This window comes from Lycium barbarum, chromosome 7 (assembly GCF_019175385.1).
Source record: "Lycium barbarum isolate Lr01 chromosome 7, ASM1917538v2, whole genome shotgun sequence".
NCBI classification, from domain to species: Eukaryota; Viridiplantae; Streptophyta; class Magnoliopsida; order Solanales; family Solanaceae; genus Lycium; species Lycium barbarum.
Window position 1 is genome coordinate 1,452,254 of NC_083343.1, and position 72,089 is coordinate 1,524,342.

The 72,089-nt window shown below is 34.0% G+C and overlaps 5 protein-coding genes and 2 long non-coding RNA genes across 8 annotated transcripts; 4 read left to right on the forward strand and 3 right to left on the reverse strand.

Annotated features, from left to right (window-relative positions):
• Window positions 1-14,583: 14,583 nt before the first annotated feature.
• Window positions 14,584-15,150, reverse strand: LOC132602738 (uncharacterized). Its single transcript, XM_060315515.1, has 2 exons — window positions 14,897-15,150; window positions 14,584-14,788 (listed from the first exon to the last, which is right to left on the reverse strand). The coding sequence occupies exons 1-2, from the start codon at window positions 15,148-15,150 to the stop codon at window positions 14,584-14,586; spliced, it is 459 nt and encodes a 152-aa protein (XP_060171498.1).
• Window positions 15,151-19,772: 4,622 nt separating this feature from the next.
• Window positions 19,773-21,407, reverse strand: LOC132602739 (uncharacterized). Its single transcript, XM_060315517.1, has one exon. The coding sequence runs from the start codon at window positions 21,405-21,407 to the stop codon at window positions 19,773-19,775; it is 1,635 nt and encodes a 544-aa protein (XP_060171500.1).
• Window positions 21,408-30,182: 8,775 nt separating this feature from the next.
• Window positions 30,183-35,714, reverse strand: LOC132602856 (uncharacterized). Its single transcript, XR_009567881.1, has 2 exons — window positions 30,826-35,714; window positions 30,183-30,687 (listed from the first exon to the last, which is right to left on the reverse strand). It is a non-coding gene; the product is annotated as an uncharacterized LOC132602856 (long non-coding RNA).
• Window positions 35,715-35,958: 244 nt separating this feature from the next.
• On the forward strand, window positions 35,959-38,619 carry LOC132602855 (uncharacterized). The gene is made up of 2 exons (XR_009567880.1): window positions 35,959-36,477; window positions 38,208-38,619. It is a non-coding gene; the product is annotated as an uncharacterized LOC132602855 (long non-coding RNA).
• Window positions 38,620-40,936: 2,317 nt separating this feature from the next.
• LOC132602039 (putative EG45-like domain containing protein 1) lies at window positions 40,937-43,302 on the forward strand. Of its 2 annotated transcripts, none has more exons than XM_060315064.1 (3): window positions 40,937-41,072; window positions 42,040-42,310; window positions 42,721-43,302. In XM_060315064.1, exons 1-3 carry the CDS (start codon window positions 40,964-40,966, stop codon window positions 42,728-42,730), a joined length of 390 nt encoding a protein of 129 aa, XP_060171047.1. In that variant the 5' UTR covers window positions 40,937-40,963; the 3' UTR covers window positions 42,731-43,302. The 2 variants fall into 2 exon arrangements, with proteins under 2 accessions (XP_060171047.1, XP_060171046.1); XM_060315063.1 differs by having other exon boundaries at window positions 42,732-43,297.
• A 7,475-nt stretch (window positions 43,303-50,777) lies between these two features.
• LOC132602740 (EG45-like domain containing protein) lies at window positions 50,778-53,952 on the forward strand. The gene is made up of 3 exons (XM_060315518.1): window positions 50,778-50,871; window positions 52,662-52,938; window positions 53,831-53,952. The coding sequence occupies exons 1-3, from the start codon at window positions 50,778-50,780 to the stop codon at window positions 53,835-53,837; spliced, it is 378 nt and encodes a 125-aa protein (XP_060171501.1). The 3' UTR covers window positions 53,838-53,952.
• A 9,597-nt stretch (window positions 53,953-63,549) lies between these two features.
• On the forward strand, window positions 63,550-65,904 carry LOC132602857 (EG45-like domain containing protein). The gene is made up of 3 exons (XM_060315645.1): window positions 63,550-63,724; window positions 64,433-64,709; window positions 65,701-65,904. Exons 1-3 carry the CDS (start codon window positions 63,616-63,618, stop codon window positions 65,705-65,707), a joined length of 393 nt encoding a protein of 130 aa, XP_060171628.1. The 5' UTR covers window positions 63,550-63,615; the 3' UTR covers window positions 65,708-65,904.
• Window positions 65,905-72,089: the final 6,185 nt, after the last annotated feature.

The window sequence follows — 72,089 nt, forward strand, 5'->3', positions numbered from 1 at the left end:
TACACAAGTAAAGGGTAAAGGAATCATGAAATCCATCAAGACAGATATAATTCACCAGATGATCAGTCAAGTGTATGAGTGAATGAATGCAATGCAATGCAACGCAAAATTTACCGCTCTCACTCCACTCTCGTACACACATGCTGAGGGCAGTGCCTCGAAGCCATGACCCATGGGGGACCCGCGAAGTCCATGTACCACTCGTGTTCTCCGGCAGAAACCTCGGAGGCTCTCAATCATTCTCAATCTCCGGCAAGGACCTCGGAATCTCTCTGTCACTCTCAATCTCCGGCACAAACCTCGGAGAGTCTCAATCACTTAGCTCACCATCATCACAAAAATAATATGGAAGGCATGTCATGCATGATAGAAGTCTCAACAATATCACCAATGTACAATCAACAAATACAAGTCATATTATGTTATCATTCCTTTTCATATGATGAGGGAGCTAGTATATGATAGAGATACAACAGGTGATAATCACAGAAAATAACACATATGGCGACAAGCCCACATATCAGCTGACAGAACCAACCTAATTGGAATCCACGTCCACTTCATGCCCGAAGGCCTATATGCTATCCCCGTCACTTTCTACAACTACATACGATTCTCTAATCAGAGTCTAGCTAAAGTAGACCGTAACCTACCTCAATGTCGAGCGGATAACACGAACAATCAAACTAATGTCGTCCCTTTGCGTAGAGCCTCTGAACGATCAAAATTTATAAAATATGCGATCTACGTTAGAATTCGAATCTAAGAACACTCATATTGCTATATTTATATTCGAAACCCAAAAATGCACCCCAAAAAGTGGCTTTGGGCCCACAAGGGCAAAATTGAAATTTTATTTAAATATCAATTTACCCATAACCTAAGGGTCATATATCTAGAAAATTAGTCAATTGCATTCACAAATGGACTTTCAAATTATAAATTCTCATCTTTTAAGACTAGGGCTCAAAACTATTAATTACCTCAAAATCTTCACGCATGATTAACATCTCACTTTTCACCACTCAACTACCATGAATTTGAAGGTGTTCATATAATAGGATACCATAATATTTAATTAGACAACACCCAATATATTAAAAATTAAAGTGGCAAACTAATAACATAAAGACAAAATTCAAAAATGGACGTGAAATAATGAAACCGGAGGACCTTCAACAAAAGAACACGAACAGAATTAAACATAAGACTTAATATGTAAGAATTTAAATATTGGCAAGATAAACATAAAAGGACACTTTAAAATTGGAAGAATGTACAGTGCCTAACCATTATATTGAAAAAGTCTTCTTCACAAACCAATATTATAATAAACAAGTCTTCTTCACAAACCAAAATTTACTACAATAGCATACAAAAACGTGAAGTAAATTTTTTTCCCCCATCCCTTCGTCCTTTTTCTGCCACCCAACTGTACTAGTTGTCCCCTACTTGCCCTATTCATTATGTCACCCACTAAATTTCACTTGATTCTAAATGCCCATAACAACACACGTGCTAATTGATCTCTTGAGACTAAACTCCATTTACACATTATGCTTTCCTCTAAACACATGAATATGAAACTAGAAGGAACCAAACCAAAAACAGTGACCAACTCTTTTTCAAACATTTAGGACTCATTTATTAATGATTACAAATATAAGCAAAATTCCAAGAACAAGAATGTAAAAGTAATCTACCTGTTTTTTCTAGAATTTAGGTCCACGAAAAAAATAAGAACTGTTGTTGCCGTCTACTATGTCAAAGTGTTTCTATTTTCACAGTAAATGAATTTTTTTTTAAACCCTATGCTTCTAATATATATGGCTCATAAGAAGTGGGTTAAGCCTCATAACTTAGCCCAATAATTTCTACAATTTACTTACTCACTTAACCATTATAATAAATGTAATCATTCCGTCAAATACTTTAATTACCAACTTAGACCTTATATGTGTGAAAACTCATATTCCTATAAATAAACTATTCACACATATTACATAAATCTATTTCAAAAAAAAATACCCGCCAATTAAATCACCATGCCACAAATTCCCGCAAGTTAAGAATACCATTTAAAACTACGAAAAGGGTATTTTAGCGAAATCGAGTTCAAAAGTGCTAAACGACCAAACGAGTCGTTACATTTAGCTTTTCTTAGTATATTTTTAATCAATTACCTCAAAAAATGTAGCGAAATTAACTGTTACGAATTAAAATTATTAACGTCAGTCAACAACAATTAAAAACTTGATCCTGTGTTATATCAAGCTCGTAACTGAAGTAGCAAGGATTGATTCTACTCTATAACAAATCACAAATACAAATAAATATAAAATGAAGTATCTCCCTTTTTCCTGATCGTTCTGCAAGCTCTTTTGTTAGAAATATGTAGACCTTGGCTATAAAGTGGTTCACTAAGAACTCAAAGCTTTGTAACTATATTACAAATATAGAACCAAAAGGATAGCAGTTACACAATACTAATTTGCTCGTAAGAATTGCACTTACTAAATACTGTAAGAAAGTCTTAGCATTTATTCAAAAGATTATGAGCTATCAGTTTTTTTGAAAAGAATGACTTAGTTTTACTAACAAAATCGTGCTGCCAACCAGAAGAATTGTAAAATTCCACAACATATCCAAGGAATTATGAGATGTCTACCTTACTTTTTTTTTTCTTTAATTCTATTTCTCAGAAACATCAGCAGAATTTTTAGCCAATGCAATTAGGCCACCAATAGCAAGGGAGCTGCCTTCATGCTCTATCTAAGTTGAACTTTATATTTCCTGCCATAGTATTGAAATTGAAATAAGCTAAAATTTGTTGGTGCTCATGCTCCATAGAGAGAGAGCGAGAAACATACAACAAATGCAGAGAAACCCAAATATTAGGAATGTCTAGGTAACAGTTTCCTTGTTCACCGGATAAGGCAAATGTTTTGGTGAGATAATTTTAAAAACTAAGTTCATAGTGCAGAGGCGAAATATCCTATTCTAACCTATATGCTCTTTTCTCTATACTATTGCTACATCTTCCCCACCAACTCCCTGGACACCTAGTAAGATGACATTAAATGCACTTGCGGAAATGAGTTAGTAGGATTGAAGCTGGGAAAGATTATATTATCTGATAAGGCAGACACACCGCAATTAGGGTAAATGAGAGACAAATTACATGTAAGCTTCATACCATAGAACATGGAGATTGCCTTCCGTATTCGATTGAGTCTTGTTACTCATAGGTAACAGGAAGCTAACTTGCATAGTCTAAAGGTAGAACTTCCTATTACCACAGAACACCAACAATACATCCACATAATCTCACACAACTTTTGATTTGTGGATTCATTCTTTTCCTAAACTACTTTTAAAATGCAATTTAAGAACATATTCACATGACCTCAAACAACAACCTTTTATTTTACTCCTTTTGTTTTTCCCCAACAGTTGAAACATTTTCAAGAGTGAACTAACATGCTCAATTAGGATAGTATTATATGTGTTTTAGGGCTTGTCAAAGAGTTAATGTTTTTTTTTTCTCTGCTTGTGTTTACCACTTCTCTATAGATGTAAAGTAACAAATCAAGTTTTGTGACAACAATTTTCCTTCTTCCACAGAAAAGCACTCAGTTATCCAAAAAAGTCCATCTAAGTCATCACTGTTGTTATACTTTGTTCAATCACTAAGCCCATCACAACTGCTCAAAAGGACCAAAGTTCTTTATGATCATTCTTGAAAGAATGAACAAATTCCTCTCTAAGTTACAAAAAGGTAGCTCGAAGCTTCCTTCTGTTTCATGTCTAGCAGCGAGGCAGGAAAAGTGACGATCATTATTACAAATGAGTAGACGAATTTTAAACTTGTTGTCAAACGCCTTGGGCGCATAATCCACTTTAAAAATTCTAGACATCTTTGATACCTCAGTTTTTTTGTTTATTCTGCACCAATTGTTGTAACGAAGATATAATTCATCAAATAGACATTATGCATGTGCACACAGAATCACTAACTTGCATGTAAAAACTCTAGCAAGATATTATTCAAAAAGAAAAGGAAACTAACCTATACACACAAAATTGTGACATAAATAAAAGAATGGTTGCCAAATAAGTCTGGAAACAGAGAGGCAACCAGATAAAAAAAATAGAGAAATTAAAATCTCTCAAGAGTGAAGACACCAAAAAATACAATCACATGGCGAAGTATGTATGTACGGTAACACTCCATTTCCATTAGAGAGCTCAATTTAAAGAATTCTCAGGGCTCTCGCGCCATAAACGACCATCCAGACCCATCAACAGAAAATACACTTTAAAAGAGTGAAAACAGGAAGAAGCATTGAAGAAAGTTTAGAAAACTAACCAGAAGAGTGAGATGGCACTTGAAAGAGCTAAGAACAAAAGGAAGAGTTGAGGTTTTTGAACATTGAGTAATTGAATGTAAAACCAAAGAATTAGTAGGCGTTTGGCCATGAGTTTTGAAACCATGTTTGAAATCATGGTTTCAAATCAGCGTTTGGACATGCATTTGAAACCTCAAATCATCCAAAAAGACATGATTTGAGATTTGAAACTAAAGTTTTAATTTTTAAAATATAAAATTTAACTCATAAGTTTATATTTTATAAAAAAAGACTCATAAGTTAGTAGATATTTTTAGCAATTACCTCCAACAATCATTTACCAATCTCATTAACTTCCACCAAATTTTATTTATGTCTGCCAACTTTTTAATTTTGTAAAAAAAAACCCATAGTTTAATTTTATTTATTGAACTAAAATTTGATCAATTAATGTTGTATTTTTAGAAAGATCTTCTAGTATTAATTTTGAGCCAATTATTATGAATTAGCGTATTAATTTTGTTATGAACTATGATTTGCTCATTTAGTAAGATTGTATAAGAATTGAGAATGTTTTGATGGTTTTCACAACTTGTAGGGTTTTTATGTCTATAAGAGAAAATATTCCTTAAAATATTCAAATTATATGTCCAAACATAATTTCAAACCAGATCCGAACGAGGCCTTAGATTGTGAGATGTGTATCTAACAAAAAGCAATACACGTGTCTAATGCAAAGTCATGAAGAGTAATCTTCAATTTATAGAATTACCCTTAGATTTTTTAGAATACCCATATTACCCTTGTTCGTCCACCCCAAACTCTCATTTCTATATAGTAGTAAAATTAGCAAACTATGCCCGTGCGATGCACGGGGCCCAATATAATTAATTTGGTTACTCAATTTAGTTAGTCTTTATGTTTTGTATATTTTGAAAAAGATACAGTGATTTTCCGTAGTGAGTCTCCATATTTTTTTTCCTCTTATTTTGTTGTTGTTGTGTTCGCCCCTCTTGGACACTTATATATATTAGAAACTTTTAGTAATGTGGCCAAGTAATATGGAACGGAGGGAGTACTTCATTTATTAATTCTTGGAGAATATGAAAAGTTAAAAGTGAACAAGTAAAAGTTCACGGAGGAAATAAATGTGTCGGAAAACTAAATTTGAAGTGCATACGTGTATACAATAGAAGAGAATAAATATTCACTACTATGACATATGTCCACATGGGATAAAAAAAATAATTTGTTAAAGTGTACAACCAAGTAATATGGGACGAAGGGAGTACTTCATTTATTAATTCTTAAAGAACGTAAAAAGTCAAGTATAGTAATGTGACCAAGTAATATGAGACGAAGGGAGTACTTTATTTATTAATTCATAAAGAACGTGAAAAGTCAAGTAATGTGGCCAAGTAATATGGGACGGAGGGAGTACTTCATTTATTAATTATTAAAGAACATGAAAAGTCAAAAGTGAACAAGTAAAAGTGCACAGAGGAATTAAATATGTGTCGGAGAATTAAAATTGAAGTGCATACATGTATACATGAGAAGAGAATAAATATTCAGCAAGAGCGTGAAAAGTCAAAAGTGAACAAATAAAAGTGCACGGAGGAAATAAGTATGTGTAGGAGAATTAAAACTGAAGTGCATACGAGTCTACATGAAACAAGTAAAAATGCACAGAGGAAATAAATATGTGGCGGAGAATTAAAATTAAAGTGCATACGTGTATACATGAGAATAAAATAAATATTTAGTACTATGACATATGTCCACGTGGAATTTATTAATTCTTAAAGAACATGAAAAGTCAAAAGTGAACAAGTAAAAGTGCAAGGAGGAAATAAATTTGTGTAGGAGAATTAAAATTGAACTGCATACGTCTATACATGATAAAAGAATAAACATTTAGCAAGAACGTGAAAAGTCAAAAGTGAACAAGTAAAAGTGCACGGAGGAAATAAATGTGTCGGAGAATTAAAATTGAAGTGCACACGTCTATACATGAGAATGGAATAAATATTAAGTACTATGACATATGTAAATATTCAGTAAGAACGTGAAAAGTCAAAACTGAACAAGTAAAAGTGCACGGAGGAAATAAATATGTGTCGGAGAATTAAAATTGAAGTGCATACGTGTATACATGAAAAGAGAATAAATATTCAATACTATGACATATATCCATGTGGGATTTATTAATTCTTAAAGAACGTGAAAAGTCAAAAGTGAACAAGTAAAAGTGCACGGAGGAAATAAATTTGTGTAGGAGAATTAAAATTAAACTGCAAACGTCTATACATGAGAAGAGAATAAATATTGAGCAAGAACATGAAAAGTCAAAAGTGAACAAGTAAAAATACACTAAGGAAATAAATGTGTCGGAGAATTAAAATTGAAGTGCATACGTCTATATATGAGAAGAGAATAAATATTAAGTACTATGGCATATGTCTACGTGGGATAAAAAAATAGTTAGGTAAAGTATATAAGTTATATAGCTTATGATACAAATATTTATTGCGCGTACAATTTATATTTTTAGTACAAGTATTTGATGTTGTGTTGGTCCTCTTTAGAGGCTTATAAATAATAGAATAGAATAATAGAAAAATATCCTTCCTAAGACTTCACATTTGCTACAAAAGACTAAATTGTAGTTTACTTAGAGTTTCATGCATAATAGAATAATAGATGATGAAAGTTCAAAACTAGAGGGACTTAATTGCAAATGAAATATACTTCTTGAGAAAAATCGCTAGTCTTATCCTTCTTTTTGACTTTTCAAAAGTTTTCCACTTGCCCTAAAAAGGCTTCATAAAAATAATATTGTAATGTTAGTGGATAAATTAATGGTAAATTTTTCACGACAATAATGATAATGTTTTCTTTCCTTTGCCACTCAGAACATTTTTATACCAACAAAGAATTCAGGAGCCATCACTACTAGAAAAATATAGGTTTTCCATAGATATTTAGTGTTAAATTTATGATATAAAATATAGTTTTTTTATCTCATTTTTATAAAATTAGCTTACTGAAAAAACGCATAATGAAAAATAAATTCCACTGCTGCTGGTATTGGAAGAAGGTATGTCATATAAGAGATAAGTTTGACCCTGGATATATTCAGAATGGGTGGCTCACACCAATAGGCAAATATACAGTAGGCAGTGGTTATAAATGGAACATGGGGGAACAAGAACAATTGGTATGGAGTATATGGATATGGAACAAAGGGGTAATACCAAACACAGCTTCATTAGCTGGATTGCTATGCAGAGGAGATTATTGACATAAGATAGACTCTATAAGATGAGGATTAGTCAAGATGATAAATGTTTGACTATAGAGCATTTGTTCTTTGAGTGTAGCTTCCCAAAAACATGCTTGGGCAAAAGAATACAAATACTAGACTTTAAAGGTATATGGAGGAGATTGGATAGAACCACCATAGGTGAACTAGTTATGGGAACACTGGCAACACTGGTATATAAGATATGGAAGGCCAGAAACTCAGCACTATGGGATTTTAAACTCCCTCAACCTCAGCTGCTATGTGATCAAATTAAACAGAAGTGCAAACTTAGAAAAGATACTTTTTTTAACAGAAAACAGAGCCACAAATGCAAAGACTGGATAGAGGACATACTTAGATAGGATAGTACACTTGTATAGGATTGGGCTGTCTTTACATAGCATAGAATAGCAGTTTACTTCTTCTGTTGGCTGGTACACTGTAATGGTTGGTTCGTGGAGATTAATAATATATTTTTCTTCACCAAAAAAAGAAATAGGTTCCCATTGGAAAATTTTCTAATTTTTTCATGCGAAAAATACTCTTATTATTTAGATTTTTTTCACCGACATTCAGTGGGTAATTGCAACTAAATATTTTTTAGTGTGAAATCATTGAGAAAATAGAGATTTTCTAGTAGTGTATTGAATAAAAAATGTTAGTGCATTGAATAAAAAATGTTTAATTACAGATCAAATTACTCCAGTTATTTGTAAAAAAAAAAAAAAAAAATCGTTCCCCACAAAATATAAGAAGAGAATTTAACTTGTCTTGATTATACCAACTCAAACTTAACTAGTTCTGAATAGTTGCGGACATAGAATTTTCATTAGATAGTTAAACATTTACTATGTACTTTTCTGAAACAGAAAGTTCATCCGAACCTCGTTCCGTCCCTCTAGCTCCGACCTTTGTTCAGGACAATTGTTTTATGGTCATTGTTGCTTTAAATCTCGCATATAATCATCTTTAGATTGGGTATAGTTTTTGCGCACTAACAATATTTAATTTTTACACCATCAAACTAATTTGACCTAGAACAATAAGTAACTGTAAATATTTTCAAAACTTAATTTGGCAACCTAAAAAGAAAGAGTACATTACATGCTATAGACAGTAAAAGTATGCTAATAGTGTGAAATATCACAGTGTGTGTTTATAGCTTAAATTCATTTACTAAAGTAAATGTATATTTTACGAAAACTAAGTAGCGTCAAGTTAAGGAAGCAGTCTATATATGTATTTGAACAATAAGAGATAAGAATCATTTTCATTTTGTTCAATTTCAAATTTATTCTGTAAGGAAAGTTTATGCATTCGTATAAATTTGAAGTTCAAAAATACGTAACACAATTGAAGACTTTTTCCACCGTCATCATATTTGAAACAACAAAATAAACTTTGCAGAGAATATATGCTAATGTACAAACACAACACACAGCTGAGCACTTCATAATAAAAAAGAGCCAACTTATTTTATTTATGATATCTTCTTGAATTTTGAGCTATGAAAAGTGGTTGAAAACTTGTGACTGACTCATATGTTCCCATACATACTTTAAAGCAGACACGACTAACTTTTTAGCAGGAGAATATGATTCTCTTCAAAGAAATTGGAACCAGAAATATTTTAAACACGTCTAAAGACACCACATGAAAAAGACAACACAAGAATAACACGTCTAAAGGCCCAATACAAAAGGTACCTACTTTAAACTGATTTCATAATAAAAACTCAGAAGCCAAAAGAAAGTTTAGATCAAAAAATAAAAAAGGTAAAAAGGAATATGTTATAAAATAAAAGCAGTGCAATAAATTAAAGTAGCAAAAATGAAGGGAGAGAGAAACAGAAAGTACTAAGTTTTCTTTCTGTATTGTTGTCTGTTTCTTATATTCCGTCTAAGGCTATATTTATAAGCCTACAAAACATGGGGAAACATACATGCTACAGTTGTGTGGCCTCTACATGGACATCCACTATCTCCACTACATGAACAACCACTATCTCCACTATCTTCACTATCATTTCATAACACTCCCCCTTGAACGTCCATTAATTAGATGACGTGCCTCGTTAAAACCTTATTAGAAAAAAAATCCTGTGCGAAAAAGTCCTAGTGAAGGAAAAAGAGTATACATATCTAGTAATACACTTTGAGAGTTGTCTCATTAAAAACCTTACCAAGAAAATCCAATGGGACAAAACTTGGTTAATGAAAAAAGAGTACAACGTGTATTTCACTCCCCCTGACGAAGACCAAGATTCAGATGTCGGAATCTTCGCATTCCAATCTTGAATATCATCTTCTCAAGAGTTGAAGTTGACAAAGATTTAGTGAACAAATCTGCAGGATTGTCACTAGAACGGATTTGTTGCACATCAATATCACCATTCTTCTGGAGATCATGTGTGAAAAATAACTTTGGTGAAATGTGTTTCGTTCTATCTCCTTTTATAAGCCTCCTTTTAATTGAGCTATGCATGCAGCATTATCTTCATATAATACTGTGGGTATTTTTATATCACAATTCAAGCCACATCTTTCTCTGATGAAATGTATCACTGATCTCAACCACACACATTCTCTACTTGTTTCATGAATAGCTATTATCTCAACATGATTCGAAGAAGTAGCAACAATGGACTGCTTTGTGGATCGCCATGATATAGCAGTACCTCCGCATGTAAACAGGTAGCCTGTTTGAGATCGAGTTTTATGTGGATCAGATAAATAACCTGCATCTGCATAACCAACAAGATCTGTACTACCTTTGTTAGTATAAAACAGACCCATATCGCTAGTTCCCTTCAGATATCGCAATATATGCTTAACTCTGTTCCAATGTCTTCGTGTAGGAGAAGAGCTATATCTTGCTAGCAAATTAACAGAGAACGCTATGTCAGGTCTTGTAGCGTTAGCAAGATACATAAGTGCACCAATTGCACTAAGATATGGTACTTCAGGACCAAGAAGCTCTTCATTTTCTTCTTGAGGTCGGAACGGATCTTTACTCACTTCAAGTGAGCGAACAACCATTGGAGTACTTAAAGGATGCGCATTGTCCATGTAAAATCGTTTTAAAACCTTTTCGGTATAAACAGATTGATGGATAAAGATCCCATCTGTCAAATGTTCAATCTGCAAACCAAGACAAAGTTTTGTTTTTCCCAGATCTTTCATCTCAAATTCTTTCTTTAAATAATCAATTGCCTTTTTGAGCTCTGCAGGAGTTCCAATAAGGTTTATGTCGTCAACATATACAACAAGTACAACAAACTCTGATATTACTTTCTTTATAAAAACACATGGGCAAATTGCATCATTTGTATAGCCTTCCTTTAACAAATATTCACTAAGGCGGTTATACCACATGCACCCGGATTGCTTCAAACCATACAATGATCTTTGTAATCTGATTGAATACATTTCCAGAGACTTTGAACTACATGCTTCAGGCATCTTAAATCCTTCAGGGATTTTCATGTATATCTCATTTTCAAGTGATCCATATAGATAGGTTGTAACCACATCCATCAAATGCATCTCAAGTCTCTCATGAACAACGAAACTAATGAGATAACGTAATGTTATTGCATCCATAACAGGGGAGTATGTCTCTTCATAATCAACACCAGGCCTTTGTAAAAATCCTTGTGCAATAAGGCGTGCCTTATATCTTTGTATCACATTTTTCTCATTTCTTTTTTGCACAAAAACCCATTTATAACCAACAGGTTTAATGCCATTAGGTGTTTGGACTACAGGTCCAAAAACTTCCCGTTTGGTAAGTGAGTTTAACTCTGATTGAATTGCCTCTTACCACTTTGGCCAATCACGTCTTTCTTGGCATTCTTTAACAGATTTGGGTTCAAGATCCTCACTATCTTGCATAATTCTTGTTGCAACATTATAGGCAAAGACATAATCCACATTTATTTTCAATCGATTGGATTAATTGATATCTCCTCATTTTCTTGAGTCCCGGGCTCATTGATTTCTTCAAGAATATCACTATTGCTCAAATCTCGAATTTCTTTATGAGGTTCTTTCGTAGTGTCATCTTGACCATTTTTTTTTCTTTTTTTCTAGGATTTCGATCCTTAGAACCCAATGGTCTACCACGCTTCTGGTGTGCTTTGGACTCGTTTGCTATGACACTAGTAGATGGTCCTACAGGGACATCAATCCGAATCGGGACATTCTCTGCAGGGATATGTGATTTGGTAATCCTTTTCAAATCTGTAAATGCGTCTGGCATTTGATTTGCTATTTTCTGCAAGTGAATAATCTTTTGAACCTCTTGCTCACAAATAGAAGTACGTGGATCAAGATGAGACAATGATGAATTATTCCACAAAATTTCCCTTTTTATTTCATTATTCTCTCCCCCTAATTTTGGAAAAATTGTCTCATCAAATTGACAATATGCAAATCGAGCAGTGAACAAATCTCCGGTTAATGGTTCAAAGTAGCGAATAATGGAGGGCGATTCAAACCCAACATATATTCCTAATCTTCTTTGGGGACCCATCTTGGCGCGATGTGGTGGCGCTACAGGCACATATACGGCACATCCAAAAATTCTTAGATGGGATATATTAGGTTTCTGACCTAAAACCAATTGCAATGGAGAAAATTTATGATAGTTTGTCAGTCTGAGACGAACAAGTGTTGTTGCATGTAAAATAGCGTGACCCCAAATAGCCGGGGGCAACCTCGTTTTCATGAGTAATGGTCTTGCAATCAACTGCAGACGTTTAATTAATGACTCTGCAAGGACATTTTGAGTGTGAACATGAGCTACAGGATGTTCAACTCTTATCCCAATTGATAAACAATAATCATTAATTGTTTGGGATGAAAACTCTGCAGCATTATCAAGGCGAATAGACTTTATCGGAGTATCAGGAAATTGTGCCCGTAATCGAATTATTTGTGCCAATAATTTCGCAAACGCCAGGTTGCGAGATGACAGTAGGCACACATGAGACCATCTAGAAGAAGCATCTATTAGGACCATAAAATATCTAAATGACCTACTAGGGGGGTGAATTGGTCCACAAATATCTCCATGTATACGTTCCAAAAATTCAGGGGATTCAAACTCAACCTTTGTAGGTGATGGCCTAATAATTAACTTGCCTTGATAACAAAAAGGGTAAGAAAATTCATTGTTTAAAAGAATCTTCAAGTTCTTTAATGGGTGCCCATTTGAATTTTCTATAATTCGTCTCATCATTATAGATCCAGGGTGTCCCAATCGATCATGCCAAAGTACAAACGTATTGGGGTCAGTAAACTTCTGGTTTACGACAGAGTGTGCCTCAATTACACCAATTTTTGTCCAATATAAGCCAGAAGACAGAGCAGGAAACTTTTCTATAACAACTTTCTGGCCAGAGACATCCTTGGTGATTCCAATATATTCAAGATTCATCTCATCCATTGTTTTAATATGGTATCCATTTTGACGGATATCTTTAAAACTTAATAAGTTCCTTCTGGACTTAGGAGAGAACATGACATTGCTTATAATGAGTTTTTTTCCCTTAGGTAAAATTATGATGGCTCTTCCGAAGCCTTCAATCAAACTAGTACTACCAGATATGGTATTAACATTTGCCTTACCCATAAGTAAATGAGTAAAATATTTCTTGTCTTTGAATATCGTGTGTGTAGTAGCAGAATCAATCAAACAAATGTCTTCATAATTGGATTTTAATCCAAACTTGCTTTGAGAATAATCCATATCTTCAAGTGAAATTACATACATAAAATTAAATGAATACCCATTAAATATTAACACTTATACACATATAAAGTCAAGGAGGTTAGATAAAAATAGTTTCACGTATTTTATCCGGTAAAATGAAGTACTGACATATTCATTACCATGACTCGTGCAAAAAACAAGTTGACAAGCTATTCATCCATGTGACTTGTTACCACATCCTTCCAATTAGAAACTTAATAAGGTATAGCCACGTTATACACATCTCAATCTATGCTAACAAGCTACAGAATAAAAGTACCAAGAGACATGAATTAAATATGTAACTGTAAAAATGAAATAGCATAACACTCCAATTTATACCACTATATTTGATAAACCAATTCCCATCTTTCCAGTTCGCTCTTTAGTAGTATATTAATTCTATTATACTTCAAGTATAAAGTGTAGTGATTAAAAGAATGCAAAGTGTAGATAAAATGAAAAATCTTGTCGGCCAGAGGAATAGAAGAAGTAACAAGATATAGATAATTCAAACTCCATTGAATTGATGTCATAAGTTTATAAATCTCCCAAAATACTCACTGAGCCTCTATTTTATTAATAACTGACTATAACAAACTTACTAAATCTAGACTAATTAAAAATAGTACTCATGTAAATAACTACTGTCACATGGTCTTTTATTCATCAACTATTACGACTAATAAAAATTAAAATAAACAACTCAATCATCTCTAACCACAAAAACCATCACCAATCAAGTGATCTATCTTTCGTTCAAGGTGCTCAAAGAAATCTGCTACATCCAAGTGTGTGATGTCAATTTGATTTTCAGAGATAAAATTAGCTTCGGAATTTTTCTCTTTTCTTTTAATTGATGCCTGATAAAGCTCAACCAAGTGCTTTGTCGTACGACAGGTACGTGACCAGTGTCCACTTCCACCACATCGATAGCATTTGTTTTCTGAGCCAAGTGCTTCTGGCACTTCATGCCTATCATCCTTCTTTTTCCCCTTTTGGTGGTGATTTTTCTTTGAAGAGTGATTAACACCAGGAAAATAATTTCTTTTTTTGACCATTATAACGACCACGACTATTATTATGACCACGATCGGGGCCACGACCTTTTCCACGCCTAGAGTAGTGGGCATACACCTCATTCACTTCGGGGAGTGGTGCAGCGCCAGTAGGTCAATTCTCGTGATTTTTCATCAGCAAATCATTATTTTGTTCAGCCACAAGAAGATGAGCAATCAAATCACAATACTTTGTGAAGCCTTTCTCTCGATATTGCTGCTGCAGGAGCACATTCGAGGCATGAAAAGTGGAGAGCGTCTTTTCCAGCTTATCAGAATCACTAATCTTTTCTCCACATAGTGTCAATATAGAAGTAATTCTGAACATCTCAGAGTTATACTTCATAACTGATTTGAAATCTTGTAGCCTTAGATTGATCCATTCATGTCGTGCTTATGGGAGGAAGACCATCTTCAGGTGGTCATACCTTTCTTTCAAGTTTTTCCATAAAACGAGTGGATTCTTAATAGTAAGATATTCAATTTTCAGGTCCTCATCAAGATGATGACGCAAGAATATCATAGCCTTGACATTTTCTTGGTTGGATGCTTTATTATTTTCTTTAACTGTGTCTCCAAGACCCATAGCATCAAGATGGATTTCAGCATCTAGCACCCATGATAGGTAGTTCTTGCCCGAAATATCAAGGGCAACGACCTCGAGTTTTGTAAGGTTAGCCATAAAATAGAGAGAATAAAAATACGGAAAAGGGCCAAAATTACCCCTGAACTTTAAAAAATAGTTCATCCATACCCTTCGTTATACTTTAGGGCCAATTATACCCTTACAGTTATACTATGGGATCAATTATACCCTTATGTCTAACTGCTGCCACGTGGCATCATCCTAGCCCTTCAAAATTATTATACCCTCAAATAATTTTTTACCCACTAAAATAACTCAATCCGACCCGAATTTTTTTTCCGAGCAAAAATAATACAGAATTATTTTTATTTTATTTTGCTGGAAAAATTATCCGTATTATTTTTGCTGGAAAAAAAAAATTCTGGTCGAGTTGAGTTATTTTAGTGGGTAAAAAATTATTTGAAGGTAAAATAATTTTGAAGGGCTGGGATGATGCCGCGTGGCAGCAGTTAGACATAAGGGTATAATTGACCCTCAAGTATAACGAAGGGTATGGATGAACTATTTTTCAAAGTTCAGGGGTAATTTTGGCCCTTTTCCGATAAAAATATTACCTTAACCTTCAAAAATTCTTTGAGACGGTAGAGTCTCGTGCTGATAACGTGTTATAAAATAAAAGCAGTGCAATAAATTAAAATAGCAAAAATGAAGGGAGAGAGAAACAGAAAGTACTAAGTTTTCTTTCTGTATTGTTGTCTGTTTCTTATATTTCATCTAAGGCTATATTTATAAGCCTACAAAACATAGAAAAACATACATGCTACAGTTGTGTGGCCTCTACATGGACATCCATTGTCTCCACTACATCATGAACATCCACTATCTCCACTATCATTTCAATACATGTCTTTGTTTAATCATCCTACATTAGGTCTACTATATATAGAGCATTTCTTATCGCACCTAATGAATAAATCTCAATCATTATATTAGGACGAATTTTAGTGTCCAATTTATGTATTTATCAAATCAATAATTTTAGCTCGGACCTTACAAATATTAAAAAATCTATAAATAAATAAACATCTATTCCTATTCCAAATGAAAAGAGAAACTAGACTTTTCTCTTCATTATTGAAATATGTCATTCAATCGCAACGGGATACTTAAAAAAAAAAAAAAAACTCAACCCTCTAAGGCTGAAACGAATTCAAGAATACGATCTAGGATCCGCCCGTTCCGATCCTTGTCTACTAAACAGTTGCACCCTACATTCGAACTTAGTAATTAAATGGGGTGTAGTAAAATTTTAAACTCTTGAACCCCATAAAGGTTGAATTCAAAATATATATGTACAATTAACGTATGAGCTAGGTGTCACAAGAATTTATCACAAAACCAAGAAATTTGAAAAAATCAACCTAAACTAATTTCACTATCTCTATCACTTTTAACGGAATCTCTTTTCTTAAGATCAAAATAAAAAACAGTAGTAACAACAAAGCTCCATTGAGCCACCAAAGCATACAAAAAAATCAAAACTACATTATCCCACAACAATTTAATCACAACTGTCGATTCAATAACTCTCTCGAAATCCGAACTGTCCATCGCCATCTCCACCTCCATCGTGCCACGTATAAAACCCGAAAACAAAACAAACAACCCGGACAACACCCACCCGCATACCCGTTTTCCCTCCATCAAACCCGACCCGACCCGGATAGCATCAAACCCGTATATCCCTTCATTAACCGATGCCACGAGAGCCAAACCCGTAACCGCCATCATATGGAGCTCCAAACCCGACCCGAGACCCGCAACCACTACCCGAATAAACGGGCGGGTCTCGAAAAATGCCACGAGCATCCCGGGCAATATGGTACATGCTTGCATGGTCACGTAAACGCAAGTGGTCGTAACCAAAACCCGTATCCATGAAGTTTTTACCGTGGTAAAAACTGTTTTTACTGTCGGTTTTCCGTTCGAACATACGGAAAACGCGACATTTACCGCGGAGACCGCGGTAAAAAAGGAGAGTAAAAAAATTGGAAAGAAGAAAAAAAGTTTTAAGTGGAGTAAAGACTTAGCTTCTTTGTTTGCTTCTTCTAATACATGTCCGGACTCAACATGTATAGGTGAAAATAGTGAGAGTTCTTCAAGGTGTTGAATTCTAAATTTTAAAGGGAAAGTTAGGTAGGAAAATAAGAAGAGGAAAAAAGAGAGTGGAAAGGAAAGGAAAGTCAAAATTAAAAGAGAGATTTTTTTGGTGGAAATGAAAATTTTTAAGGAATTAAAGAAAATTTTAGCAAGAAAAAATAGGTTGTTTGGTTCTTGGGAAATATGATCGGAATTTTCTCCGGTGGGCATTTTTTTTTTTTTTTGGAGGTTATAAGATTTGAAAGGAATGGTGGAGGTGGATTGTGGACCTATTTATATAACTTTACTTTTAGGAGTCGTTAATCAAGAAAGGAGTTGGCTTTTTTGAACCGTGTGGAAGAATAGTAAGAGGGTCGTCGTATATTTTAAAACAATAGAAATTAATTGACTAGATTGACATGAGGTCGATAATGTTAGACTTTTGAGGACTTGAGATTTTTTATTTATTCATATTTTTGTCTAAAATAATTTGCACATAAGGGTCAAATTCATGTTATGTAGGGTCTATTTAAAAGGAAAACGCTTCATATAATTTTTTTTTATTTTCAATGTCGAATCCGAGATTTTTAATCAAAAATAAGTCGAGAGGAGATCACATTCCCCTGCCACATCCTTGATGAATATTGTTAAAGGACTTGAGGTTTATCTTAGAAGTATTTCTTTAGTATAACTATCTGAATTTTTCAATTATTCATGGTTTCGTGTTCATTTCTTTCATTTAATGAGTGGGAAAATGTGGAGCTTTGCTTTTGTACAATCGGAAATTGTTCAATTTCGTCTTCGCTATATTATTATTATTATTATTATTATTATTATTTTTTATTTTATTTTATTTTATTTTATTTTATTTTTTTGGCAATAGAATGTAAATATTACCATACCAACAAATTGTTTACACCTAAGGAGCACCTAACCCTTAGTCACCAGTTGGTGCCAAACGTATTAGGCCTCAGGAACTAATTACATATTCTTGCCAAAAACCTTGCACATTTCCGAGCTATTTTGTATTCTCTAAACATATTAATTCTCTCCCTAATGGTCATCTTTATCTGTTGCATAACGACGTCTCTATGTTCAGTTTGTCCTTTGAAGATTTTCCCGTTTCTTACGCGCCATATATGATATACCACTGCCCCGTAGCCTGCTGCCACTGTTTCTCGTTTAAACTTGCTCCATCTCTTTTGCTTAATTTGTTTTAAGGTTTGTTGTACACTTCCTAGTTGCACCTTAATCCCCATCCAGTCCTGTACTTCAGCCCACAGCCCTTTTGCCCAATCGCAGTCCACAAATAGGTGCATCCCATCTTCTTTCTTCTGCGCATCGCACAACACACACATCTCGTCCTCACAGTCAATGCCCAGTCGGTTTAGCCTTGTTCGTGTTAGCAGTCACTGCTGCACAGCCAGCCATACCACCACTCTGTGTTTAGGCAGCGAAATTTTACTCCATATCAGGTCGGCGACTGCCATTTTTGGCCTGTCGCCAAGCAGTGTAAGATATCCCATTGTCACAGAATATTTACCATTATTAGTGAGGCAGTACCTATCGTGTGAGTACCAGTTGAGCATTCTCATTTTTATCTTGTGGAGTTGTTTCCAGTACCAACTGCAGTCTGGTTTTGGGATGTGATTCCAAAAATCTGCATCATCTTTCATATATATGCCATGCACCCATCTTACCCATAATTGCTCCTTGCTATGCATGAATTGCCATATTAACTTTCCAACTGTTGCTATATTCCACAGTCTACAATTCTTCACGTTCAACCCACCCTGTTTCTTTGGCCAGCAGAGGTCTTGCCAGGCTACTAATGCAATTTTTCTTCCCTCCTCTTTAGATCCCCATAGGAACTCTCTACATTGCTTATCCACCATTTTCAATACACTCTGAGGAAGGAGAAATACTGATCCCCAAAAATTATACAGAGAGAATAGTACTGAATTAATTACCTGGATTCGGCCTGCATATGATAGATGTCTAGTTGCGGAGGCCCTCGTCTTCTCGGTGATCTTAAGGCACAACTGGTGGCATTCCATCTTGCTCCATTTCTTGTGAGATAGTGGCAGCCCGAGGTATTTTATTGGGAAAGCACCTTCGCCAAATCCTGTTATCTCTAGCAGCCTCTGTTTAACATTGTCTTTTACCCCTGCTATGAATATACTTGACTTGTCCCTGTTTGCATTTAGACCGGTTGTATCCGAGAAATGCTTTATAGCTTCCATTACTCTAGTTACTGAGGCCTCTGTCCCTTTGCATACTATCATTAGATCATCAGCAAACGTTAGGTGGGTGAGTTGTTGTTCCTTACACATTGGGTGGAATCTGAAATCAGGTAGCTTACTCATCCTTGCCATTATTCTTGAGAAATACTCCATAACCAGGACGAAGAGGAGGGGTGAGATTGGGTCACCTTGTCGTAGCCCTCTTTTTCCTGGAAAAAATCCACAGCCCTCTCCATTAATTTTGATAGAAAACCAAGGCGTAGTCACACACTCCATCACTAAATGAATGAATTTTGGAGGGAAGCCAAATCCCTCTAGCATTTCCCTCACAAACTCCTATTTGACCATGTCGTACGCCTTCCGCAGATCAATTTTCATTAAACACCTTGGACTAGTAGTTTGTCTGTTATAATGCCTTAGTAAGTCGTGGCACACAAGAACATTTTGGACTAGTGATCTGCCTTGCACAAACGCAGCTTGTGTAGGATTCACTATTGTTGGTAAGACCTCTTTTAACCTGCTACATAACAGTTTGGAAATGCATTTATACAAGACATTACAGCACGCGATTGGCCGGAACTGACTAGCCTGGACTGGTTTATCAACTTTAGGGATGATGGTAATCATAGTGGCATTTATTTGTTTCAGGATTTTTCCACTTGTGAAGAACTCCAAGACAGCTTCACATACCTCATTTCCCACTATATTCCACGCTGCTTTATAAAATCCCCCTCCATATCCATCCGGGCCTGGGATTTTGTTGGCCTTGATACTGAACATCGCTTTTTTAATCTCATGCATGTTAAATGGCTGAAGTAGCCCCCATTGTTGTTCTGCTGATACAGTAGGTCCATGCGCAAATATTCTATTATCGGCTGGTTTCCTTGGGCCCCCAGAGTCACCCAAGAGTTGTTGATAATATCTCACAAACACCTCTGCTACTTGTGCTTGTTCATGCTGTCGCAGCCCTTGTTCATCCTGAATCTGAGTGATGGTTTGAATCAGCTTCCTCTTTTTTATCACAGAGAAGAAGTATTTGGTATTATCGTCTCCTTGCCTTATCCAAGTTGCTTTGCTCCTCTGTAGTAATAGTGATTCAGCCAAGAAAACTGATCTTCTAAACTTAGCATTTATTTCCTTTTCCTCCCTTTGTATAGCATCATTCAAAGGGGTCTGCTGCAATTGGCGTTGGACCCTCCTCATTGCCTCTCTATCCTGATTTGCCTGTTGCATCAAATTGCAAAAAATCGCTTTATGCAGCACTCTTAGCTTACGTTTTAGTGCCAGTTTGCACACTACCTGAAACATCTTACAACCCCCGATAGGCTGGCTCCAACTCGATTGTATGATATCCCCGAAATCTGGGTGGCTGCTCCATACGTTGCAATATTTGAAAGTTTTCACCTTTATAGATGATGGTTGTGAACTCTGAACCACTATAGGGCAGTGGTCGCTGATCCCCTCTGGTAGTACATGTGCAGTTATAGTAGGCATCTGATCCACCCATTCACCATTTACTAACACTCTATCAATTTTTGAAAAGATTCGAGCATCCTGTTTGTCGCTCCAGGTGTATTTGTTCCCTGAATTGGCCATTTCCTCCAACCCACACTTATCGATACAGTTTTGGAAATCAGTTACCTCAGCTAGAGTAACAGAATTTCCTCCCATTCTATCATCTCGATGCAACACAACATTAAAATCTCCCAATATTATCCACGGCTCCCTTCGATTTACGCTTAGCTGACTTATATGATCCCACAACATCTTCCTTTCTTCCTTTACATTATAGGCGTATACAAAAGTTGCCACGAACTCAAGTTGTATGGGAGTGAATTTTACCCGACATGTGACAGCTTGTGCCATTTCCTGTATTATATCAATCTCAAACCAGTCCGGCCTCCATATGATCCATATCCTTCCATTATAGTGGGAGGCATGGTTACTATGGTGATGCCAGCCATTAAACATACTATCCGCTATTATATTAACCTTGTTGTTTTTTATTCGTGTTTCTAACAACCCAACTAGCCCAACTTCCTGTTCATTGCAGAGGAGTCGAACCTCCTTCTGCTTATTGAGGCCATTTAGGCCTCTTACGTTCCATCTTAATAGCTTAACCATGCCCTGAGGGGTAATTTTTTGTCCCCTCAGTTTGGCCAGCTTGCGTGGCTTGCACTTCATTGTCCATTCTATCTTCCTCCAGTGGCTGAAATGAATTTTCAACCTGCACTATCTTTGTTCCACTTGTGGTAGCTAGAACCAAACTTGCATCTTGGTGTTGCCTCCTTCCTACCTGTTTTCTCCATTTCCCTTGATGGGGTAGGTTGGTCCCAACTTGCTGCCCTGCATTCCCAGTCGACTGTTCCTGGTGTACTCCATTACTACTGCTCTCTTTTGTGGTGTTTTCCTTGATTTGAGTTTCCTCCTTCTCATTTGCCTTATTCCTTCTACAAATTTCAGCAGTATGCTTATACTTTTGACATATGGAACACACTGATGGTTTCCAATCATACATCACCTTTTGATCTATCACCTTCCCCCTTTCATTCCGGAAATATATCGTATCTGGTAGTGCACTACCGATTTTCACTTCAACCAATAGCTTGGCAAAATTTAGTCCCACCTTTTTCTCCGTGTTCTTGTCGACCATAAGTGGCTTCCCCACAAGGCTCCCTATCTTGCTTAGTCCCTTGGCACTCCAGTATTTGAAGTCAAGCGCAGGCAACTTGATCCAAATTGGAACCGAATACAGTTCCTCTTGCGAGAAGTCCATATCCGCATCCCATGCTTTCACTATCAATGGTTTGTTGTCGAAGTGGTATATTCCACCTTGAATAACTTCATTTTTTCCCCCAGCACTGTCAAACCTCACTAACACTATTCCATTCTTCAACATTGCTATTTTATTAATTCCCCATTTCCCCCATTGTCTCTGAATATAGCCATTCAGCACTGAGAATGGTGGGTGTGCTCCAAGTACGTAGCATACCACTGCGTTCTTCCAATATTCAAGCTCAGAAGCGATGTCGTCTTCCTCAATTTCCACTATGAGTTGAGTTCCTGCACTAACCGACCTTACATAATCCAGCTTGAATCTCGCATTAAAGATTTTTGTGATGTCAAAATTATCCCAGACAGATGCCACCGACTCATTCTCCTTCGTCAGGCCAGCTGGGTATGCCACCGTATGTTCCACCTCATCTGCCCATGATTTCCGACCTTCACTCGCCTGGGAGCAGGTAATGTCTATCCAGTCAAGTATATTCTCCCTATCCACTGCTACTTTGGACTTGTGAGGACTGTGGTTGGTTTTGTTCTGGTTTAGATCTGCCACCAAGTTGGTTTCTAGCTGCTTCCTCTGCTCGTCCATGGTTACATCCACCATCTTAGCTTCATTGTTTGTGTTTCCCCCCAACTTAGGTGACGTATCCCCCTTTTTTTCCATAGATCTGATCGGAATTGGTCCCAATTTGTCAATATCACTAATCGCTCTAGTTCGCAACATCGCTGTTGTCGGACCTGTCCCGCGAACTGATTTCGCTCCGTCATTTCGCTTGCCAGAGTCTCCTTGTTGTGTTGCCATCATCCCGTCGCCTTTTTCCGGTGGAATCGTAGACTTTTTCGTCTTACCCATGGTGTGGCGTACGATAGCTATCGTGCGCCGAGAGGATCCGGTCTACTCATTCCTTTTTTCAATTTTTATTATTATTATTATTATTATTATTATTATTATTATTATGTATCGTATATGTTCTCATTATTGACAGGGTTAATTCTAGTGTGAAATTAGTAAACTCCATCAATCCAAATCCTCCGAGAAAAGCGATCCAGATTTATCTTCAAGTTTGAATTATGTCTTAAAATATCCTTATAGGTTGAAACATCACTAGGGTCAAGTTTAAAAAAGTAAACGTTTCTTTTAGTGGCAGAGATAATATTACACTAAACATCTAACTGAGTGCAAAGTTATTCAATTTCAAATAGTATATGAACAAATTTGATCATTTTGGTGCAGGCTTGTCCGTAGTCAGGTCAGGGGTATACGGTTTATAATAAGCTGAATAGATAGTTTTTGTTAGATATATATAGCATTTGTATAAAAAAAAATGTTTTTTTTGTTCATTTTAGAGAAATGTGAGGAAATGAAAACCAACTTTTATGAATCAATTAAGAAGTTCCAGAATGTTTTGTAAACGAAATATTACATTTTTATCGCATTGAGGATCTTTTTGAACAATCCAACAATACATAAGAAAGAGATAAATGGTAATATAGACAAATACTGTCGTAGTTAAAATTACTAAGTATTGTTCTTAAGATGGTATGCAAAAAAAAAAGTTCAAAATAAAATAATATTATGAACTAGATGGATGATGTAAAAATAATCCATTTAGACAGGCCCACGTAAACATTTTGAAATAAAGAACATGTTAACATCATTGGACCACGTTTGACTCTTTTGCTTTAATAATAGGGCCGTGGTGGATAGCTATGTCTTTTCTTACAGATTTCTGCTTTAGAGCTTAGGTAATAATCTTTATTTATTTATTTATTTATCTATGTTTAATAATAAATGAAGTTAAATAAATTATGTCACCCTGGTAATCCAAGAAACTATTAGGGTCGTTTGGTGCATGGTATAAACTGAGATATCTCAGTACTAATTTTTTGTATCATATTTAGTAGAAGATATAAATTTATTTTGGGATAAATTTATACTTTATACCAAACAAGGTATAAAATGCATCCCATCCCAAGAGATGGGATATCCCTTCTTATTCCACTTATTCTGGGGTTATTTTATACCTTCTTTTATATGGTATAAAATAATCCCAAGAGTTGGGATAAATTAGTTCTGAGATTATAATCCCGGAATAATTTTGGCTACCTACCAAACGACCCCTTAGTATTAGATTTAGAGCTTAGATAATAATAATAATCTTTTTCTTGCATGTTTTGCGAGACTCGCTCCAACAAGAGAAACTATGTGGCCAAAAGTTAATTAATATCATGACTATTAGCAAAGGAACACATAAATCTTTATGAAATAGACGTTGCATAAATATTACGGAAAATTTCTAGGTTCTTCCTGTAACAGAAGCAGAAGACGTGAATAAACTGCAAGTGGAGTTACTGGCGATTGTGATTGTCACATTTTTTCTGAACAACCTCCTATGTCAGAGTCTAAATCCTAATGCTTTTGCAGTAGAGACAACACATGTTTGGAATATGAATTCTATCTCTGTTATCTTTTAATTGTGCATTGTGTACTCATATAAAATAACAAAGGCTAATAATAATAATTAATTCAATTATTGTATTTACCCAAGTGAGTTTTAATTAGAGTACCCTTATGCTTATAGGTGGATTCTATGACAAAAAAATAGCAAAACAAAAAGATACGTACAAAAATAGACGAATAAATTAATGATTGCTTTGTTAATATATACATTTCTATATAGCCTATTTAGCCATTTTAAGCAAATCTCATTTGAACAAATCTTTTACATTTAAGTACGTCATTTGCTAGTTTCCTGCCTTGGCCATTTTTAGCATCATTATTGTTTCTAAATTTACCACTTTTAAAGTATCTTTTCATTTTCTAACCTTTAAAATATCGATCTTTAGAATTTAGAATATAGAGTATAAGATTATCTTATTCTTGTAGTTCCTTGTCGTTTAATTTCTATTACTATTTGTTGTTACTTGTATTTCAATTAGCATGTTATTTTGTGATAGTTACAACTTCTTTCGTTCAATCAGTTTTATCCTGCTTTCTATATTATTTTGTCATACCTTTTATACTGCTTTGAATTGTTGGATCTTGTGTTAAGGGTCTATCGAAAACAGTTTTTCTACCTCTTAAGATTGAGGTACAATTTGCGTACATTTTATCCTTCTTAGACCTCATTTTGTGAGATTTCACTGGATATGTTGTTGTAGTGTAACATTGTCCTACAGTACATACTGTTCTAATTAAAGTATAACATTGTACATTGAAGATAAATTAAGAAATATCAATCGGTGCGTTTACGGCGGTTCATAAAGAGGCTTTGCAAAGTGCGATTTTACCTGTGGTCAAAGACTTTTCACTGATTGAGCTAGTAAGAATTTTCAAAAATATATATAAAATGAAATCAAGTGACCTCACCCTCACATGAAAGTGGCGGCCTTTGCCTTTGAAAGTGATATCATCGTGATTAGAAAGTGTCGAATGGGCGGATTGTATTGAATTTGGACAGGTCAAAATTAGTTGAGTTAATAAATGAGGCGTTATTGAACCGCCTAAAAATTATTTGGATTGAACGGATTGAGCTGAAATGGAATAGAAATGCGGATCATAACTCAACCAGCCCAATTCATTTATTCTTTAATAATATTTTAGTACCTTTTTTTTTAATTACTACGGCCATATATAACATATATTTTTTTACACATATTTTGACAATATTTCTTATGAGTCAGTTTGGACTACATATCAATCTAACTTTTTATGGGTTGAAATGAGTTGAGCAGTTAATAATTAATAGATGGACAGGTCAATAGCTCGTCTTATGTTTTTATGAGCTAATTTTTAGAAAAAAGCTACATGAATTGCCCCCTTTATGTAAACTAATTACCCGGATATGCCCCCCACATAAAATATCTATGATAATACCCACGCTAGACAAATATTTTCCGGATGCCCACGTTCATATCCCCTAAATTGCGGCTCACTATTAGTTCCCACTTCTTACTTCCCCTTCTTTTCTCTTTAAGTTTTCCAATTCCCACATTTTTGTTTGCTCTTAAATTTCTTTTTCTTTTTTTGACTAGATTATCTTCTTCTTCTTTTTTTTGTCCCCTTTTTTGTTTTTTAACATAAAAATAAAAATATTAACTAACTATATTAGATTAATAAAATATAGATTTTTTTTTAAAATAATTATACTACAATAATGAAATAATCAAGAAAAATACTAAAGTCACTAGCTTATTTATTAAAACCTAAAAATTTACTTGCTAAAAATGATACAAAAATTAAATAAAACTTATATCTAAAATATGACTCTATTTTTTTTTCACAAGTAAAATTTGCTAAAAGTGATATAAAAATTAAAATATCATAATTAAGCTTAATCTCTATTTTGTTCAATATTTTTTTTATAAATTCATTTTTCTTTTGAAGGAATAAACTTGTCATCTATGATACCCTGTTAATATGTAATATACGATATATACCATTTGGGTATCATAGAGAACCGAGACATGTTTTTCTTGTAAAATGAATTAGTCCTCTATGATACCTTGTCAGTATATGATATGTACCGTGTGAGCATCATAGAGGACTGAGTAATTTTGGAATGGATCTGTCATGTATGATGCCCTTTCAGTATATGATATACCATGTGAGTATCATAGATGATTGAGTTGTGTTTTTTTCTTGCAGGTGAACTTGTCCTCTATGATAACATGTTAGTATATAATATATGATATATACCATGTGGGTATCATAGATGATAGAGTTGTGTTTTCTTGAAGGAATGAACATATCCTCTATGACACCGTGTTAGTATATAACATATGGTATACACCATGTGGGTATCATAGAGGACCGAGGAATATTTTTCTTGAAGGAGTGATACAGTCTTCTATGATACTCTATCAATATATGATATATACCATGTCGGTATCATAGAGGACTAAATGATTATCTGAAGGAATGAACCAGTCCTATATACCATGATTGTATCATGCAAGACTGTTGACGCATGTGAAGGACTCAAGAAGTCCTCGATTATACCATCTCATTATATTTTTATATCGTGATGGTATCATGGAGGATTGGGGGATTGTTGCATTCAAGGACTTCAGCAATCCTTCATGATACCATCTGAGTATATGGTATATATCATGATGGTATCACATAGGGTTGTCGAAGAGTGTCTTATTGAAGGAATATACTACGATGGTAAATATATACTATGATGGTATCATGTAATAATATATATCAGAATGATATCATAGAGGATTGAGTGTTTTTCTTGAAGAAATAAACTGCCAATCCTCTATGATACCTGTTAGCATATGATATACCATGCAGGTATCATAGAGGATTGAGTAGTATTTTTTTGAAGGAATGAATCAACCTTCTATGATACCTTGTCAACATACGATATATATTTTCTGGACAAAATCTATCACTCTTTGGGTAGGTGTGGACATCACCGCAACCTCCTCCGTGCTACCATCTCAATATATTATTATACCATGATGGTATCATGAAGGACTGTTGAAGAGTGTTTTCATTGAAGGACTGCAGCAGTCCTACATGATACCATCTTAGTATATTTTTATACCATTGTAGTATCAAGTAGGATTGGAGACTGTTTTATTCAAGGACTTCAGCAGTCCTTCATCATACCATCATGGTAGTACAATCTCACTCTATGCTAGAATAATTTTTTTTGAGATATAGAAAAAAATAGAATAAATTAAAAAGACAATATATTAGTAATCCTTTTTATTGATATTAAAAAATGAAAGAAAAGGAGCCAAAAGGTGCGTAGAATTAGATTATGAAAAAAGAACAAGAGATAAATAAAAAAATTATTTTAAAAAACTGAAATTAAAAAAGGAGAAAAAAGTAAATGAAAATCACAAGAAATTAAAAAAGAAGAATAAATAAAAATAGCAAAAAAGGTGAATGAAATTAGATTATGAAAAAAAAAGGATAAATGAAATTAAAAAAGGAACAAGAAATTAAAAAAAAAAAGCGAAAAGAAAGGAGCTAGATTTAAATATGGAATCATATTATGGTGAAAAGAAAAATAAAAAATAGTATGATTTGGTAAAAAAAATAAATGAACAAGAAATTTAAAATAAAAAAAGTGAAAAAAAGGAGCTAGAATTAAATATGGAATCATATTATGGTGAAAAAGAAAATAAAAATAATATGATTTGGTAAAAAAATAATAGATGAACAAAAAAGGAGAAAAAATTAAAAAAAAATTAGAAATTAAAAGAAAAGAAGAAAAGGAATAAAAGATAAAAAACAAATAAAAAAAAAAGAGAAAAAGAGACAATTGCCTACAAAAGCTACAATGGATAGAAAGGGTAAATAGTTTTGGAGGTATGAAACTAAAGAGGCCAATGAAGGGTAATTATTTTGTCTGTTGGGGGAATTGGTGTTCTTTCCCCCTAATTTTACTACCTCTAATCATGATTTACCACGATAAATGCAGTAAGATGAAAGTTCATAATCAAAGGTCTTATTTAGAGTGCTTGGAATGGTTGAATTTTTGTGAAAAATGTTGATCTTTACTTGACACGAATCTAAATTGATTGGACTAATAGTTACTTAATATCAGGTGATTATACTAAAAATAAATAAATCACGCCTTTAATTGCAAATAAGTTTTGTTAAATTTCTTAAATGTAAGGTTTCTCATTGATATGCTCTTTGGAAAGGAGGGTCAAGTAGTGATAATCCAATCTCTCATTTGGAGTATTTGGGTTCGAATGCGCATATGCAACATGTTTATTTCATTTATCACTTAAAGCTTGTTGGGATGGTTTGGGTTGAGACCCGAAGGATTCATATAGGTTTTGAAAGAGTTTTAAGGACCTGTCAAGTTTTCTCTGTGCCCAGACTCGACAAAAGTTTACAATGTATATATATATGGTAGATTTTCTGTTTTTGTGTATATATACGTTTTGAATACTTTAAATAAATCCAAAAGATTAGCTAAAGCATTCAAGGTTCGATACCCAGGGATAACTTTTTTTTTTTTTTTTTTTATGTTTTTTATGTTTAGCTTTTGTTATTTTTTCTAAACTCTCTAAATAAAAATCATGGATCGGCCACTCAATTATCGCAATCCCATAAGAGATATCTCTAAACGCTAAGAGAGAAAAAAATGGGTTGATATAGCTGAGTATTATATATTACGAGGCAAAAATTATAGCTATAGTGTAAAGTGCAACCTAGAAATGACGAAAGAAAAGTGAAAAAAACAAGATAGCATATTCGTATTATTGGTCTGTTTCAATTTGATAGTAGGCGCCAGCTTTTCTTTCTGACTATTTCTTGGAGCTTAGCAGCAAGAGTATTTATTTGAAACTTCTCTTCCAATAGAAATAATGAAATTAGATAGTGACTGGTTTGGTTTTAGTTCAAGGTAGAGATAGTGATGTGAATGCATCAAGTCCAATGTCCAATTATTTTTCAAACTTGCAGATCAGTTTCCTTGTACTTCACCAAATTTTAATTTATAAGACATTTTAATTTGGCCAGACCCATCAACAGCCTCATGTGATCATCAAGATTTTTCACTTGAACACATCAATTAAACTTTATTTCGTTTAGACATCTAAAGGAGGACCCAATTATGTCATTTAGACACTTTTCGCTGACTTGACAAGTTATGTGATTTTCACACAAGAGAGGCGCGTGCGAGCTTTCATACCCGTCTCCGATCCTCCAAAAATGCATAGCATTTAAAGAATCCAACACGACTGTTGATATTTTTGAAAAGTCATGGTGCTAAAATCTATATGGCTTAAGCAATGATTAATAAAGGAAATGGCTTATCCTACTTCCTTCAAATCAAGGAATTGCTATAATAATAAAAGCTATTGACCAAAGAATGTTCAGACACTACCAAGTGCCATCGCTTAGAAAAAAACAGATAACAATAAAACTGCACTGCTAAAAATAAGAAGCAAACTTGCAAGAAACAAAGCTTGATCGCACGTAGAAACTAAACAAACAAAACGTCACTAAATTCATTCACACCCGTTAATCGAAAACTTGAAATGTTACATGTCCATTTCGCCAACTAAACATTTGAATCACAGAGATGCATTCTTCAATTTAGAGACTATGCATCAAAAACTAGTCATGATCGAGGGAAAGTGTGAAACCTTTCCATGTATAATACATAGTTTTAAGGCAAAATTTATGCTTGCAACCCGCTAGAGCGGGTACACAATTATATTTGTACATACATATGATCATCTCCAAATCATTAATTTGGGAAGAAACTACACTAGAGGAACATCAAGGAAACTGCAGAGTTGATTTTTTTTTTTACACGACGAAATTCACATACGCGTCATTGATTCAATCCTCCATAAGTTCAAGAAGCAACTTTCCAAAAAACTTAGCATCTATGTGCTTCCACTCCATCATTCTCCTCTTCATCTTCAGTATTACTTCTGCGATTCTGTCTATGTTCCCTGTTTTCGTGATTTCGGGGTTCAGATCCTAGAAGAAATCAAAATGCTTTAATCAACTTAACATTCAAAACTAACGTAATACTTGACGACTTCTCAAATTTTAGCACCATTCATTCAGATAACAGAATAAAACACAAATATTTGCATATAAAAGCATGTTACAAACCTTCTTTTTTGTTTTTAATACTGGTGGTATTCAGGCAGCTAGCATGCACCTCAGCCTATGTTGCGCGGACTTTCCAAAAATGTTGTTATACCCGTGTCGGATCCTCTAAAAATACACTACTTTTGAAGGATCCGACAAGCATACATCGACGTTTTTGAAGAGTCCGAGCAATATAGACCTCGACTATTTCACCCGATACCTGCTAACTTCCAAGAGCACAAATACTGGAAAACTCCGCCTAGTATGTTAAAAACTCTTTACACATACTTCACATGTATAACTCAACTCTGACAATCTAAGAGATTAACCCGACATAACATTTGCATAGAAAAGCACGCTAAAAATCTTCTTTTGTTTAAGCAACGGTGGTGTTCAAGCAGCTAGCATGCACCTCAACTATTTCACCTGATACCTGCTACTTCCCAACCGCCCAGATACTGTTAACTCAGCCTGGTATGATGAATCTCTCGACACATACTTCTTGAGGGGCAAAATTTAAAGACCACCCCAAAAGAAGGATCAATTCGCATGGGTTTAGCCGAAGGACAAAACTTAAAGATTTCACTTTACGGACCGTATATCAGCTCGTAAAAAGTAGGGTCCAAAGTTGAGTATTCAGCCTCTCGGACTAATCCTTAAATACGATTGAAGTATACGAACCGCATTCCAAGGTGCCAAGTGGTTTTCTAAAATAGATTTGAGGTCGGGTTACCATTTTTTTCTCCTTCTCATTATTCTTTTTATTTCCTTTTTTCCTTATTCAGGTTCATACTTACTGATTTAAATGCGTTTTCATATTTAACGTGTAATTTCTGAAAATTTTCGAGGTGTAACATTCTACCCCCCTTAGGAACATTCGTCCTCGAATGTTAAAGGCTTGAGCCTTATCAGATTATCCATAGGGTAGGCCGGGTTGCTTACGAGTTGGACCTACCGTCACGCCACTCGATGCTAAACTAGGCCCCGAGCGAACCACTCTAAATCTGAAACTCTACTAAGGCCTACCTGCACACCTGTTATTGCCTCAAACTTCCGCGGCCTAAAAGGCCGTAGTCCCTCTAAGAAGCTGGCCGCGAAGGGATACCTCCGCATAGCTAGTTAGCCTTGCTTTAGGAGTTAATCAATCTCTCGGGGAAAATGAACTTAATATTTGAAAAGCAGTATAGAGGACTGAATAATGATGGAATTATTGAAGTGTTTGAGCATAGGATCTTCTTCGTCCATACACAGCTTATTCAACAAGTTGTTCGCCATTCCTAACCCTAAAATTTCATACACAGAAATTGGGGGAGAAAATTAAAACCCTAAACTAGAAAAAATATGGTCCGTATTGTGGTTTACGGTCCGTATTTCATGTCCGTATTTAGTGATGCCCAAAACAGAATGTTCCTTGCCTTTTACGACCAACAAGATACGGGCCGTATTGTGAGGCCCCCAAGGGCACGTGTCGTTGGCTAAGTCATCGCGGCGGAAGAGTCGCGGTGACCGCCTTGAAGGCCCGACGCATCCGGTGGAGGAGCTGGAGCTGGGGCTGAGGCTCCCTCATGCTCCTAAGAAATAGGCACTGAGTGGGAGGACTGAGATTGAGCCGCATTCTGAGCTCTAAGGCTTCGGGTTCGCAAATGAACAGAGGTTCAAGTCAGTCAAGGCCACCGGGCCCAGGTACTTTAGAGCGCATGGAGGCTGATACGGCTGCTGTTAGGGCGGCCACGTGGATATCAAAGCGAGTTATTACATCGTGATTTTGTTCTTTTACTTTTCTTTTATGCATTTGCTGGTCGGCAGGATCTTGAGTTGTCACCCCTGTCATTACAGGTATACGATTAGTTTCCTCTCATGACGTTTCGCCCTTGTGGGCCCGTTTCACCAGTTTCTAGGGTTAAATTGGACCAAAATAAACAGGCAAACGCACATAAAAACGCTCTACGAACTCATCTGTGGCCTCACAATTTCCAATGGAGGTCTATAACTTTGGTTGCTAAATTGAATCTTAAGTTGTGTCAAATTATCTATCTTTTCTTTTCCTTTTGTTTGTCATGTTAAAAGGCTTTTTCCAAAAACTAGAATATAAGGGGCTCCCCAAATATTGCACACACAACAAAAAACTAGGTCATAACATTGTACTTGTCTTGAAATCATGATTTCCCGAAATGACTTGTAAACATGGCCAGAAAACTACGCACCTCGGTAGGCGTCGTAGGTCTAGGCCAAGTCTTCACCTCCTCAATCTTCTGTGAGTCTACCCGAATGCCATCAGCTCCAACTTTCTCTGAATCAGTTATTTCGTTTTGTCATATTTAATTGATCCATACTTCAGAAAATAAGTCCTTTTAGGAGTCATCATTCGATATTTCAGGAGACGGAGTTCTCCGATGTCAAGGCAGATTATGCGTTCCCGATGTGGCAGGTTTACGCCACCAAATATTGAGGGAAGCTCATTGCTCCCGTTATTCTGTCAACTTGTCATGAAAAATAGAATTGGGCTTGAATTTTTAAAGAACGATATCATAATATACCAACCGATCAGGTGGCTATGCGTATATAACGCCTCGCCCTTTTCACATAACCCCATATATATATATATATATATATTAGTGAATATGACTATGTTGGTTATGGAATCATTAACGTTAAGACATCGGGGAAGGCCGAGGGTAAATTTAGAATTTCGGAAATTACCCAAATGACTTCAAATTTCGTTTCCAGATGTTTCCAACCACGACAAACTCAAATCTAACTTCAAAAACAACCGTTGGTCCATTTTATCCTTCCATTTATCAACTAGATTCACTATTAATAGCATAACACACTTAATCACATATTACAGAAATTCTCATCCAAGGTAAGTTCCATGATATATTCATGTTGTTCAAGGCATTGAAAGGCTTAGACACTTGAAATGTAGAATTACTAGCACTGTGCTGGGAGTTTAAATTGGGTCGAATGCTCCGAAGTTGGGTGAAATTCTACATGTGCCCTCTGAAGGTTTGGGTTGTAAATTGTTGCGGGGTGGGAGTTGGGGTGTGTGGGGGCTGCCTCCATAATACAGCTAAACCATTGCTTATGAGAACAGAGTTTCAGATGTTAGTCTGAGATATGATATATTGCATACAACCGCACTTGTAGTTTTTGATCCCCAGAGCAGAGGCTCCCAGGGAAGACAGTTATGACACCGACCCTTCGGAGGACCCAGCGACGATACCACACTTCCACAAAATATTCGTTCATAAATAACTCATGTGTTACATAAAATCAATTATGACTTTATTTCTTATGATTGCCTTATACCTGTTGATTTATCACATAGAATCACTCATAGGATCAGTTATATGTTTGGCTTATGAAAGGATGTAGGATAAGAGCCTTGGATATATGATCAAATTGATGAAACAAGGGCTCCTTCCTCCAAAACAACTACACCAAGTTGAAAAGGGTACTCAACTTAGTAGAAATACCACAAAAGAAAAATTTGACTTGAGGTTACGGAGTTGATGGTTGTACTGGTGTTTGTGGTTATTCTGAGGAATGCCGCGTCAATCCATCAATCACCAAGGAGAATAAAAATGGGCTAAGAACTGATAGTGGAATACGGTCCGTAAAAGTTGTTCGTAAATCACCATTTCCTTTGCCGAACCCCCCTTTACCTTTCACGACTGAGCACAACATTCGCCCTTACATTAAATGCAACCTTATCCTGACAAAGTATAGCTCATGACACCCTAAAAGGTAAACACAATATTGCAACAAAGGTACTACCTAAGTGATAAAAAGGCAAAATTTGCCCCCATCAATGAAACATCATGCTTAGTTGTGTTGTGTGCTAGTGGGAGGTAGCGCAAATTAGTCGAGGTGAACGCAAGCTGTCTGACCACCACGGTTGTAAAAAAACATGAAACACCATCAACTACAAACTAATACAATTCATGGTACTCAAAATCTTTCCATCCAAACTCAATATATGGTATCTGCATAGTCCTATGGAGGGAGCAATATCTATCCTGACAGAGCAAGCATACACTATACTATCAGTGGCAGAGTTTCACTAAGGTTCATCATATACTCTATCTACATAAAACAAAAAAAATTGATCTTGTGTACACAATGTTTTTTCTCGGCAACGGGGGTTCGGATGAACCCCCTTCCCTCTAGCTCCACCACTATACATACTATGTACACCAAGGATAAAAATGTCGATGGTAATTTAATCCATCCACAACGAGCATACACTATAATAGATACCCTTGGAATTAGTCGAGGTATGTGCAAACTGGCCCGAAGACCACGGTTATCAAAATAAATTATCAACAAAAAAGTCTAAGGTAATTAAATACAAATTTGTAACAATTTTACCATATCCTTAGCTACTACTCCCTCTGTTCCAAAAAAATTGTGTTACTTTCCTTATTAGTTTGTTAAAAAAAGATTGACACATTTCTATATTTAGAAACAATTTAACTTGATGAGATGATTTACAGCCACACAAATATCTAAGGCTTGTTTTGGACCACACATTTCAAAAGTCTTCCTTTATTTCTTAAACTCCGTACCATTCCTTTATTTCTTAAACTCCGTACCAAGTCAAACTAAGATAGTCTTTTTGGGACGGAGGGAGTATCATCTACCTTATCATTTATCTTATTGCTTAGCTTAAAAAAAAGCAGAAAACAGCTTATAAGCTAAAAAAAAAAAAAAAAAAATTGGGCTACCCAACTAATTTTTTGGGGCTTATTTTAAGCACAAAATGACTTATAAGCTGGCTAGCCAAACACTCAAAAAAACTGAAAACAGCTTACCAAACACTCAAAAAAAGCTAAAAACAGCTTATAAGCCAAATGGGCTCTATATATACATATAAAGTATATAGAAAAAAATCGAGGTACACACAAACTAATCCGAACACCACGACTATCAAAAAAAGAATTATTACCAAAAATGTGTAAGGTAATTGAATAAATTCAAACAATTTTACCATATCCTTAGCTACTACTACCATTTAGCCAATAATACCATTTATATGACCCTTTGGGGCAAAACAACATTAAAGATAGCTTCAAAACCATAGATTACAATGCTCAGCATATATATATATATATACATACATAAAACAAAGCACAAAAAAGAGATTTAAAAAAAAAAAAACCACACACCAAAAGCGAAAAAAGGGTTTTTTATTTTTTATTTCAAGAACTTACAACCCAAAATGCAGAAAATTTCAGCTAGCCAGAAACACCAACAGCCCACCATCTCTTCCAATCTTCATCACTTATAACCGAATCACCCGACCCGACCCGAACCCGTGCCCTACAAACGGGGCAATTAAGCACCCTCACAAGCCAAGAATCCACACATTTCACATGAAACACGTGTCCACAATCAGGCAATTTCCTTACATATTCACCATCCTTAAACCCATCCAAACAAATCGCACAATCCCCAATAGATGATTGATGTTGGGACACACCACCACAATAAGGAATCTCCTCCAACGGCGGAGAACGGTGGAGGTGTCGACGGCGGTGACGATGACGGCGGCGAAAGGCGGTGGAAGTGATTAAGAAGTGAAGAATAACGAGAGCGGCGAAACCAAGAAAGAGAAGGAAAACAAAGAAAAGGGAAAGGAAAATAGCCATAACTATACATTTTAAGAAAAGGGTAATTAATTTTCTTGTTTTATTGTTCTGATGATTTGTTGTTTTTGGGATATTATTATTATTATTATTATTATTATTATGGTGGTGTTGGTTTCCTGTTAGGCGAAGTGATTCTTGATTTTGAATTTGAATTGGCATAGATTTATTTCTTCAAAATTCAGAGATGGGTGTTTTGAGATTTTTGAATTTGATGAACAACAAAGGAAGAAAGAGAAGAGATTTTTATTTATTTATTTTGGCTTCAAGATTTTGAGATTTTTGAATTTGATGAACAACAAAGGAAGAAGGGATTTGTGTGAAGATATGGAAAGAGAGAGTGAGAGGGTTGTATATGATCTATGGATTTTGTTGGTTCATGGAAGGTGATGATAGATGCAAGAGGATATACCACTAAAGAATGGCACATTGTTTGGAGAATGATGATTAAAAAAGAATAGTTGTTATGTTGTTATTAAGAAAATAAGTGTAAAAAAATAGTTTGAGATGGGAAATATTATAAAAATAATAATAAAGCTTATTATCGCTATTCTTCGAGCATTAGCTTCAGTGTGATAGTCCGCATAAAGTAGATCTTGCTTCAGTGTAATAGTCCATAATTCTCATAAAAGAGGTTGTATTAGGCGAGTTCCGTGCAATAAGATCGATCGAAAAAATATATAAGGAGTTTCGAAATTAAGACCACTCATTTGAAAAATCACCTGGTCAACTAATTTGGCTATCATTGTGAGGTAGGCTTATTTATATCACAAAATAATACCATAATCTAAGTATAAGAAATAATATATAGTACAAGTAACCGCTCAAATTATTGTTATAATAGCCCAAAATTTGTTAGATGAATCTTTCTATAAAATACTGAAATATTCATAAATTCAAATAATTAGAACTGCTTAGGAACCATACTTTTCAAATATTAATAACCATTTTTGGAATTTTCTTGTTTGGTTTGTTAAGGTAGAGGAAATTTCATGGGAAAAAGAAAGGAAATGATATTGCAAGATATGAAGTGCGCGTAGGTGGCCGTGCTGGGTTGAAATGTGTGCCCAGAAAGTTCATAATCTTTGGAAGGTGACTGGGAGCGTGTTTGGATAGGCTTATGCTTATAGGCTGTTGCTAAAAAAATATAAGTTGGAATAGTCTAACTTATTTTTTTTAGCTCATAAGCTGTTTTCAGCTTATAAGCTGCTTTAGATAAGCAAAGTCAACTGGGCCCAATTATTTTTTTGAGCTTATTTTAAGCACAAAATGACTTTAAGTTGGTCAGCTAAACACTCAAAAAAACTGAAAACAGCTTATAAGCAACTTATAAGCCAATCCAAACGGGCTCTAGTAAATTGTTGTTGTGTTTTTTTTTTTTTTTTTTATATATATATATATATATATATATATATATATATATATATATATATATATATATATATATATAATTACACGGGGTAGAGAAAAGAGAAATGGGAGGAGGAGATTATAATGTGGGGATTCGAACCCTGATCAAGGTAAAAGTTTGGATTGCCAACCAATTGAACTACTAGATCCTTAGGACTAGTAAATTGTCGATTCTGGTCATAATGTTAACAAATCGACTTTATGGATTTTTGTGGTTATACAAAATAAAGTTCAATTTAAAGTGTATTGCTAGCATACAATTTAAACGTATTTGAAAAAGTCATTTACATACCTTATTGTATAGGTGGCCTCTTAACTTTATTCTTTTTTTGAAATGAGATACAGGACAAGGTGAGAATGATCGCCGTAGTAGACAAGATGAGGAAAGCGAGACTGAGATGATTTGGACATGTAAAAAGCAGGTCCGAGGATGTTGCACTAAGGAGTTGCGAGATATTAACTATAGCTGAAATTAGGAGAGGTCAAGGTAGACCGAAGAAGAAATTGGGGTGGGGTGGGGGTGGGGTGGGGGGGGGGATTGATTAGACAAGACATGACACAATTTCAGTTAGTTAAGGACATGACGTTATATAGAAAGATATGGAGGTCAAGTATTAGGGCCGAATGTTAGTAGGTAGCTAAGTGTTGCCATACTTTTAGTAGTATATTTTAGGTATCGTTTAGTTTCTCTTTTCGACTATATGTATGATATTTGTTGCTGCAATTATTTTGTATACTACTATTTCATTGTCCCTTTTTTTTTTCTGTTTTCTTTTTTGCATCGGTTACATCTCCTTTAAGTCATGGGTCTATCGGAAACAACCTCTCTACCTTACAAAAATAGAGATGAGATAAGCGTACATTCTACCCTCTCCAGACCCCACTTGTGGGATTACATTGAATCTGTTGTTGTTGGAATGGGGGAATTTGCAGGATTGTCCTTCACTGCAGGTGGTCTTTAATTTTTGTCCCTCAAATTGGTGGTCTTTAACTTTTGCCCTTCACTAAAAATTTCTTGATTTCGGGTTTGAACCCCCGCTCAGTCAAAATTTAAAAAAAATTGCAAAATAGAGTTTGGATTCGCAAGGCAGAATTGCAAAATTCTACCTTGCGAATCCAAACATCTGCCTTGTGATTTTTTTTTTATTGAGATGGAGTTCGAACCCACAATTTTAAGGTATTAGGCGAAGGACAAAACTTAAAGACCACCAATTTGAAGGATTGTCCTTCACTGCAGGTGGTCTTTAATTTTTGTCCTTCAAATTGGTGGTCTTTAACTTTTGCCCTTCGCTAAAAATTTCTTGATTTCGGGTTTGAACCCCCGCTCAGTCAAAATTTTAAAAAAATTGCAAGATAGAGTTTGGATTCGCAAGGCAGAATTGCAAAATTTTACCTTGCGAATCCAAGCATCTGCCTTGTGATTTTTTTTTTATTGAGATGGAGTTCGAACCCACAATTTTAAGATATTAGGCGAAGGACAAAACTTAAAGACCACCAATTTGAAGGACAAAAATTAAAGACCACCCTAAATGAAGGACAATCCGCACAAAAAAAAGGTTGGAATGGACCTGATGGCTAGTACCTTTATTTTATATGGGCTTTCATTAACTAATATTGGGTTTCATCTGAATTAGCCCAATCCAAACAATAGTTATTTCCCTTGGGTCTAATCCAAACAATAACCAGTAACCACTGTTGTTTTGTATGGGCTTCTTTCAGAATTAAAGTGAATTCTCTAGTCCAATTTTCATGGGGAAAGGACATATATAGCCGCTCGGCCATAAATAATTTCACCCTCTAACCCAATTTTTTCTAAACCAAAATGTAGTAATTAAACAAATTCCATCCATTAGCCAAAACTTAAATAAGATAATTTTTAAATAAAAACCCAAACACAAAAATGTTTGAGGCGAGTTTTATGTATAATATGTGTCATTTGTGTATAAAATATGTATTAACACCTATCTGTAGTGTATAAAAATTGTATAAAATATGAATCACCAAGGTATGTATCATTTGTGTATATAATCTGTATCAGCACAGTGCAACTGCCCTGTATAGAATAGAAAATTGTATCATTTTTATATATAATATGTATCATTTTTGTATAGAAAGTATATATATAATTCCAGCATGTGTATATAAACTGTATCAGTCTTGTATAGAAAGTGTACCATACGTATAAAAAATGTATTATAGAAACCGTATCATTGTGGTAAATAATATGTATCACTATTGTATATGTAAAAAAAATATCATATAATTATTGCATAACACGTGTATAATAAATGTATAATTAACGTATAATTTATGTATAACAAATGTATGATTAATTCCAGTATATGTATATAAACTATATCATTTTTGTATATAAAGTGTATATATAATTCCGACACGCGCGCACACACACACACACACACACACACACACACACATATATATATATATATATATATATATATATATATATATATATATATGCTGTAGCAGCCTGGGCTGTTGGGCCGGCCAGCCTTGACATTATTTTGGGCCGACCGGCCATTTTTTGGCATTATTTTGGGCTGAGTTGACTTTTGGGGGTATTAGGCCCAAATATTGGTCAAATGTGACATTACTTTGGGTCATTGGACACACAGTGTCCTTTTCCCAATTTTCATCCAATCTAACTGAGAGCTCTAAGTAGCATAAATTGGAGGAGAGATTTCAATCCTTTGCAGTAAAATAACAATAACATCCTTTACTAACTTACTATCTCAAGTAATATCGAATAGTTAGAAAACTAACAACATTCTTTATTAACTTACAATCTAACAACATTCTTTATTAACTTACTACCTCAATTAATATCTATAATATTTAACCTACCTTAAGAAAATTATTTGCAGATAATAATACTATCATATGGAATCACAAATGAATAACATGAAATTCTAGCAATCCATCTCTACATAGTAAGACAATAAATGTATAATACTTAGTTTGCCTTATTTCTCTTAACTAGTTACCATATTTTAGTCTGTGGACCTAGAAAGCCACTATAAAAGATAGTGTTTTAGTTTAGAAATATCATCAGTTGATTAAATAAGCAATTTATAGGAAATATGACAATTTCTAAAAGTATTCTTCTTCTACTTTTGGGTGTTGTGGCAACTTTGTTCTCTATAGTTTTGGCTACACCAGGGACTGCTACATTTTATACGAGCTATGTTCGTAAGTAGTTTTCTTTTCCTTTCAAATTATTCCTCTCTTTAAATTTTATTAAATAAAAAAAATCAATAATTATATTAAATCTCATTGTTATTGACCTTTACCGCACTACCAAAAACAAGAATCAGTTACAGAATTAGATGCTAATATGTTGCTAAATAGTCCATAGCTAATATAATTTTTTTTTTAATCACAATCTATCACTAAATTGGATTAATGACTGCTGTTTTTGTTTAACAACATAAGTTGTCTATCGCTAATTAGTACTTTTTAGTGACAACAAAGCCTATAACGACGTTTTTTTTTTTTTTTAAATCTCTATAGGCTAATATGGACTAGATTTAAACTTTTAGGGACCAATTTCCCGTCATTAGTAGCCATTTTTCGTTTCTGAATTCAAGTGATTGATGTTTGACAAGAATTTTAATGTATTTTTTGCTAAACTTTTTATATATTGAAAAATGCAAATAATTTAGGTCCGATCGAGAAAAATGCTAAAGAGAAACAAAATCGATTAATCTTTGTCATTTGAAACCTCCATTCAAACATTAATTAATTAAGCTTTCGTATATTCATGAGAAATTCAGCTCAACGTATTTCCTTATTCTTTAATTTGACGGTTATGTTTTGGGACGGAGGAAACAACCTCTCTATCTTTCAAGATAGGGGTAAGACCTGCGTACACTTTATCCTCCCCAAACCCTACATTAGAAAATTTCATTGGATATGTTGTTGTTGTTGTTGTTTTTGGGACGGAAAGATTCGAGCCACCTAATAGCAGTTCCACAAAAAACCATCCCCTTAACATTTACCCACGCACCATTTAGATTTCTATTAGATACTACAATTCAAATTGTCTCATTTATTTATTTGCTTGAATTTAACTTTTTTACACCACTACCAAATTTGGTAGTGTAATTCCACAAGTGGGATAATTTAACGCTGTAAAAAATATTTTTCTGATCGACAGCCTCGGCGTGTTACGGAAGCACACCACAAGGTGCCATAATAGCAGCAGCAAGCGACCCTCTTTGGGCCGGTGGAAAAATATGTGGGAAAACTTTCAATGTGACATGTACTGGACCAACAAATCCAGTGCCACACCCTTGCACAGGCCGAAGTATTGTGGTCAAGATTGTTGATCATTGCCCTAGTTGTGGTGGAACCCTAGATCTCTCTAAAGAAGCCTTTTCAACCATTGCTAATCCCGTGGCTGGCGTTATAAAGATCGATTACGCCCAGTAAGTAACGACTAGTATCGATCAGCACATGGATTTAAGATTTACGTTTTAACAATTACCACTAAAAACTGGCGAATTTCCCATGAAAATTTCCGAGGGAGGTCCGTCAGAAATTGGCTTGTTGGAAGCTTTTCCGATGGACATTCTGTCGGAAATCTAATATTTCTGACAGACTTCCCTTGGAAATTCACCTATTTTTAATAGTGGGATTTTTACATATATATATCTATAGTCTGTATCGAAAAATTGCATTCAACCGACTCTTTAACCATATGCTACATTTGCCACTGGATATGTGTCCCTCTTCATTTTAAGCATAAAGAATTTTTACATTTAATTTGTGTTATTGGTATAGTAAATACTTTATCACTTGCATGTGGTTTATGACTTTTTTTTTGTATGATTTTCAGGACATCATGAGGACATCAAGATATCTTAAACATGCTTCTTTATAGAAGAAGGAGCTCGAAAATCAAGTTTATACTATAGTCTATAGTATATGTAGAACCATATTCCTTAGTGAAGTTGATTTGATCAATTCACAATTTGATACATGTACTTGATTAATTCTAAAGGAAAAAAGTTCATTAATTCATCTTTTAATTTCTTTGTTCCTATTGGTTTTAATTTTATGTTTCAGCCTAACGTCTTGAAACTTTTAAGTGCTCATGACTTTGGTCTCCTTAAATTCTCCCTCCAAGTACCAAAAAATAAAAAAATAAAAAAATGCAATAAATGATTCTTGATCCTCAAAAATGTCAAAAAAAACCTAAAACAAGTTTAATTAGCCAAATCGACTTGCGCCGGTTCTTTTTCATAGGATACTCTTAATATAATATAATATTGTTCGTTTTAGTCCAAACCTGCACGATTTTTCTCAAAAGGTCTCACATCAATAAAAAATCCTACACCTTACATGTAACTTCTCAATATTTTCAGCTACTAATGTGAGACTTAATTTATTTGCACACCCACAGTTACAAATATGGAGGAGGTTGGCATTTTTATGTTACTGTTCCAATATTTAGACAGACGAATACTGTTAAGGAAATATGAATCTTTCAGTCGGCTTTCTCATTCTTAAGATGCATGAACCTTCATTTTATTAGTTTAAATTTTCTGCTTATAAGTCTTGACGTCATAAAAAAATTTAAATGCTGACTTTGTTCTTGTATTCCTTCTCAAAGTCAAAATAAGCAGGTCTATTCTTTCTTGCCAAACACTAGACCTTTGACAAACCATCAAAATAAGCAGGTCTATTCTTTCTTGCCAAACACTAGACCTTTGACAAACCTTGATTGCATTAAAGTATTAAGTTCAGGGGCAAACCTCAGGAAAATTAGATTACGCCTGTGGAAAATTAGTATTGAACTTAGGTACTAATAACTCATCCGGAACTAAATCAAATCACGTAATTTAACCTTAGCAGTTATAGATAAAATGAAAATACATATGAATTAATCATGGTTAAGTGCTAAATGTACGTGTCTATAAGAGACACATATGGTGTATCTATTGAGTTAATGGTCAAACACTCACTTTGAAGTATCACTTTTTTCGCGAGTTTCACACCCCAATTATCAGCGTTTTCATTTTTCTACCTGAATTATCACCATTTATGTAGTAAAACATACCCCAAAGCTGATTACGTCAACTATCAGTTGTTCCATTTTCCTACCTGAACTATCACCATCTACTCAACTAAGTGAGTCTTAATACATAGATAATGATAGTTTAGGTAGGAAAAGAGAACAACTGATAGTTGGGGTGTGAAACTCGAAAAAACTGAAGTTCGTATGTGATTTTGACCATTATCTCTTATTAACTTGATGTACGCACTATAGGCGGATAAGTTTTTACTTTGAATTTGGAGCAGCAACATAAGTCCCATTGAGGGGAACGATAAGTTTAAGAAGAGAATTTTTTCTTCTTCAAGATTTGAGATTTTCGAATTTGAACAAAAAGGAGGAAGAAGGGATTTGTGGGAAGATATATGGAGAGAGAGAGAGAGAGTTGTATACGATCTATGGGTTTTGTTGGTTTATGGGAGGTGATAATGAAAGAGGATATACTACTAAAGAATGGCACATTGTTTGGAGAAAAATGATTTAAAAAGAGTAGTTGTTATGTTGTTATTAAGAAAATAAGGGGTCGATTGGTACGGACTAAGGTGGGATAAATTAATCTCAAGGTAAGTGGGATAAAATAATCATCTCATCTTAGAGATGAGATAAAATAATCTCAAGGTAAGTGGGATAAGGTGGGACATCCCATTATTAAGTTTGGACTTCATTTTATACCCTGTTTGGTAGAACATATAAATTAATCTCAGGATAAATTTATATCTTCTATCAAACATGGTAGACAATTAATCCCAAAATTAGTGATGGGATATCCCAGCTTATACCGTGCACCAAACGATCCCTCAGTGTAAAATAAAAATAAAAATAGTGACATATAGATTGAGACGGGAAATATTATAAAAATAATAATAAAGCTTATTATCGCTATTCTTCGAGCGCGTATAAGGTAAATTCCGCTTCAGTGTGATAGCGTGCATAAGGTAGATTTTGCTTCAGTGTGATAGTGTGCATAAGGTAAAATTTTATATAGCCCATAATTCACATAGAAGAGATTATACTAGGCAAGCTCCGTGCAACAAGCTCGATCTTAAAAATATGTATGGAGTTTCCAACCTACGACTCACCATTTGAAAAATCACCTGTTCAACTAATTTGGCTACCATTGAGAGGTAGGCTTATTTATATCATAAGTTAAAAAATTATTTTAGATTTTGTATTCAGTCAAATAGTATCATATACAGTTGAATGGAGAGAGTAATAATATTATCTACTTCTAATGTTCGATAATTGTGAGTTCTGCAACTCCCACCAGCACAAGTATCGCAAAATTCTATTCACTAAGATTTGGATAGATGAGAAGAAACTATAGTCTTTTTTATCTTTGCTGAAAATTGAACATGGCACCACATGATTTTCAACCCACTTCCTTAATTACTAAATCAATACCTTAAGTGCATCTTATTGTTAAATAGTATACAGCAAGACACCCAGTAAAATCTCACAAAGTGGGTCTGAAAAAGTAGAGTGTACGCAAATCATACCTCTATCTTGGGAGATAGAAAAACTATTTTTGATAGAACCATGACACAAGAACAAACAATCTAAAACAGTATATATAAAGAAGAATTCATGGCAAATGTATTATGAAAAACATAATAAAGCAGGCTAAAAATGGAACCACAACTATCACAAAATAATACGATACTGTAAGTACAAGAAATAGCATACAATACAAGTAACCGCTCAAAATTATTATTACAATAGCCCAAAATTTGTTAGATAAATCTTTCTATAAAATACCCATTTTCATAAATTCAAATTATTAGAACTGCTTAAGAACCATACTTTTCAAATATTAATAACCATTTTTGGAATTTTCTTATTTGGTTTGTTAAGGTAGAGGAAATTTCATGGGAAAAAGAAAGGAAATGCTACTGCAAGATGTGAAGTGCGCGTAGGTGTCTGTGCTGTGTTGAAATGCGTGCCCAGAAAGTTCATAGTCTTTGGAGGTGACTAGTAAATTGTTTTTTTTTTTTTAATTACAAAGGGACAGGGAAATGAAGAGAGGAAATTACAATATGGGTGTTCGAGCCCTCACCAATAAGGTGAAATTCGAATCCCGACTTTCCTTGAGCCATTTTCTCAATTACATGGTCAAGATATAGAGTTGAAAATATAATCTTATTACTCTGTTTGTATTTATTCATAACTTCGCTACTTTATCAGGGATTCAGGTGATCATGTTTATCCTTTACGATTATGTTAAATTATATGCTTAACTTTTGCATATCTATCGTGAAGATTTACATAGTCGATCTCAACTTGTAATTTGAAACTGAAACTTGTTGTAAATGCTGAACTTTTTTTTGTCTTGATGATATATAATTTGAATTCTATAACATTTTGCTTATATTCCCCATTAAGTTAACGACAATGTAAAATATATTTAATAAATTACTAACATGTGCAAAATATTCTTTAGTTGTTTCTTGTGATGAAATACCTAAACTGAATATACAGCCACTCACACAGATGATAATAAGGCAAATTTTCAAATGGACTCAACAACTATTGTATTTGTACAAACTAAATTATTAAGTTATGAACCCAAAATTTTAGTCTAGTGGTAAGAGCACAATGCATATATCTATCAAATACACTCATCGAGTTTGAACATCTAGTAATTAGAGAGCAGCATGATGTGTGTGTTAAATGTACGTCATGGGTTTGAATCCTAACACCAATATAAGCCTGATATTTAAGTGAAAATGATAGAAAGACTAACCTATTACCTACCCGAGTTTCAAGTAGGTGATCACAGTACATATATGCTCTACTTGATATACTTTGATGAAATGCATGTAAATGGAAAGTTTTACAAGTGGAAAAAGAACAAAAGAATTGGAGTTCAATAAAGTAAAAAATATTGAAAATTAAAAAGAACAAAAGAATGGGAGTTCAATAAAGTTAAAAGGGAAAAGGGCCAAAAATACCCCTCTACTTGGAAAAAGAGCTAAAAATATTCTCCGAACTTATTTTGGGTTAAAAATACTCTTTCTGTTCTTAAAGTTTTCAAATATACCCCTGCCTTGACGTAAGTTATTGGCCAAAATAACCCGAAATTATTTTTAAACCCTGCTTCATTATTTAAACCCGATCCAACTAAATAATAACTCATAAAATCTCCTTATTCCCCCAATACATACGTATGAAGTTTGAGGGAATTGGGGAATAAGGGGATCTTATTGGTTATTATTTAGTTGGGTCGGGTTTAAATGATGGAGCGGGTTTAAAAAAATGATTTCGGGTTATTTTGACGGATAATTTCCGTCAAGGCAGGGGAATATTTGAAAACTTTAAGGACGGGAGGGGTATTTTTGACCCAAAATAAGTTCGAAGGATATTTTTAGCCTTTTTTCCAAAGTAAAGGGGTATTTTTGACCCTTTTCCCAAGTAAAAAATATTGAAAATTCATTTGTATTTATGCATGGGAAAAACTGTTCATCACGGACAACAAACATAACTACCGTCCATTTCTCTATATTCAAATTCAATTCACATAGCAATTATATCGTAAAATACATAAAATCACCTCTAAACTTGTCTCCAAAATTCACTAACAATTTAACTTTATAGGCATTTAAATACCCCCTTATTGTAGTGTGAAGTGAAATTAATATCACCGTGAGAGTATAATACCAAATTCGTGGGATTGAGGAGTATTACACGCACGCGGCACCAGGGGCGGACCCATGTGTAAAGTTTGGGTGCTCCGGCACCCATTAAACTTAATCACGGAGTGTATAATTGTATAGAAAATATAAAGGAAACAGATATAAATAGTTAATAGAGCACCCCCGAACTCAAAATTCCTGAGTCCAGCACCCCCGAACTCAAAATTCTGGGTCCGCCTCTGCGCGGCACGTCAGCTCCATGTCAACAATTCATTAAAATTTTAAATTTTCACTCTTTTTTTGCTTCACACCTTTTTTTTACACTAATTAACTCCTAAAAATACTGCACACCACTCTTCCTCTAACTTGAAAAAATAAACCTAAAATGAAAAATAAAAAATAAAGAAAAACATAATTAAGTATAGCTAATTGTATATCATTCAATCAAAGAAACAGAGAATGGAATGGAGGCGCTGGGGTGACAGGTCGATCGGAGATGCCGCCTCAACAAAGAGAGAGAAAGGATAGAAAAGAGTAAGAAAGAGAAAAGGAAAAATGGAAAAAAGAAAAAGGAAACCTAAAATGAAAAATAAAAAATTAAGAAAAACACAATTAAGTATAGCTAATTGTATGTCATACAATTATAAGATGACATGTGTACAATTTGGACCATGTTTATAGTTTTTTTCCTTCTCACGGGTTTCTCAAAAATTAATACTAATATTTTCTTTGCCACGTCGGCTATTAAGGGGTATTAATTTCACTTCACACTAGAATAGGGAGTATTTAAATGCTCGTAAAGTTAAATTACTAAAGTGAATTTTAAAGACAAGCTTAGAGATGATTTTATGTATTTTCTCCTTTTCGTATACACTACATACTATCCAAATTAATATTCTTGTCCATAGGATAATAATAAGAAGCCTTCTTATACTTTATATACCATAAGACTAACAATAAAAAGGCACAGCCAAATTATTCCAACATGATAGAGATGATGCTAATAGAAATATGGAAGAGATTTAGGTAACTTAATTGATCTATCAGACCCTAAAGAAAGGGTAACTACCTATTTGGAAACTAAAAACTACTCATTTGTTTTTCAAGCGAAACTCCATGCTACTTTAATACAAGGGTTGGTGTCCATCATTGAAAGTGGCGTCTCTGTTTGAGCATGTTGGAGAAAGACGAATTGCTTTTTTGATGTCCCAGAAATAAGGCCTCTAGCTCCATGTATATAGCCTTCGCGCCTTCGATTCGACGGTCCTCATTCTCCCACTTGGCAAGTTGATATTGTGAACAACAGAGTAAAGGATACTCCCAAAAACTGTCTAAATTATTCTTAAGAATATGAGTTCACCTGCTTAAAACTACTAGACTACCAATAGCATAATTGATGGGGCAAGAAGACCTACTAATAGAAGGAAAAGCGTTATACTAGTAGGTTTTTGATCGAATCGAGCAATAAGTGAAGGAACTTTACCAATCTCTATGGTATCAAAACTAACATATCATGCCTTTTCTTTTCAGATGTTTACTCTATTACTGCACATATACAAATTCGACAACTACCTAATACAACAACAATGTTCAACTTCCTCTTGTTTTTGACAAGAAAAGAGCTTATCAACATACAGCATCTTACCATTATTTTTTCGTATCCAAGATTTACTTCGATAAGGATAAGCCTTCAAGTTGTCCCCCAACCACCAAACAATCCCCGCTGCTCCCTGTTTGAGTCCCAAATGCTATGTAACATGAAATAACTGAAATGTGAAGGCTACAATATACTTCTTTCAGATAATATCCCAATAACATATGTACTGAATAATTCTATTTTATTCAATGTTTTTTGAAAGAACATATTTACCGAGTAAATCTTCTCACAAAGATTTAGACAAATGAAATAAAATTAACGTTTTTTAAATCTTTGCACGAATTTGAATCCTGCTACAATTGCATGTAGTCGTTACCATCTATTGTCCTCTCCTGAATTTTTGTTCTTAAAAATAATATGAACAAATGAGTAGAACACATGTTCTCTCCTGAATTTGCTGTTGTATAAATGTTTTAACTTGGGTCGATTTTAAGCTGACTGGAGTAATGGCTGGGAGCCCCACATCAATTCAATATCTTTTAAGTAAGTTCACTTCCAAAGTAAAGTAACTGTCCAGCAACTTTACAATAACACCAGATTAACCGAACTTTTCAATGTTGAGATTCAAAGAATCGACCGCTTCTCGTTTGGATCATTTTAGCTTTGTTGTTTGAAGCGCACACTTCTCTGAAATAGCTTCAGCCATGAAGAGATAATCACACGCTTCGCATTGCTAATACTAAGTGAAACTTAGACTGAATAGACCAACCATGCGGTCTATGTTGCTCGGACCATCTAAAAAGGTTAGCATCAACTTTTTTTAGTGTTTGACTGGCCAGCTTATAAGCCATGTTGTGCTTAAAATAAGCCAAAAAAAAAAAGTTGGGGTAGCCCAACTTATTTTTTGGCTTATAAGCTGCATTTTTTTTAAATTAAGCCAAACGGGCTCTAATTAGAGTTAGAACCCGTTTGGATGGACTTATGACTTTTGACTTATAAGCCAAAAGTCATAAGTTAAGAATTCTAGCTTATGACTTACTTTTATTGTTTTGGCTTAAAAACAAGTTCTTAAAAATATTTTTTTATTTTATCCAAACATTCCAAAAGTGCTTAAAAGCTATTTTGGCTTAAAAACACCTCAAATAAGCCAATCCAAATAGGCTGTTAATTTGTTTGCACACCAACAATTACAAATATGGAGGAGGGTGGCATTTTTTATATTACTGTTCCAATATTCTGACAGACGAATACTGTTAAGGAAATATGAATCTGTCAGTCGGCTTTCTCATTCTTAAGATGAACCTTCATTTTATTAGTTTAAATTTTCTGCTTCTAAGTCTTGACGTCATAAAAAAATTTAAGTGCTGACTTTGTTCTTGTATTCCTTGTCTATTCTTTCTTGCCAAACACTAGACCTTTGACAAACCTTGATTGCATTAAAGTATTAAGTTCATGAGGGGCAAACCCCTGGAAAATTAGATTACGCCTGTGGAAATTAGTATTGAACTTAAGTACTAATAACTTATCCGCAACTAAATCAAATCACGTAATTTAACCTTAGCAGTTATAGATAGAATGAAAATACATATGAACTAATCATGGTTAAGTGCTAAATGTACGTGTCTACAATTGGCATTTTGCTTAGCATTACCACAGTGGCATTTGCTGCTGAAGGGACAGCCACCTATTATACTGCTCCTTATGTTCGTAAGTATAATCTAATTTTATGCCTTAGAGCCCGTTTGGATTGGCTTACAGCTTAAAGCTGTTTGCAGCTTATAAGCTGAAAAAAATAAGTTGGGGTAGTCCAACTTATTTTTTTTGGCTTATAAGCTGTTTTCAGCTTATAAGCTGCTTTAGATAAATTAAGTCAAATGGGTTCAATTATTTTTTTGAGCTTATTTTAAGCATAAAATGACTTTAAGCTGGCCAGCCAAACACTCAAAAAAGCTGAAAACAGCTTATAAGCTAACTTATAAGCCAATCCAAACGGGCTCTTAGTATCTTATCCAAAGCAATTGAAATTAGAATTAATCGTCTAATTATCAGAATATCAATTTTTTGCGAGTTTCACACTCTAATTATCAGTTGTTTCCTTTTCCTACCTAAACTATCACCATCTATGTCTTAAAACACATCTCGAATCTGATTAGGCCAACTATCAGATGTTCCCTTCTCCTAACTGAATGAAAGAGGCTCAACTGATAGTTTGGGTGTGAAACTCGCAAAGCTAAAGTGATAGTTCAGATATGTATTTGACCATTATCTCTTGAAATTAATGTTTTTTGTTGAATTGCTTAACCTTCTTATCTAAGCGCGGAAGCTGGTATAAGGGAGAGAGCTTCAACACTCCCCTAAACGTGTGGCTTGATTCTTTTTAATGAGTCAATAACTTGATTTTTTTTACATGGAATGAGCAAGCGAAACTTAAGAGCTATGACCTCTTAGCATGCTCTGATACTATGTTAAATTTTATAAGTAACTATTTGATCTAAAAGTTTAAACTGGTAAAAAATACGCAACTTTAGTTATTTAATTATGTCATCAACATTACTTCTAATTAATAAGTGAGACTATCATACTATCATTAATTAATGACTTAGTACATAAATCAACACACTAACTTATACAATCTTTCAAAGGTGGTCTCCCTACTAGGTCTTTTTCCAAGTAAACACCTCTACATGGAGGTATAAACATGTATAATAAACGCATCTCTAATTGTTAGAAAGAAGAGAAGAATAAGAGAGAAATTAAGGCTTTGAGGCATGAAAGATCACTATCTTTCAAGAGTTATTGCCTGTATATTCTTTGGGGATTACAAGCAAATCTCTATCAGAATACAACAAAGCCTGAAATCGTACATGCAAATTGTATCGCTTCTTCAGGGATGAGTCCGTACTTATAGAAGTTTAGAAGGAGACTGTTTCTGAAAAAACGTTCCTTTTCTGAATAGAAGCAATGTTCTGTTTTATTTAAAATGTAATTATTAAATTAAAATTTTAAATAAACAAAAACCTGTTCAAAATAAATACGAAAATAAGACCTTTATATATAAAGGCACATATCTTATAAATATGTAATTTTATTAGATTAAATGGGCTTAGCTCTATATAGCCGATACAATGGCCACAGGTCATCGATGTGGGACTCCCACACATTACAAACTACTTTTACACTAACTGTTGACCATGGTGATTTTGAATGTAACCATAACCAAAATAAAGAATAAAAATAATATGGGCCGGGTCATATCTTTGGTGTAAATTATCTCCAAGGAAATGGTGAGATGGATAAGATTCCTTTATCCTTAACTAGAGGTTTTGCGCGGATTCGAGCCTTGGATATGAAAAAAATCAAATCTTTCCTATCTAATGGACCGTACGAGATGTGAATATGGATTAGTAGGTGTTCCAATACGGATACCAGACACAAATAAGAAACCAAAAAAAAAAAAACTTTGATGTAAATTTTTTTTTTTTTTTTTTTTTTGGCAGCCTCATCATGTTATGGATATCAAAACAATGGAGTGATGATTGCAGCAGCAAGTGATACAATCTGGGGAAATAGGGCAGCATGTGGAAGAATGTATAGAGTCACTTGCACTGGCCCTACAAATCAAGGCATTCTAAAACCTTGTACTAGAAAAAGTGTTGTGGTTAAAATTGTTGATTATTGTCCTCCTGGATGCCAAGGGACAATTGATCTTTCTGAAGAAGCTTTTGCCCAAATTGCCAATCGTGATGCTGGCAAAATCAAGATTAATTACAATCAGTAAGTTACAGTACTTTCGTGGACCTTCACATAACTTTAGGTTTTATTGAAACAAAGTCTTAAAACTAATTTTTTAAACTAGTAGTATCGATGAGAGACTACATTAATTATGGTGGATGGGTAAGTAGGAAGGAATTCTTGTGGTTAGACTAACTGGACGGTTTAGCGAGATTCCTGATATATATGGTGAAGTGAAAGATCGTTCACTATAGTGGAAAGAAGAGTACAGGTGGAGTGAACGATGCGAGAGCAAAATAATCTCTAATAGTGAATTGTCTTCGCAGTCCCATTTCATCAACATAATCAGAAAAAATAGTTATTGTAAGCACATAAATGAAACATGAACGAGTATAGGTTTTTGGGAGATTCCACGTCGATCTAAACCCAATTACTTCGTTCACTGAAACTTTTTTTCAAATAGGGTAGGCTTGTAACGAAAAAATAACTCAATATCATATTTATATATCACATAAAATAAACTAGAAAGTACTAAACCCAGTCTTGAAAACACAAGAAATTAAATTGCCACTTTAACAATACAACGGGCCTTACTTAGTGTCCATGAAGCACTGCTTAAAAGGGATTTCTGTCTCATAGATAAAACTAATTTATGTACATATTAAGATTGTAATTTATGTCTGATGAGCAGTTGTTAAGGAATGTCCGCATTTCTGTCTCATAGATAAAACTAATTTATGCGCATATTAGATTGTAATTTATGACTGATGAGCAACTGAAGTTTTGTGCAACGTAATTTTTAAAAATTTTAGATGAGGACAAGAGAGTTCAAAACCTTTCCTTCTGGTGTCCTATTTCTGCAATTTTCTCTTTTGGGGTGATTTAATTGCTATGCAAAATGAACTAATTTTTTTGTTTTCAACCGTGATTGCAGGGTCTAAAGGTCAAGGCCGCCTTGATGTACTAGAATAAAACTTCTATGCACACTCTTGAATAAAACAACTTCTATGCGTGTAAACTACGAGTGATAAATAAAAGAAGCAATTACTGTCTTAACTCTTAACGCTTACTAACTTCATATGCACTGATGATGTAGAAATATTAATATTTTGTATCGCAAAACGTCATTAGGAAGAAACAAAAGAGACATTCTCGAAATATTAATATTTTGTATCGCAAAATGTCATTAGGAAGAAATAAAAGAGACATTCTCTATGATACTTAGGCGATGATACGTGATTTTTTTGGCTGCACCAAATAGTTTAATGACTTCCGTTATTTAGTGACTTTTTATCAAAAGAAAGATATTTTTTGACTCTAGTCTAATAAAAATAAAAATTGAAACAACATTTATAAAATGTAACATCTTATTTAATAGTCAAGAGAGTACATGATTTTTCTAACGAATATACCGATCATATCATAAGATCTCGATAATCAAACAAAAGGTAATTCTAAAAAGTGAAAGTTCGTGACATATAGCCATATCAAATTTATATTTATATAATAATATAAAGCAGGACATTAGAACTGACACGTGGCATCTCTCATTGATAAGGAAATAAATTTAGTCTTCTTTTTCCCACTAAGTCTCGGATAAGGATACCACAGAATTAATAAGATATCGTAAACACATATAACTGTTTTCCTTACCTCTTTTTCCAAAAATAACTCTATCCTCTTTGTAGTCTTTTACTTGTCTAAGCAATCTCTTGGTTCATTTTTACTCACGATTCTGATCGTTGGTGATTTAACATTTTTTATTTTGAAAATATAATTAGCTAATGGATGATTATTTATTTTATTTTAGGGATTTTGGAGTACTTTTTCCTTAAAAGGAAAATGTCGGAAATATGATTGTTTAGTATGTGGGCTTTGTTTATCTTCGTTGTTCTTGTGCTCTGGCTTTGATGTTTCTTTGTTCTCTTTCTTTCTTGCCATTTACTTTCTATTACTCAGATGACGCTCATTTGCTCTGTGAATTTGCAGACCTAATCTTCAATTTGCATGCACTAAGTTTGAATATTATTTTTAAAATTATATTCGTTATAACATTTTTTGCCTTTTAGTTGACTTAGTGTAGTTTCTTTGTTCATTTCACAATCAAAAAATTAGTGAACTAGCATCTCTACCTCAAAATAATTGGCTAACTGATGATTTTTAAGGCATTTCGGAGTTCTGAGAACTACGAAAAAAGAAGGTTGAAAGAATTCATAGGGATTATGCTTTATTTCCTATATATACATTATTATCTTCTGGTATATGACTAATAAGAATTTAAATAATTTTATTTGAGTTTCTTTTATTATTTCTAGATATAATAGTATAATTAGTTCTAAATTACTTAGAGGTGCCTGCTAAATAAAAAAAATTTAATAGTATGAGTAGTTATAAATTACTTAGAGGTAATTGCTAAATAAAAAATAATAATAAATTAACATATTAATGAACCCAAACGTATGTTGTTTATGAGCATTTCCTTTTTCATAAAAATAAATAGAGATGTATAGTATCTAAATATGTTATTAATTTATTGAATTGATCGTAATATTCATTAATGACTTTTATAATCGAGCGAAGCGCGAGCAACTTTACTAGTATTTAATATTTAAAACGGAAAAGGGCCAAAATTACCCCTGAACTTTGAAAAATAGTTCATTCATACCCTTCGTTATACTTTAGGGCCAATTATACCCTTACAGTTATACTATGGGTCAATTATATCCTTATGTCTAACTGCTGCCACGTGGCATCATCCCAGCCCTTCAAAATTATTTTACCCTCAAATAAGTTTTTGCCCACTAAAATAACTCAACTCGACTCGAATTTTTTTTTTCCAGCAAAAATAATACGGATAATTTTTCTAGCAAAATAAAATAAAAATAATTCCGTATTATTTTTGCTGGGAAAAAAAATTCGGGTCGGATTGAGTTATTTTAGTGGGTAAAAAATTATTTGAGGGTACAATAATTTTGAAGGGCTAGGATGATGCCACGTGGCAACAGTTAGACATAAGGGTATAATTGATCCCATGGTATAACTGTAAGGGTATAATTGGCCCTAAAGTATAACGAAGGGTATGGATGAACTATTTTTCAAAGTTCAGGGATAATTTTGGCCCTTTTCCGTATTTAAAAACACTAAAGTAAATTGTACGTTGCTCACTTAAGCTGAAACTTTGTTCTATTGCGTTAAATTTCCTTCGAAATCACCGTAAGAAGAAAAGTTTTCCACATTAATTTAATTCGTCTATGTCCAACAATTTCGCACCGTAAGAAGAAAAGTTTTCCACATTAACTTAATTCTTCTATGCCCAATAATTTCAATCAGTTTTTCTTCTTCTCATGTTCAACCTAATGCCATAGTAAACTCTTTTTTTTAAAAAAATTAATATATATATATATATATACGTCAATAATATAAAGAAATTTTACGGAATAAAGAAAATTTACTGTGACATTTCTATCGAAGAACGTCCACTAACCTCTATAGTAGTTCTTTTAATCTAGAGCTATCTATTGCGATGGATCTGGATTTGGTTTGATTTCATAATGGTGTGTTATCTTTTGGGAAAATGGTGTAGGCTTGATCCAAACATATAATATTGCACTATGTTAAGAGTATATTTGAGTTGATTCATTAACCCAACAACATAACTGGTATAAATAGCCGATTATTCGACGAGATAAGTATGAAAGTGACAGAGTGATTGGTTTGGTTTACTAACTTTAACATTAGCTTGGAGATGCACGTGCATAAGAAGAAGGTAGCTTTCTTCTTCGGCGGTCGTAAATGCTCAATCGGTTATGTGAGTGACACGCAGTGAATCTCATGGATCGTGGTAATATGCCACGTACGTGGAACTTAGCTCGAGCGGGAGACTCATGATCGCTATGAACTGGTGACAAGCGACCTGAAACTTAGTTTGAGGGAGAAATTGTTTGGTACCAAGTCCCACATACTTTCATGGTATCAGACCTTTGAGAAATTAGAAAACTATACATGTTTAGCTTAAAGCGAACAATAGTACATCATATTAAAATTATCTTTAGATTATTTTGGTCCAACAAAAGATTTCTTCGCTTAAATTTCCTCTCGAGAACACCATCGGCAGAAAATTAAAAGTCTTCAATCATTACGTACATGGCTCCCTCCAAGTCAATAGAACTTTCTTCAATGTCGACCTTTTTGTTTGGTTTTCCACAGATCGAGTATCGACATCGGGGTTGGACTAAGTTTTGATTGGCGTCAGAAAATTTTACATTTAGGAGTAAACCGTTCCTTAACAAAGGCGGTTCCATACCAAAGACTTGAATCCGAGACCGCTGATTAAAAATTTGGTTCTTCAATGACTCAAATAAACGTGTTAGCTTTATCACTGAATAAGAGTATATAAACTCAAAAATCTAAAGATTAATTTCTGAGCCCATGGTTCAATGAATTCTAACTTCACATCAATTAGCATTATTATACGCAGTGGGTTTCATAAAGGTCGTGTTTCAAATTCATATGTCGGGTCGGCTCAACGATATTGGTGGCATAAAGCCACATTTTATTGAGAGGCCTTAAGCTTGTTAAACTATATGAAACAAATTTCATATTAATTTTCTTTATTTAGCTTTTTGAAACACAATGTTAATAATTTTCCTGTAATCGATTTCTTGTTATAGTTCTTTTCCAATTAACAATATCAATGATCCATTTAATCTTTCTTGATATATTATATAAAGAGCTTCTTCTTTTAGATTGTATAAAAGTTTGAATTATGTCTTCTTCCTTTTTTTGAGTTTTAAGTGATCTGACTCATATTTCCTAATTGACATATTTGAATTTTAATATGTATAATAAAAAGGAGCAATATACACCTATGACTAAAATTATAAAAGGAAATAACAAATCTGAATTTTTTAAAAAAAAACAACATGTTCGAAAAATAAGACCTGGTTCTAGAAAAGAAAATACCGCAGCTTCAATTTGCTAGCAATAATGCTTGAAATTTTGTGAAACAATAAAGTGCAATTTAATTCATTCAATGTCCTTTCCCTTACTTTTGAAATACTAGATAGCTTAGTGAGATGAAGAAAAGAATAATTACATAATGGTCATCACCAATCACATTGCTAAATAATTATTTTTCCTTTTTGTAAAGATCTTGTACCATCTAATCTTAAAATATTCAACACTTAAAAAATAATGATCATGAAACTACTATAATTAATAAGAAAAAAGGGCCTAAAATATGTGGTGTGCTTTAGCCTGCTTGGCCCTATGGCCGGCCCTGGCCGCATAGTATCAAAACTAACTTTTGATAGCTTCGTGCCTGTTAAAGTTCACGAACTAGCGAACATAAAAATGTATAAGATTGTAGGACGTAAAAAAGCATAGGCAGAAATTGTGTCTAAGAGTGTTCAAGTTTTGAAGAAGTGAATATTTTTATTTTTTAATGAGCAGGTGCGATTCTTTAATCAAACTACTTAATATTTAGCTAAATCTTAAAAACACTTGTAATAGAACAACAAAACAAAAATCTCACAAATTTAATCAGCAAGACAAACAAAAACATCTCCGGGAAGGTAATCACATATACATACTTTATTAGCAAAATAAACAAGAATAGCATTTTAATAGGAAAATCTCACTTTACAAACAATTTCAACGATCATGCCTGTACTACTAATGATACAAGTAAAATCAACATTTTCAATAGGGAAATCACACCCTTCTTCACACAAGTTGAAACAAAAAATTCTATAGGGAATATTGTAACATAATTTAGAACACTATTCTAATTTCAAATGTTATCTGTGCAAATGCATGCATATTATACTTGCTAGTGTGGTAAAATTAAATAAAATATTAAGGTGCTCGCAAAGTGATTCGGACACCATCGTCAATCAAAAAAAAAAAAGAATTCACTAAGTTAGTAACTATATATAAAAGTAGCTAAACAAGAATCTTGAAAAAATAAAATTAAGAATAATATACTATCTCTATACGGATGTTCTCATAAAAATTGAAATAACAAAGAGTTCAAAAAATTGAATGGGACACTGTAGAGAGTCAAAATTTCTTATCGAATAAACACGTTGACACACACCTTTAGAGCCCGTTTGGATTGGCTTATAAGTTGTTTATAAGCTGTTTTCAGCTTTTTTGAGTGTTTGGCTGGCCAGCTTAAAGTCATTTTGTGCTTAAAATAAGCTCAAAAAAATAATTGAGTCCATTTGACTTAGCTTATCTAAAGCAGCTTATAAGCTGAAAACAGCTTATAAGCCTAAAAAAATAAGTTAGACTACCCAACTTATTTTTTTTAGCTTATAAGCTGTTTGCAGCTTATAGGCATAAGTCCATCCAAACAGGCTCTTAATCTGATTTCATTCTAGAGAATTTCCTAATCAACTAGAAAATCTTCAAGAAGTAATCAGATATATTTATTAGCAAAATAAACAAGAATAGATTTTTTAATATAAAAATCTCACTTTACAAGCGAACCGAAGTTTTTAATTGATATTTTCAATAGGAAAATCACTCCCTTCTAACAAATAAAATTCATATAAGTTTGAAACAAGTATTTTGATTGGGAATATTGTTACATAATTAGTACCCTTTCCTAATTTTGAAACAAGTATTTTGATTGGGAATATTGTTACATAATTAGTACCCTTTCCTAATTTCACAATGTTACATATTCAAATGTTTATTATTCTCACGAGCATGATAAAATCATGATCAAAGATCAAGGGGTTCTCAACTGACTCACACACTCATTATAAAAAAAAAATCAAATAAAGAATTTATTTATAAGGTTAATATAGAAATAGATAAACAAGAGTCTCAAAAAATAAAATTAACAAAATTATGCTATCTTTATTAGAGGCGGATCCAGGAATTTGAAATTCCGGGTGCCACACTATTTTCGACTTCGATTCTGGTTATTCAACCTTCTAGTTTATATAGACCGACCAATTATCACACTATTTTGGCTTTTGACTTGATTTATTTTGAGCTTCGGTTCGGGTTATTCATCTTAGCTACAAGTATTACTATTGTTACAATTTTTAACTCGCGGAAAGGCAGAAGAGTCGGTTTCTCGACGCGTTCCATAGCCCAGTTCCGTAAACAAGGGAATGGCCCAATGCATCAGTTGACTTAAACGAGTTGGGGAGCGCAGCAAATTCCGTCCGTTTATATAGACAAACCGATTGTCACACTATTTTGGATTTCAACTTGATTTATTTTTTCTACTGCCGCAATTTGGGTTATTCATCTTTTCGATTTATATAGACATCGATTAAACGAAATAATTTAATAATTATGATAATTTTAAGCAAAGCATAAAAATTCAATAGTATTACTAATATCAACAAAAATATATTATTCATTTATAATTGAGAGTTATGTTTTGAAGCTATCAGCTAACTCAAGACTAATCAACTAGTACTAGTGTGAGGACCCACATCCCTTGCGATGTGATGACCCCTGGGCCCTTGCGCCCCATGAACATACATGCATACATGACATGACATGACATGACATACTCAGGTATTGTATGAGCAGGTGCCAACAGACAGTTCGATATACGCTGCAGCGGCTGGTATCGAACCCGTGACCTCCCCCCTTTTGTTCTCCCAAGCTCAATTGGTAAGAGGCGCTCCTTCGGGGGACAAAGGGCCTGAGGTCACGGGTTCGAAGCTCTGCAGGGCGCAGCGAACTGGTGTGATTTCTTGCCACAATAATGCAGTGTACATGAGCAAGTCATGGAGGGAAACCCGCAGCATGCATGGGTTACACCTGCGGATCCTCAAACACAAGTCGCCTTTTTTGTAAGGACCCCACCGCCTGGGTCGCCCAGGACCGGTGAGTAGACCTCTTGCGGGCCCCCTCCATGACATGCATGCTTGACATACTCAGGTATTGTAGCAAGGATACACGTGTCCGCACGATAAACCATCTTCACGCTGCAGCGCTACGGGTATCGAACACGCGACCTCCATGCCCTTTACATTCCCCTGAGGGAATCGACTCTTACCAATATATATAAGCCTGCTGACGTGACACTCTCCTAAACTTGAAACTCTATTTATCTTTAATATATATATATATATATATATATATATCAGGACATAAGCCTGCTGACGTGACACTCTCCTAAACTTGAAACTCTATTTATCTTTAATCTCAATTTTTTGCTTTTATTTTATATTTTAATTGAATTAATTAATTAGTAAAAAAATGTTTTGATATGTCTGTTCGTGAATAGTTGTGTACAGGTTTTCAAAGGTTGTGTCTTCTCCATTTAATTCTACTTTTCTCTCTCCTGAGTAGTTATGAATTAATCTCCATTAGTTCCTATCCACACGTTCCTTTCTCCTTCTCCATTAAATGTCATTATACTTGGTTACTTTCATATTCATTATTTCCGATTGTCCATTACTTCAGTTTCATATTTATTCATTTTAATTGTCTATTACTTCCAAAATTGAAGATTTTATTTGGTCAATCACGCTCCCATTTCCCTTGGCATTTACTTATATCTCAATGCAAAGTATCTAGTTAACCTAATTATTAGTTTGTGTGTTAAATTTTAAAAGTACTATGGCTTTCCATCCATGAATTAATATGGTTATGCGTTTTCTTTAAACACCCTCTGGTGTGTATACGGTGTCATTCAATTATTTTCTATTTTTATACAATTTTTTTTATATAGTAATGAGAAGAGGAACTAATCAAGGAAAAGAAAATGTTTTTTTTATTTGACGATTTTGCAGAACTATGAGAATTTTACAAAAAATATTAGATGAGTAAAAATGGAGATTTGACTGGTAGCGAGAGGAGAGTAAGGTATAGTAGAGAACCTTTTTCTAAAAGCTGAGATATGTGCTTTTTGCTGTAAATGGATTGAATATTGTATTATTAGGCTCATGTCTATGATCATAAGTTATTTTTATTAGTATCGTGTTATTTCATGAAAAATGTTTAGTTTTTAGTTCTTGCATTATATAGTCATTCCAGTAATCATTCTTATGGCAAGTCGTTAAGTGTAACTTTTCTGATGGATATATACTTCTATAGCCTATATTGAGAAATTAATGAGAATGTGACTACTGTGCATTTAATCACTTCAATTGCCATGGTTAGATCAAGGTGCGTGCAATAGAGTGATAATGGTGGGTTTTATAAAGAAAATACAGAAGAAGCTCTGTCAAGGTATTATCCTATCATTTTTAGCGGACTCTTTTTTATTTCGATAAATATGTTTGATTAATAATCTTAAAATCTCTTGAAAAAAGTTTATTTTTTCGACGCAATAAAATCTCTATGAAGGTATTATTTTTAGACGACCCATTTTTTATTTTAAACTTGATTTGAACCTTATTATTTAGTAATAACACAAAACTTTTATTATTATGTGTAGAATTAGGAAAAAGAAAAGGTTTAACTTATTTGTTATTACTATTTACTAGATTTGTTTAATCTGAAAAGGGAAAGAGATGTTGGTTATTACTGTCCAGTCTTGAGTTGCATACACAAAAGTAGATTTGCAATGTGGTGATTGACACATTATATATGAGTCCTTAATACAATGATTCTAATTTGTTCCGTATTTTGTATTTAGTATATTTTAATTTTTTTTCTTGGATATTAATCATGTTTATGAAAGATAGGTGAGTAAGGCGAGACGATGCTTATCACGTACTGCAGAGTTGAATCATATTTCTAAAGACATACACTACCATCTAACCATATATGGCATTTATCATCTCTAATGTTTTAGGGGTTTTCATCTTTTTCCCCCTCTTAAAGCAACTCAAAAGTCGTTTTTATTTGAACTCTACAGATGAAAACTCTGTAGATTGTACAACAGAGTACCCTGTACTTGGTTTAAGATTCCCACAGTACAATCTAAACTCTTTATATTTAGATTGTATGCGTTCATAGCTATATTTCACCAGACCGATGGAAGGGATCTAATTTGAAGAAGGAAGCCATTTGTGGACTGAGTCATTCCATTTTTACATTATTTAAATTTGAAAACAAAAGATTAAAGTTCGAAAATAGCTCTTCTTTCTTATTTCAACGATATTCTTATTTCAAAGATAAGAATATGAAGTCAAAATTAGATTTGTTTTAGAAATGAAATAAACAAATATATGTCAAGGACAAATTTTTCAGAGAATATATAGAACATAAAAAAAAAACTAATAAATGAATAATACAAGTACATCATTCATTAGAGGTACTTGAGTATGTGACTCTGCTAATTTTTTAAATTTTAAGGCAGAATATTCTCAATATTTTAAATTTTTATGGAAATCTACCTTTTATTATTTTAATATTAATTTTAAGTTGGAGTATTCTCAAACATTTCTTATTTTTACAAAGAATCTGCCTTTTTTGTTTTAATATTTGAATATGGAAAAGGATTAGTCGCAAGTTCAATGAGGTCACTGACGACCGCACGAAGCGCGGAAATTTTTCTAGTTGGTATATCATACCGTGTGCGAGTAAAATTTTGACCAATCTAATACACGTTCCCACTTGGGCTGCTTAATGCATTGACTATATAAATTAGCCAGTCAAGGAGTGTTAATTGACTAGGAACAGTAACTATGAGGTTTAAGTGATTTTTCTATCTATAAATACTGGCAGAATAAGCCTTCAAATATTCACCAAAAGCTTTAAAAAAATTCACATAAGATACCAAAAGGAAAAAAAAAAATGGGAGGACAAAGTTTTATTTTACTTGTTGCTGTCATATGTTTTTGCACTATCTCAGTGTCAATTGCAGATGAGGGGACCGCCACCTATTATACTGCTCCTTATGTTCGTGAGTATATATCTATTTTTTCAAATTTTCTTCCTTTTAATAATCAATATTTTTACAATACTATAGTACTAAATCTAACTTGCATGATTTTGCAAATTCTTCCCTGTCACTTCCTTCCCCTTCTCTTTTATTTTTCATCCCTCTTCTTTAACACTAAAGTCATCTTGATTGTTGATTTTGTTGTTACAGTGGATAAAGTTCGGTAAAGTTCAGTGACTTTTCTTTTATAATTGATAAACTTCAGTTACTAATGTGATAAAAGATAGTTTTATGTCTTTAATTTACTATTATAATGAATAAAATTTAGTGACTTTATTATTATTGGGTAAAGTTCAGTTATTTTAATATAACGAAAACAATGGTTATGTGAACTTTACTATTGTAATTAATAAATTTAGTGACTTTATTGTTGTTTGGTAAAGTTCAGTTCTTTTAATATGACAAAAACAATAGTTATGTGCATGAACTTTACTCTTATATATAATGGCTCAACACTAACAACCCCCCCCCCAAACACAAATCCTATTTAACGACAGACCACAAAAAAACTGTAACTACGGGCTATTTAGAGAGATATTAATGATGAACTTCAAAACTAATTTCTATATATTTTTTATTTTTGTAACAAAACTTCAATAACTATACGTTGAAATTAAGTCGTCACCATCAACATTTTGACGTAAAATTTAATCTTCTTTGTTTTTGTAGCCTCATCATGTTATGGATACCAAGACAATGGAGTGATGATTGCAGCAGCAAGTGATACAATCTGGGGAAATAGGGCAGCATGTGGAAGAATGTATAGAGTCACTTGTACTGGTCCTACTAATCAAGGTGTTCCACAACCTTGTACTGGAAGAAGTGTTGTTGTTAAAATTGTAGATTATTGTCCACCTGGATGCAGAGGGACTATTGATCTTTCTCAAGAAGCATTTTCCCAAATTGCCAATCTAGATGCTGGCAAAGTCAATATTAATTACAATCAGTAAGTTTAAGTACTCTTTGAATCACTTATTATAAGGGAATTTTATTTTTTTCCCCGATTTTTCACCCCGTGTCTGATACTCTGTTTAGGGCTAGGTGCTGAGCTAGTGTGTACGTTACAGATTCTGCCGAACTCAGTGACTTTGATCTAGACACTACTAAAAAGAATAGAAATTAGCTATGGACAGATTTTGTAGGTAAACAATAAATTATGTTACTATTAGCAATAGCTTATAGAAAAATTGAGTTAGCCACGAGCAATTTAATGACAAAGTTTTTAGCTAATTCCATCTTTTAGTAGTCATGAAACCCTGTATTTGCCTTAAATTTATTTTTGAATATATATAAATTATTACATTTAGAACCCCGTAATATAAAGGACTAGAATTACGATTCCAACCTTCAAATTCTGGATCCTCCTTTATTTAAGGCCCTGACTAATCCGAATTCACGTCACTTGATGAGGCCTATTAAAGGGAAAACACTCCCTGCTAGGACTTTTTTCAATTGACAGGGCTCGAATCCGAAATCTCTGGCCATTTTAGGATGGAGGGGTCCTATCCATCCCAATTAAACTCTTAGTTATAATTATAATAAGGGTTAATACTACATATATATTATCACCCAACTTTAAGTTCATTGAACAAAGTCATAATAGTAGAAAAAAAAAATTGACGGTAAAATTAACTCAACTATGCCTGTAAATCAACATAAATTAAAAAAAATGCGATGATAATCAACTTCTCTCAGGATATATAGAAAAGTTATTTTTTTTTTCATTAGGTAATTAATTTAATGACTTTAGCGCAAGTTAGGATATCACAGAATTATAATTTTGGACAAGAACTAGCTATAAAACCCCTAATTTTAAATACGTGTTTTTTTCCCTTCCCTACTACAAGTATTACGAATTTGAAGTTTTTTATTTGTTATTCTTTAATTTTTTTGTCTTGAAACAAACTTTTTTTCTACTTTTGAACCGTGATGTGCAGGGTCTAAAGTTCGAAGGCCACGTTTGATGCAAAATCGTCAAACAGGAAATTGGAATAAAACACAATTGGAATAAAACAGAAGTTCTACACATGCCAAGAAATATGCATATATCTTGGCTCTTTTTCTATATGTTCATAGAAGCAATTTGTTTAGTGCCTGTAACCTATATATGTGTATTATTAATAAATCTTCTTCTTCTACTACTTTTTTTTTTTTTTTTTTTTTTTTTTTTTTGTGATATGACAATCTGATATTTGGAGTTCATTGACATAGTTTATTCATATTCGCATCACGCATATAAGGGCCATTTAAGTGAAAGCTCCCTGAATTTCGAATTCCAAATAATTGTACTAAAAAAAATACATAAGTCAAATTCCATATGACGAACCTAGAAGGTTATTTTTAATTTTATTTAAACATACATAAAGTTGGTATAAGTTCCTCAAAGGATTGGTGTGCCACACTTATTTTAATTTGTCAAATGACTACCAAAAGCCAATTAGCTACCCTTTTAAGAAGGCAACACTTTATTATGTGTGACCCTCAGTTCTTTCTAAGTAATTTGAACTTCAATTTTTTTTTTCAATTTCAACCAAATATATTATCCACACGCACTCAACTCAGTGATCATAGAAGATCATTTTTCATTAAAACATACATAAACTTCGTACAAGATTCAAAGGATTGATGCGTCACACTTATAACATAAAAAATGACTACTATAGTTTCGATTGGCCTGATTAATCTATATTTGCGACGTACATGAGCTAATTAAAGGAAAGTTCCCTACCAAGGTTTATATAATTTATAGTTGGTTTATCAGGTAACATACATATTACTCAAAATCAAATAATCTCGTTTTCTAGAAATAGAGAATATTAATAATAAAGAAAGCTCGCAATTCAGAGTTGTGAATAAACACAAACACAATAGAGGTATTTATAGGCAGCTAAATAAGAATGAATGAGGTTTTACTTCACTTTTGAAGCAAAACCGGAAAAAAGGGGGATAAGATAAATTTAGTGGACCAACAAATATGTGAAGCAAAATATTGCCCGTAAGTGTTGGTAATTTTGATATTTGGAGATATATCTTTTTTTTTTTTTAATCCGGTGTCCGATACATGCATTGGAGTCCAACTAAATACAAATCGCGCCTTTGCAGAGCCCATTTTGGGGCCTGCGCTCCCAATAGGATATTTTTCGTTCCCAAGATTCGAACCCGAGACATCTAGTTAAGGGTGGAGGGGCCCCATAACATCCCACCACAAGTCGGAGATGCAGTATATTACTAACACATAAAACAGCTTTCTCATGCTCATCAAGTTCTTGTCATGCCCCGAACCATGGCCTGGGCGAAACACGACACTCGGTACCTTATTGCATGTGCCCGAGTGAACCACATGGCTTGCTGAATCATCATGAGGCATAACATGAGCGGAATATAACATGAAATGTGATGAGCTTTTATAAAACATGAGATGTCATAATAATTTAATGAAATACTTGTTTAAATCATGAATACGGAAATATCATAAATTGAGCCAAAGATGGCTACACGACTTTGAGTATCTGACATAACTGACTGACTAGTCTATGAAACCTCTAACATGAACATGAGTCTGCTAAACAAAACTGCTGGGACAAGGCCCCAGCATACCTTTAATGCAAAACTAATAGGTAATAAATAACTGAATAAACCCTGAAAGAGATGCATGGGGCTCACCAACAAGCTCATACGTGTAGAGTGCTACTAAGCAGATGCGCCGTCCTGTAAATCTGTACCTGCATCGTGAAATGCAGGCCCCCAGGCAATAGAAAGGGGACGTCAGCACATTGAATGTACTGGTATGTAAAGCAACTGAATGAAATAACATGGGACGTGGAAATAACATAATAGAGATGAACTGGAACATGACCATGAACATAAGTACATATACATATATAGCATGTGTAAAGTATCGTGAGTAGGGAGAGCAGTAAATATAACCGACAACATGGTCTGGTACTTGCGTCCTACCAGCAGAACACTCATACCGTGCTAGGGACATGAGATTTAATAATATTATAAAAGGATCCAGTCATTATGAGAGGGTGTCCTAAGCATGGGTGGAGCGATCCTCATCCTACGGTGGCTACGTAGTTTCAAGCTGTTTGAAGCCTTCTCGGTAATTAATGCAACTCTCAAAAACATGAACATGGAAAATAAGTGGCACTTGCTGCCCATGGCTTTTCATGAATCATAACTTGCATGTACATGGATATCATTTGTATTATTCTTGCATGAACTTATAAAACATATATATATAGCTTTTCTTGAAAATATCATAATAGTTCATAAACTTGCATGTAAGAACCCATGGAATGCAAGGTATGAGTTTTCATGGATTACAAACATATTCTCAATAATCATAATGATGTATCAAGAATACAATGAAGAATTTATAACAATTTAATACATAATATAACATGGGGCATGAACCTAGGGTTATCATGAACATGGTTAGAAACCCTAGTTTTCGTAAAGCTTCAAACTTTATGGAAGAAGAAGGGTGGGGAAGAACAATGATGTTCCCACACGTAGATAGTAACCCTACATACCTGGTAATGCTCCAAACTTGTATTAAAAATCTGTTCTTGGAAGAAGAATCCCAAAGTCTATTCTTGAATTCCCTTTAATTGGGTTTTCTTGAAACCCTAGGTTAAGAATGATGAATTATTGATTAGAATCCATGGATACATGTTAGAATTGACTTAGAAGGCTTAGAATAGGCTTACCTTGGTGTTCTTGATGATGGGAGAGGGTAGGAGGTCATTCTAGGGCTTGAAGGAAAGAAAAATAATGATTTGGACTGATACGGACGAATATATACTGTTCTGGAATATTGAATTTTACGCCCAACAAAATACTAGCCATATTTTGTGATACTACCGTATTTTGGTTCGTATTTTTGGACTGCTTTGCGACTCTTTAGTAAAATGGCCATAAATTTTTGTACAGATGTCTGGTTGACCCCCATAATATACCGTTAGAAAGGTTTTTCAAAGCTCTACAATTTTCATCAAGGAAGTTTTCCCAAATTATCAAATAATAAAGGGGTTATGATCGCTGGAAGTAAGACCTTCTACAATCTCACTTGAAAACATGCCCCGTAGAGTGGCTTCCAACTTTGTTTTGCCCAAAGGCTCTTCTTATGACTTGATTAGTTTTCAAAACACTTCCTATATCTCCCATATTGGTTCCATTATACCCCCTATCTTACGCGTTTAACCTTAGCCCGAAGATCCGAGATGTTACAGTTCTTTTATATCTTGGCCGATGTCTGATACTTGTTTCATGGCTCAAATAACCAAGATTCGGGTCGGAAAATTTCACTTTAAAAAATAAAGGGCTGCCCTATCAAAGACTGCTAAAATTAAAGGGACGTGAAAGCGATAAAGTGACAAGAATATTTTTGGGAGAATTTTCTTTGTTTTTGTATTCACATAATGACCTCCTTATATACAAGTGAGTCACCTCCTTCAACCCGATTCTAACAAGGTAACCTTATTCTGTTAGAACTTTAATCTTATATTACCATAATTATAATTGTACTACAGTTAGAATATTATACTTAGAACAGGGTACTTTGTCACCGACGTGACCTGACACATCGGTCCGGTCACCCATCTAAGTTCCAGTCACAAAAGACGACTAAGTTCTCAAAATTTCAATCCGAGACATTTGCATAAGAATGAAGGTATACTTATTGTAGACACGTGATTTTTGACCCTCCCCGAGGCGTTTCACCTTCTAGTGTCTAAATATTTCTTTTAATTTTGATGTGTCGATTTTATTCTATTTTTATTTAGTAGGTTTGTTTACGGAAAGCAAATAAATAAATAAATAAAAAAGAACAAAAATATTCACTATTTTTAGAGTACAAGTTTTGTGTTTTAACGAAAAAAAAATAACAAAAAATTGGTTTTCTTTTAATCTAGTATTTTTTAGTTAAATTACCTTTTAAATTTTTCCTTAGTGTAATGATTTTTTTATTTTTATTTTAAAGTAGTTAATTAATATATTTATCGTAGTATTTTTATTTATTCCTTTTATGAAAGTGAAATTAAATAAAAAATAGAACCAATAGTATATTGCCACTTGGCAAAATTCTACTCTTCCACACAAAAAGCACAATCCATTTTGAAAAGGAATATTTCATTCTTCCTTCCCAAGATAATTTTTACACACATGGACATTTTGGGAAAAAGAAAAAGACTAGATACACTATAAATAGCTAAAGGAGGACAAAAAGAACATACACACAATAAAATCAGCCGCACCTCACCATATTCACGTAGAAGAGAACCTAAAATGCTAACAGCTAAGAGAACATAGCAATCTGTCATAGAAAAAGGCATATTCATTAGGCTCATGGATATTCAAGTTAGGAGGAGTTTAAGCAAACACCACTTCACTAATTTCGATGCTTCTTCTCCAACTACAAGAACCTCACACCTAATATAACACATCAAGCTTCCATAACCACCCCAAAACCACCGACCACCACCTTCCTCCACACCATCGAGACCATTCCTGAAAACCCCAAAATAAAAAAAAAAAAGTAAAAAATGACCAACTGGAACACCTTAAAAAGGCAAAAACGCACCCATAAAACCCAGCAAGGTTTCGATTTTGTTCCCTCATTTTGGTCGAATTCGAAAGGATTTTTGTCGTCATATTTCGGGTTTGAGATTTCCCGTGAAAGCTCGAGGTTGAGGTTCCGGTCCAAGTTCTCGTTTGTTTGAAGAACTTCAGAGGTATTATGACATAAAGGTCCGATCTTTCCTTATTCTAGAATTAATACATGAAATTTGGTGTTCTGCATTGTGCAATTAATTGAAGTTCGTATGCTTATGATTATCGTATATGTTTTGTGTTAGTATGTTAAAGTGTGATTCTTTATTTGGCATGAAATGATTATTCTGATGGCATGCATTGAGGGAAGCTCTTGCTTTGTTTGATTTCATATCTTTAATTAATATAATTGTTGTAGTCAGTATTTATCAGTGTGTTGGTTTTCTTTATTGGGATTGTCCTACGCTAAAACGGGGGTCTAAGTTGATGCATGGAGGATGTATTTTAACATATTATAATAATCTTGTAGATTTTGGTCTTAACATTTAAATAAACTGAAATTTCAGCACTTTAAATTGTTAAAGTTTTGGCTGCAGAGAATCGTTTCTTTACATTTACTATCGTATGAGTTTTTTTGCTCTTTCTTTATAATTTTGACTAGTTTTTGTGCGAAGGAATAAAATGGACTCCTCTGAATTAATTAGAGTGCGTGAATACATCGGGCCATGATATAGGCCTAACTAATTAATTAAGTGGTGATGTGAGCGAGACGAGATGCAAATTATTTCAAATCTCATTGCTAGTATAAAAAACGAGTGGTGAAACTAATTGTAAGGGAGCGAGATGGGTTGCGAATTTATTTAAAACCCGTTGTCAAAAGAGTGAAAATTAATAATAACCAAATAATTTTAAGTCTCGAATTTTAGAGACAAATACTTGCCTTTAATGCTAGATGAGCTTTAGGCACGTTTCAAGACGTTTGTTTAAATTAAGAATGCGGTTACGCATCTTATTTCAAGACGCTTAAACAACTCAAGGATGCAGTTACGCACCTTGGCCAAACTCTTTTTAATAATTAATTTTGTTTCGATTAAGAATGCGGTTACGCATCTTATGTTGAGATGCTTAAAAGATCCGGAATGCGGTTACGCATCTTATGTTGAGATGCTTAAAAGATCCGGAATGCGGTTACGCATCCGGGTTAAGTCTAATAAAAGTTCAACAATAAAAAGTACGAGCAAATCAAGGCTCGAAAACATAATATATCCAAAATTGATTTAGGCTAAGTATAAGTCGATAAAGCGACCGTGCTAGAACCACGGGACTCGAGGAATGCCTAACACATTCTCCCCGGTCAACAGAATTCCTTACCCGGTCTTCTGTTTTCGCGGACCATAATATTAAAAGAGTCATTTTCTTTTGATTAGGGATTCATAAGGTGACTTGGAACACCAAAACTCAATTCGAAGTGGCGACTCTGTAAGTAAATAATCCTATTCAAAACAGTCACATTAATTGGAAAACCCCTTTAATAATATAAAACCCATGTGCGTTTATCGCGCAGGACCCAAAAAAGGAGTGTGACACTTACCAACCCCTCCATAACCTTTGGACCCAAAAAAGGGGTGTGACACTTACCTACCCCTCCATAACCTTTAATGATTATGGTCATGAACTACGTGAACTAGTTATTCTCCAAAAACGAGACTAATTTATTCCCATTATTAGACTTTCAAGATCATTGTAAACCTCTTGAAAATGGATAAGAATG

Excerpts from the sequence above, each read along its gene's own strand:
- LOC132602857 (XM_060315645.1), top strand. The coding sequence starts at position 63,616 with ATGGGAGGACAAAGTTTTATTTTACTTGTTGCTGTCATATGTTTTTGC. Across the intron at positions 63,725-64,432 it reads TTATACTGCTCCTTATGTTC|CCTCATCATGTTATGGATAC; the intron begins GTGAGTATATAT and ends TTGTTTTTGTAG.
- LOC132602039 (XM_060315063.1), top strand. The coding sequence starts at position 40,964 with ATGACAATTTCTAAAAGTATTCTTCTTCTACTTTTGGGTGTTGTGGCA. Across the intron at positions 41,073-42,039 it reads ATTTTATACGAGCTATGTTC|CCTCGGCGTGTTACGGAAGC; the intron begins GTAAGTAGTTTT and ends TCTGATCGACAG. Across the intron at positions 42,311-42,731 it reads ATAAAGATCGATTACGCCCA|GACATCAAGATATCTTAAAC; the intron begins GTAAGTAACGAC and ends GGACATCATGAG.
- LOC132602739 (XM_060315517.1), bottom strand. The coding sequence starts at position 21,407 with ATGTTTAATGGCTGGCATCACCATAGTAACCATGCCTCCCACTATAAT.
- LOC132602740 (XM_060315518.1), top strand. The coding sequence starts at position 50,778 with ATGTACGTGTCTACAATTGGCATTTTGCTTAGCATTACCACAGTGGCA. Across the intron at positions 50,872-52,661 it reads TTATACTGCTCCTTATGTTC|CCTCATCATGTTATGGATAT; the intron begins GTAAGTATAATC and ends TTTTTTTGGCAG.
- LOC132602738 (XM_060315515.1), bottom strand. The coding sequence starts at position 15,150 with ATGGCTAACCTTACAAAACTCGAGGTCGTTGCCCTTGATATTTCGGGC. Across the intron at positions 14,789-14,896 it reads TGGAAAAACTTGAAAGAAAG|AATTACTTCTATATTGACAC; the intron begins GTATGACCACCT and ends TGAGATGTTCAG.